Genomic DNA, 72,089 nt, shown 5'->3' with positions numbered 1-72,089 from the left:
CAGAGACCTACAGACATGGCATTTACAGAGAGATTGACCTGAGCTGAGCTCTAGAACAAACAAATGATGGGGTTTTTAAACCATGGGGAAGGAACTGTGATAGGTCAGGAAATAGGAGGAGGTGTGTCTTCTGATTGATGATTGATTGGGGAGTGACGATTTTCACCTGTGAGGGGAGAAGGAGAGAAAAGAAACACACACACAGGATACACACACACACACACACACACACAGGATAACTGTATCCGTAACACTCCCACCCTTAAAAGAGCAACCCTAGGGGTTGCGACTACAGTATTTCAATTAATACTCCCAACAAAGCAACAACCTTGCAAAACATGCAGAAATCATTTTCACACACGAGACAAAGCATCTGCCAACACATTATCAGAACCCTTTTTGTGGCGGATCTCCAAATTATAATTTTGTACAATCAGCGCCCAACGCATAAGGCGCTGGTTCTGGTTGTACATTCGGTGGAGAAAAACTAAGGGGTTATGGTCAGTATATACAATCACGGGTAGGGCACTGGAACCAATATATACTTCAAAGTATTGCAGAGCCAACAACAAAGCAAGAGCTTCTTGTTCTATTGTCGCATAGTTTGTTTGACATTTATTAAATTTACGTGAAAAATAACAAACGGGATGATCCACTCCACTCTTGTCCTGCTGCAGTAGAACAGCACCAGCACCTCTGGCACTAGCATCTACCTCAAGTTTGAACGGTTGTTCAAAATCAGGAGCAGCAAGTACAGGTGTACTACATAAGAGTGCTTTCGCTGATTCAAAAGCTCTCTTACAATCAGGGGACCACACAAATGATCTAGCCGGACTAAGCAAATCGGTCAATGGAGCAACTACCGCAGAGAAATTTTACAGAAGCTACGGTAGTAGCCAACCATCCCTAAAAAGCGGCGTAGCTCTCGTCTGGTGGTAGGTGCAGGGAATGCAGTTATAGCCAAGACCTTGGCATTAACAGGGCGCACCTGTCCATGCTTCTCAGAGGTATCACACAATCCATCCTCTTGATCAACCTCTTTGAACAGAACAGTGTTCGACAAATCTCTCTCATCACCCTCTTGTCGTGCCTGAGCATGAGTGACAGCACAAGCGGGGAACACATGTGGATAATTCTGTGCCAGCTCATTCGAGAGAGTGGTCACTTTTTTTACTTCCAATACGGGAACTACATTTCCTCCGGCAATATCGTTACCCATTATGAAGGTCACACCTTTCACTGGCAACATAGGGCGTACCCCCACTCTGAATATTCCACTGATTAACTCAGAGTGTACTTTCACAAAGTGCAATGGCACTGGGACAAAACCCATTTCAATACCCTGCACTAACACACTGGAACCACAGTATGTATCGTCAGACAAGGGCAACACATCAGACAATATAAACGACTGCGCCGCACCAGTATCTCTAAGGATTTTAACCGGTCGTTGAGACGCTTCGTCATTCGTTAGGGACACAAACCCCTCGAAAATGAATGGTTCATAACTGCGGTCGGGGACTGAGACTTTCAAACTACAGTTACCCTGAGGCACCTGTTTTGTTGCAGACCTCACAACCGTACGAATTAGAGCAACACCTGTTGGTGGCTTGACACGAAGAGGCATCCCTTGTTTGCGTTTAAGCAGGAAGCAATCATTAATCATATGTCCTACTTTATGACAATAGAAACATGGACGCTCATTCTTCTGGCGTGCTTGACATACTACTGCTGGCCGACTAGGACTAAAGGTAGGAAACTCAGTAGCTCTACTCTCAGTTTGAGCCGAAAACACACTCTTGTGCGTCAACACAAACTCGTCTGCCAACACAGACGCTTCTGCCAGGGAGGATACTTTCTGTTCGTTTAGGTAAACTACAATGCGTTCGGGTAAGCAATTTTTAAACTCTTCCAACAAGATTAACTCCCGGAGAGAGTTGAAATCAGTTACCTTACTAGCAGCATGCCATTTATCAAACAGATTTCCCTTGTCTCTAGCAAATTCCACATAAGTCTTACTAGAAGACTTTCTATGAGACCTAAATCTCTGTCGGTATGCCTCAGGCACAAGCTCATAGGCACGAAGAACAGTAGCTTTGACCACTTCATAATTCAAACTGTCCTCCAGAGGTAGCGCTGACAAAACCTCTTGGGCTTTACCAGTTAATTTACACTGAAGTAATAGGCACCAAACCTCTTCAGGCCATTTCAATGCTACGGCTATACGCTCAAATACACAAAAATAGGAGTCAACCTCTGACTCTCTGAACAAAGGTACTAAGGCAATCTGCCTACTAATGTCAAACGTGTTTGAGGACACAGCAGGTGAGGACGGCTCACAAACAGGCACAGTAGGACCGGAGGCTAGCCTCGCTGTCTCTGCCTCAAGTTCCATCTGGCGCATTTTGAACTCCAACTGCCTTTGTTCTCTGTCTGCCTCAATTTTACACATCTCTAAATGCCGTTGTTCTCGTTCTTTTTCTGCCTCTATTTTACACATCTCCAACTGGAGAGTCTCTCGCCTAATTTGGGCTCTCTTCCACCTCCAGTTGGAACTGTGCTAAACGGACATCCCTCCTGGCATCACCATTTGACAGTGGGGAGAGTGGATCAAAACGGGACAATGTGGCTGGTGTTTTAGCCTCTCCCTCATTATCAGACACCAATGGTCTTACAGGAGCAGCAACATCCGCTACAGGGGTAGTAGGCTCAGGCAGCGGTAACACAAGCACCTGCTCTTCCAACAATACATTTAATACTATCCGTTTCACCTCCGCCTTAACTAAACTCTGCGGAATCGATACTGAATAATGGTCAGCCAAGGTCATTAAATCAACTCTACGACATTTGTCAAAAACCTCCCACGAAGGGTTATCCAAAAAAGATTTCAAATCAAAAGTAGTCATTTTTACACTACTTCACAAGTGCCAAAGGAAATAGCAAACACTAATGCTACTTCAGCTATGACGCTCAACACTGAACTATACCACTACAACAATCTACATGAGCGGCATGGGTGTCAGTTATGACATATCCCGGACGAGGCTCCACTTATGTTACGAATCCCTTTTGGCCCGACAGTCTAGGGGGGATGGTAATGAGACTCGTAACATAACTCATGCAAATTATTATTGTGACAAAGGAAAAGTGTGAACGAAATAAGCACGACAACTGAAATCTACCGTCAAACTCTAGGTTTATTTATAAACACACGGTAATGGGGGGAGCAAGAAAAGGGGCTGGGCTGGACCCAAGGAAAGAAACAATAAGTATTCAAAAACACCCCTAAGCTAGACTAGCCTACTTTAACAACAGCTAACTAACTAACCAAAAATACAGTGGGTGGTCCGCCCAGTTCTAACTAGTGTATTTAACAAAGTTCACCTACGGGTAGTGTATGCCCATGGGCGACTTGTCTTGGTTTCCCCCTTTTCCACCAGCAATCAAACACAAACACCATAACCAAAAACAATACTCACAGGTGATGACAAAGTGCTATGAGGTGCTTAAACAAAAGAGAGGTTACGACACAAAGCGAGAGTGAAACACAGAGACCTACAGACATGGCATTTACAGAGAGATTGACCTGAGCTGGGCTCTAGAACAAACAAATGATGGGGTTTTTAAACCATGGGGAAGGAACTGTGATAGGTCAGGAAATAGGAGGAGGTGTGTCTTCTGATTGATGATTGATTGGGGAGTGATGATTTTCACCTGTGAGGGGAGAAGGAGAGAAAAGAAACACACACACAGGATACACACACACACACAGGATAACTGTATCCGTAACACAGTGTAAAACAATTTATATTATATTTGAGATTCTTCAAAGTAGCCACCCTTTGCCTTGATGAGAGCTTTGCACACTCTTGACATTCTCTCAACGAGCATCATGAGGTAGTCACCTGGAATTAATTTCAGTTAACAGGTGTGCCTTGTTAATTTCTGGAATTTCTTTCTTTCTTACATTTACATTTACATTTAAGTCATTTAGCAGACGCTCTTATCCAGAGCGACTTACAAATTGGTGAATTCACCTTCTGACATCCAGTGGAACAGCCACTTTACAATAGTGCATCTAAATCATTAAGGGGGGATGGTGAGAAGGATTACTTATCCTATCCTAGGTATTCCTTGAAGAGGTGGGGTTTCAGGTGTCTCCGGAAGGTGGTGATTGACTCCGCTGTCCTGGCGTCGTGAGGGAGTTTGTTCCACCATTGGGGGGCCAGAGCAGCGAACAGTTTTGACTGGGCTGAGCGGGAACTGTACTTCCTCAATGGTAGGGAGGCGAGCAGGCCAGAGGTGGATGAACGCAGTGCCCTTGCTTGGGTGTAGGGCCTGATCAGAGCCTGGAGGTACTGCGGTGCCGTTCCCCTCACAGCTCCGTAGGCAAGCACCATGGTCTTGTAGCGGATGCGAGCTTCAACTGGAAGCCAGTGGAGAGAGCGGAGGAGCGGGGTGACGTGAGAGAACTTGGGAAGGTTGAACACCAGACGGGCTGCGGCGTTCTGGATGAGTTGTAGGGGCTTAATGGCACAGGCAGGGAGCCCAGCCAACAGCGAGTTGCAGTAATCCAGACGGGAGATGACAAGTGCCTGGATTAGGACCTGCGCCGCTTCCTGTGTGAGGCAGGGTCGTACTCTGCGGATGTTGTAGAGCATGAACCTACAGGAGGCGGGCCACCGCCATGATGTTGGTTGAGAACGACAGGGTGTTGTCCAGGATCACGCCAAGGTTCTTAGCGCTCTGGGAGGAGGACACAATGGAGTTGTCAACCGTGATGGCGAGATCATGGAACGGGCAGTCCTTCCCCGGGAGGAAGAGCAGCTCCGTCTTGCCGAGGTTCAGCTTGAGGTGGTGATCCGTCATCCACACTGATATGTCTGCCAGACATGCAGAGATGCGATTCGCCACCTGGTCATCAGAAGGGGAAAGGAGAAGATTAATTGTGTGTCGTCTGCATAGCAATGATAGGAGAGACCATGTGAGGTTATGACAGAGCCAAGTGACTTGGTGTATAGCGAGAATAGGAGAGGGCCTAGAACAGAGCCCTGGGGGACACCAGTGGTGAGAGCGCGTGGCGAGGAGACAGATTCTCGCCACGCCACCTGGTAGGAGCGACCTGTCAGGTAGGACGCAATCCAAGCGTGGGCCGCGCCGGAGATGCCCAACTCGGAGAGGGTGGAGAGGAGGATCTGATGGTTCACAGTATCGAAGGCAGCCGATAGGTCTAGAAGGATGAGAGCAGAGGAGAGAGAGTTAGCTTTAGCAGTGCGGAGCGCCTCCGTGATGCAGAGAAGAGCAGTCTCAGTTGAATGACTAGTCTTGAAACCTGACTGATTTGGATCAAGAAGGTCATTCTGAGAGAGATAGCGGGAGAGCTGGCCAAGGACGGCACGTTCAAGAGTTTTGGAGAGAAAAGAAAGAAGGGATACTGGTCTGTAGTTGTTGACATCGGAGGGATCGAGTGTAGGTTTTTTCAGAAGGGGTGCAACTCTCGCTCTCTTGAAGACGGAAGGGACGTAGCCAGCGGTCAGGGATGAGTTGATGAGCGAGTGAGGTAAGGGAGAAGGTCCCCGGAAATGGTCTGGAGGAGAGAGGAGGGGATAGGGTCGAGCGGGCAGGTTGTTGGGCGGCCGGCCGTCACAAGAAGCGAGATTTCATCTGGAGAGAGAGGGGAGAAAGAGGTCAGAGCACAGGGTAGGGCAGTGTGAGCAGAACCAGCGGTGTCGTTTGACTTAGCAAACGAGGATCGGATGTCGTCGACCTTCTTCTCAAAATGGTTGACGAAGTCATCTGCAGAGAGGGAGGAGGGGGGAGGGGAGGAGGATTCAGGAGGGAGGAGAAGGTGGCAAAGAGCTTCCTAGGGTTAGAGGCAGATGCTTGGAATTTAGAGTGGTAGAAAGTGGCTTTAGCAGCAGAGACAGAGGAGGAAAATGTAGAGAGGAGGGAGTGAAAGGATGCCAGGTCCGCAGGAGGCGTAGATTTTCCTCCATTTCCGCTCGGCTGCCCGGAGCTCTGTTCTGTGAGCTCGCAATGAGTCATCGAGCCACGGAGCGGGAGGGGAGGACCGAGCCGGCCTGGAGGATAGGGGACATAGAGAGTCAAAGGATGCAGAAAGGGAAGAGAGGAGGGTTGAGGAGGCAGAGTCAGGAGAAAGGTTGGAGAAGGTATGAGCAGAGGGAAGAGATGATAGGATGGAAGAGGAAAGAGTAGCGGGGGAGAGAGAGCGAAGGTTGGGACGGCACGATACCATCCGAGTAGGGGCAGTGTGGGAAGTGTTGGATGAGAGCGAGAGGGAAAAGGATACAAGGTAGTGGTCGGAGACTTGGAGGGGAGTTGCAGTGAGGTTAGTGGAAGAACAGCATCTAGTAAAGATGAGGTCGAGCGTATTGCCTGCCTTGTGAGTAGGGGGAAGGTGAGAGGGTGAGGTCAAAAGAGGAGAGGAGTGGAAAGAAGGAGGCAGAGAGGAATGAGTCAAAGGTAGACGTGGGGGAGGTTAAAGTCGCCCAGGACTGTGAGAGGTGAGCCGTCCTCAGGAAAGGAGCTTATCAAGGCATCAAGCTCATTGATGAACTCTCCGAGGGAACCTGGAGGGCGATAAATGATAAGAATGTTAAGCTTGAAAGGGCTGGTAATTGTGACAGCATGGAATTCAAAGGAGGCGATAGATAGATGGGTAAGGGGAGAGAGAGAGAATGACCACTTGGGAGAGATGAGGATCCCGGTGCCACCACCCCGCTGACCAGAAGCTCTCGGGGTGTGCGAGAACACGTGGGCGGACGAAGAGAGAGCAGTAGGAGTAGCAGTGTTATCTGTGGTGATCCATGTTTCCGTCAGTGCCAGGAAGTCGAGGGACTGGAGGGAGGCATAGGCTGAGATGAACTCTGCCTTGTTGGCCGCAGATCGGCAGTTCCAGAGGCTACCGGAGACCAGGAACTCCACGTGGGTCGTGCGCGCTGGGACCACCAGATTAGGGTGGCCGCGGCCACGCGGTGTGGAGCGTTTGTATGGTCTGTGCAGAGGAGAGAACAGGGATAGATAGACACATAGTTAACAGGGTACAGAAGAGGCTACGCTAATGCAAAGGAGATTGGAATGACAAGTGGACTACACGTCTCGAATGTTCAGAAAGTTAAGCTTACGTAGCAAGAATCTTATTGACTAAAATGATTGAAATGATACGGTACTGCTGGAGTAGGCTAGCTGGTAGTGGCTGCGATGTTGACACTACACTAATCAAGTCGTTCCGTCGAGTGTGATAGTTTCTACAGTGCTGCTATTCGGGGCTAGCTGGCTAGCTAGCAAGGTTGATTGCGTTCCGTTACTTTAAAAGAACGACAATAGCTGGCTGGCTAACCTAGAAAATCGCTCTAGGCTACACAATTGTCTTAGATACAAAGACGGCTATGTAGCTAGCTAGCTACGATCAAACAAAACAAACCGTTGTACTGTAATAGTTACTACAGTGCTGCTATTCGGGGCTAGCTGGCTAGCTACGTTAGAAGAACGACAATAGCTGGCCAGCTAACCTAGAAAATCGCTCTAGGCTACACAATTGTCTTAGATACAAAGACGGCTATGTAGCTAGCTAGCTACGATCAAACAAAACAAACCGTTGTACTGTAATAGTTACTACAGTGCTGCTATTCGGGGCTAGCTGGCTAGCTACGTTAATGCGTTTGAGCCAATCAGTTGTGTTGTAACAAGGTAGGGGTGGTATACAGAAGATAGCCCCATTTGGTAAAATACCAAGTCCATATTATGGCAAGAACTGCAAAAATAAGCAAAGAGAAACGACAGTCCATCATTACCTTAAGACATGAAGGTCAGTCAGTACGGACAATTTCAATAACTTTTAAAGCTTCTTCAAGTGCAGTCGAAAAACCATCAAGCGCTATGATGAAACTGTGTCTCATGACGACCGCCACAGGAATGGAAGACTCAGAGTTACCTCTTCTGCAGAGGATATATTCATTAGATTTACTAGCCACAGAAAAAGCAGCCCAAATAAATGCATCACATAGTTCAAGCAACAGACATATCTCAACATCAACTGCCAAAGAGTGCTCAGCATATGTGGGAACTCCTTCAAGACTGTTGGAAAGGCATTCCAGGTGAAGCTGGTTGAGAGAATGCCAAGAGTGTGCAAAACTGTCATCAAAGCAAAGGGTGGCTATTTGAAGAACCACAAATATAACATTTATTTTGATTTGTTTAACACTTTTTTGGTTAATACATAATCCCATACATGTTATTTCATAGTTGTGATGTCTTCACTATTATACTACAATGTAGAAAATAGTAAAAAATAAAGAAAAACCCCTGAATGAGTAGGTGTTCCACAATGTTTGACCGGTAGTGTAAGTATTCAGACCCATTGCTATGAGACCCGAAATTGAGCTCAGGTGCATCCTGTTTCCAATGATCATCCTTGAGATGTTTCTACAACTTGATTGGAGTCAACCTGTGGTAAATTCAGTTGATTGGACATGGTCCCAAAGTTGACAGTGCATGTCAGAGCAAAAACCAAGCCATGAGCTTGAAGGAATTGTCTGTAGACCCCGAGACAGTATTGTGTCAAGTTCCAGATCTGGGGAAGGGTACCAAAAAAATGTCTGCAGCACTGAAGGTCCCCAACAACACAATGGCCTCCATCATTCTTAAATGAAAGAAGTTTGGACCCACCAAGAGTCTTCCCTGAGCTGGCTGTCCAGCCAAACAGGGAGAGCGGCCTTTCAGAGTTCCTCTGTAAAGATGGGAGAACCTTCCAGAAGGACTACCATCTCTGCAGCACTCGACCAATCAGTCCTTTATGGTAGAGATGCCAGACGGAAGCCACTCCTCAGTAAAGGCACATGACAGCCCGCTTTTAGTTTGCCAAAAGGAACCTAAAGGACTCTCAGACCATGAGAAACAAGATTTTCTGATCTGATGAAACCAAGATTGAACTCTTTTGCCTGAATGCCAAGCGTCACGTCTGGAGGAAACCTGACATCATCCTTACGGTGAAGCATGGTGATGGCAGCATCATAATGCTGTGTGGATGTTTTTCAGCGGCAGGGACTGGGAGACTAGTCAGGATCGAGGGAAAGATGAACGGAGCAAAGTAAATTGAGATCCTTGATGAAACCCTACTCCAGAGCGCTCAGGATCTCAGACAGGGGCAAAGTTTTCCCATCCAACAGCACAACGACCATAAGCACACAGCCAAGACAACGCAGGAGTGGCTTTGGGACAAGTCTCTGAATGTCTTTGAGTGGACCAGACAGAGCCCGGCCTGACACCCTAGACCCACTTCAATTTGCTTACCGCCCCAATCGATCCACAGATGATGCAATCACAATGCACGCTGACCTATCCCATCTGGACATGAGGAATACCTATGTAAGAATGCTGTTCATTGACTATAGCTCAGCATTCAACACCATAGTACCCTCCAAGCTCATCATTAATCTTAAGGCCCTGGGTCTGAACACCGCCCTGTGCAACTGGGTCCTGGACTTCCTGATGGGCCACCACCAGGTGGTGAAGGTAGGAAAAAACACCTCCACTTCGCTGATACTCAACACTGGGATGCGTGCTCAGCCCCCTCCTGTACTCCCTCCAACTCAATCATTAAGTTTGCAGACAACATAACAGTAGAAGGCCTGATTACCAACAATGATGAGACAGCCTACAGAGAGGAGGTTAGGGCCCTGGGAGTGTGGTGCCAGGAAAATAACCTCTCACCCAACATCAACAAAACAAAAGAGTAGATTGTGGACTTCAGGAAAGGGCAGAGGGAGCAACCCCGTGTCCACATCGATGGGGCGGCAGTGGAGAAGGTGGAAAGCTTCAACTTCCTCAGCGTACATATCACTGACAAACTGAAATGGTCCACCCACACAGATAGTGTGGTGAAGAAGGCACAAAAGCATCTCTTCAACCTCAGGAGGCTAAAGAAATTTGGCTTGGCACCTAAAATCCTCACAAACGTTTACAGATGCACAATTGAGAGCATCTTGTCGGGCTGTATCACCGTCTGGTACGGGAACTGCACCGCCCACAACCGCAGGGCTCTCCATAGGGTGGTGCGGTCTACCCAATGCATCACCGGGGGCAAAATACCTGCCCTCCAGGACACCTACAGCACCCGATGTCACAGGAAGGCCAAAAAGATCATCAAGGACAACAACCACCTGAGCCACTGCCTGTTCACTCTGTTATCATCCAGAAGTCGAGGTCAGTACATCCATCACTATCACAATAGAGGCTGCTTTAGATTTACTTTAGATTTGTGTGTATTGTTGTGAAATTGTTAGATATTACTGTTAGATATTACTGCCCTGTTTGAACTAGAAACACAAGCATTTCGCTATACCCACAATAATACATGTGACAAATAAAATTTGATTTGACTTGAACTCGGTCTAACATCTCTGGAGAGATCTGAAAATAGCTGAGCAGCAACGCTCCTCATACAACCTGACAGAGCTTCAGAGGATCTGCAGAGAAGAATGGGTGAAATTCCCCAAATACAGGTGTGCCAAGTTTGTAGTGTCATACCCAAGAAGACTCAAGGCTGTAATCACTGCCCAAGGTGCTTTAACAAAGTTAAAGTTAAAGTTTCCAGAGGGGTGGGGGGGTTTATACTTTTGCAAAAATGTCTAAAAACCTGTTTTTGCTTTGTCAATATGGGGCATTGTGTGTAGATTGATGAGGGGGAAAAAACAATTTAATTCATTTTAGAATAAGGCTGTAATGTAACAAAATAAGGAAAAGGGGAAGGGGTCTGAATACTTTCTGAATGCACTGTTAAATGCCTCCAGTATCAATATTTCCAAGAAAACAAAAACAGGGAGAAAAGAGAATATATGTAGACATGCTAAGATGAAAGAACATACTCTTTGCCAGAATTCATTCAGCCTTCATGAGACCATAACATGTGCAAATATGTCCCCTTTAGTGTTTTACACCTCCAGCAGAGGTATTGCATTTCTGAATGCGTGATATTCAGTTTCACTGACATATAGTATGTTCTATGGATGGCCTTAAAATGCAGTAATTTACGTCTGAGATTATATGAACATGACTGAGCATTAAATCAAATCTGTATCCATTCATCATCATCATCATCAATAGCTTCTACCAGGTCTTCCTCACATTTTTGTTTCACATGTTAAGTGTTATTCTGGAAAAGCCTCTATCAACCATTGATACAGTTTGGAAATCAACTTGAGGTTTGGCAGACTGCCTTAAAATAGCATCAGGCTTGTCCAGTGTTTGCTGCACAGAGTGAATAAAGTGAAGTATCTGCTGGTCTTCCCTGGCTGCCTGACCCTGCTGAGACCCCAGTCACCATCTGATCCTCCTAAAATGACAAATAATTACCTTGGAGTACATTTATACATTATATTATCCAAGAATAGACTCAATGGTTCAATAATTGAAATTACCATTATTTCCAGATCCCAGACTGTAGCTTTAAGCTTAATCTGCTGCCCTGTAACTACCTATCAATTCAAGATGGAACATTGTATCATTCAATGGGGCTGTCTGACCCTGCTGTCACCATCTAATCGTGCTAAGACATGATGAGCATAGTGTTGTGTACTGACTGCACTAGAGGGCTGCATTCCTGCGGCGAGCCTGCGGGACCTGCAGGTCCTGACAGAGATCATTGTGGCGCAGTGGGCGGGAGCTGGCATTCAGACAGACAACTTTGGGAGGAAACTAGTTTGTTGTCCCACCGATTATTTGGAAACGGTCCTCTTTCTGCATTGTATGCATAAGCCTACCTATTGTATTAAAAGCACATATTTTTTGCTGCATCAACTTCAGTAGCCTACTACTCCTAGCTAGGCATGAGAGTTCAAGTGCGCCTAGTATGTGCGATCGTTGCGCCTTTTCATTTTCAATAAGTATTGATTACTCATTTATTTGTCTCTGCCTGCAAATCGTCCTCCTAAAAGGTAGGCTATATCCGATAGGACTATGAAAAACGTAGCAGGTGTCGTTGTCATCATTCTTGCTGCTTCCAGTTCACGAGAACAGGTGCGCGTGTGGTCTCTATTAAATACAGTAGGCTATAGCCTATGCATGTGCGAAGAAGCACGGGGCAGTTATCTTTCCAGGGAAATGTACTGGCTAAATAGGCCTATGATTAGGCTATAGTTTACTACATTGCCGAGAAATAGGCCTAAATATTGGTCACCCATTATTTCTCTGTCCGAAAATCCTCCCTCTGGTAAAGGTTATAGCTCAAGAGAAAGTGCAAGTCTTTCTCTACAAAATGCATGCTGTGTGTTCACAATACTTTTGACATGATATTGATTCCATACAGTTCTTGCAGTAGCAGGCGGGAGTCAGTCTGACAGAAATCCAACAGGGAAGAACTGGAGAGGGATGAAGAAATTGGTCCTGCGCAGACTTTTACAATGCACCATGAGAGTGAAGCCTGTAACATTAGAGCTGTTTATATTTTCTATTTCACATTTATTTAACCAGGTAGGCCAGTTGAGAACAAGTTCTCATTTACAACTGTGACCTGGCCAAGATAAATCAAAGCAGTGTGACACAAACAACAACAGAGTTACACATGGAATAAACAAACATACAGTCAATAACACAACAGAAAAGTCTATATACAGTGTGTGCAAATGAGGTCAAATTAGGGAGGTAAGGCAATAAATAGGCAGTAGTGGCGAAATCATTACAATTTAGCAATTAACACTGGAGTGTACTGATGTGCAAGTTGAGATACTAGGGTGCAAAGGAGCAAAAAAGAAATAAATAACAATATGGGGATGAGGTAGTTGGATGGGCTATTTACAGATGGGCTATGTACAGGTGCAATGATCTGTACTTCCGGCGCCGACAGAGATGGCCGCCTCGCTTCGCGTTCCTCGGAAACTATGCAGTTTTTTTGTTTTTTTACGTGTTATTTCTTACATTAGTACCCCAGGTCATCTTAGGTTTCATTACATACAGTCGAGAAGAACTACTGAATATAAGATCAGCGTCAACTCACCATCAGTACGACCAAGAATATGACTTTCGCAAAGCGGATCCTGTGTTCTGCCTTTCAACCAGGACAACGGAATGGATCCCAGCCGGCGACCCAAAAAAACGACTTCGTAAAAGAGGGAAACGAGGCGGTCTTCTGGTCAGACTACGGAGACGGGCACATCGTGCCCCACTTCCTAGCATTCTTCTCACCAATGTCCAGTCTCTTGACAACAAGGTTGATGAAATCCGAGCAAGGGTAGCATTCCAGAGGGACATCAGAGACTGTAACGTTCTTTGCTTCACGGAAACATGGCTCACTGGAGAGACGCTTTCGGATGCGGTGCAGCCAGCGGGTTTCTCCACGCATCGCGCCGACAGAAACAAACACCTTTCTGGTAAGAAGAGGGGCGGGGGCGTATGCCTTATGGCTAACGAGACGTGGTGTGATCACAGAAACATACAGGAACTCAAATCCTTCTGTTCACCTGATTTATAATTCCTCACAATCAAATGTAGACCGCATTATCTACCAAGAGAATTCTCTTCGATTATAATCACAGCCGTATATATTGCCCCCCAAGCAGACACATCGATGGCTCTGAACGAACTTTATTTGACTCTTTGCAAACTGGAATCCATACATCCTGAGGCTGCATTCATTGTAGCTGGGGATTTTAACAAGGCTAATCGAAAACAAGACTCCCTAAAATGTAACAGCATATCGATTGCGCCACCAGGGCTGGCAAAACCTTGGATCACTGTTATTCTAACTTCCGCAACGCATATAAGGCCCTGCCCGGCCCCCCTTTCGGAAATGCTGACCACGACTCCATTTTGCTGATCCCTGCCTACAGACAGAAACTAAAACAAGAAGCTCCCATGCTGAGGTCTGTCCAACGCTGGTCCGACCAAGCTGATTCCACACTCCAAGACTGCTTCCATCACGTGGACTGGGACATGTTTCGTATTGCGTCAGGCAACAACATTGACGAATACGCTGATTCGGTGTGCAAGTTCATTAGAACGTGCATTGAAGATGTCGTTCCCATAGCAACGATTAAAACATTCCCTAACCAGAAACCGTGGATTGATGGCAGCATTCGCGTGAAACTGAAAGCGCGAACCACGGCTTTTAATCAGGGCAAGGTGACTGGTAATATGACCGAATACAAACAGTGCAGCTATTCCCTCCGTAAGGCTATCAAACAAGCTAAGCGTCAGTATAGAGACAAAGTAGAATCTCAATTCAACGGCTCAGACACAAGAGGTATGTGGCAGGGTCTACAGTCAATCACAGACTACAAGATGAAATCCAGCTCAGTCACGGACCAGGATGTCTTGCTCCCAGGCAGACTAAATAACTTTTTTGCCCGCTTTGAGGACATTACAATGCCACTGACACGGCCTGCAACGGAAACATGCGGTCTCTCCTTCACTGCAGCCGAGGTGAGTAAAACATTTAAAGGTGTTAACCCTCGCAAGGCTGCAGGCCCAGACGGCATCCCCAGCCGTGCCCTCAGAGCATGCGCAGACCAGCTGGCTGGTGTGTTTACGGACATATTCAATCAATCCCTATACCAGTCTGCTGTTCCCACATGCTTCAAGAGGGCCACCATTGTTCCTGTTCCCAAGAAAGCTAAGGTAACTGAGCTAAAGGACTACCGCCCCGTAGCACTCACTTCCGTCATCTTGAAGTGCTTTGAGAGACTAGTCAAGGACCATATCACCTCCACCCTACCTGACACCCTAGACCCACTCCAATTTGCTTACCGCCCAAATAGGTCCACAGACGACGCAATCTCAACCACACTGCACACTGCCCTAACCCATCTGGACAAGAGGAATACCTATGTGAGAATGCTGTTCATCGACTACAGCTCGGCATTTAACACCATAGTACCCTCCAAGCTCGTCATCAAGCTCGAGACCCTGGGTCTCGACCCCGCCCTGTGCAACTGGGTACTGGACTTCCTGACGGGCCGCCCCCAGGTGGTGAGGGTAGGCATCAACAACGTTGATCCTCAACACTGGGGCCCCACAAGGGTGCGTTCTGAGCCCTCTCCTGTACTCCCTGTTCACCCACGACTGCGCGGAAACGCACGCCTCCAACTCAATCATCAAATTTGCAGACGACACAACAGTGGTAGGCTTGATTACCAACAACGACGAGACGGCCTACAGGGAGGAGGTGAGGGCCCTCGGAGTGTGGTGTCAGGACAATAACCTCACACTCAATGTCAACAAAACTAAGGAGATGATTGTGGACTTCAGGAAACAGCAGAGGGAACAACCCCCTATCCACATCGATGGAACAGTAGTGGAGAGGGTAGTAAGTTTAAGTTCCTCGGCATACACATCACAGACAAACTGAATTGGTCCACTCACATAGACAGCATCGTGAAGAAGGCGCAGCAGCGCCTCTTCAACCTCAGGAGGCTGAAGAAATTCGGCTTGTCACCAAAAGCACTCACAAACTTCTACAGATGCACAATCGAGAGCATCCTGGCGGGCTGTATCACCGCCTGGTACGGCAACTGCACCGCCCACAACCGTAAGGCTCTCCAGAGGGTAGTGAGGTCTGCACAATGTATCACCGGGGGCAAACTACCTGCCCTCCAGGACACCTACACCACCCGATGTTACAGGAAGGCCATAAAGATCATCAAGGACAACACCCACCCGAGCCACTGCCTGTTCACCCCGCTATCATCCAGAAGGCGAGGTCAGTACAGGTGCATCAAAGCTGGGACCGAGAGACTGAAAAACAGCTTCTATCTCAAGGCCATCAGACTGTTAAACAGCAACCACTAACATTAAGTGGCTGCTGCCAACACACTGACTCAACTCCAGCCACTCCAATAATGGGAATTGATGGGAAAGGATGTAAAATATATCACTAGCCACTTTAAACAAAGCTACCTAATATAATGTTTACATACCCTACATTATTCATCTCATATGTATACGTATATACTGTACTCTATCATCTACTGTATCCTTATGTAATACATGTATCACTAGCCACTTTAACTATGCCACTTTGTTTACATACTCATCTCATATGTATATACTGTACTCAATACCATCTACTGTATCTTGCCTATGCTGCTCTGCACCATCACTCATTCATATCTTTATGTACATATTCTTTATCCCCTTACACTGTGTATAAGATATTAGTTTTGGAATTGTTAGTTAGATTACTTGTTGGTTATTACTGCATTGTTGGAACTGGAAGCACAAGCATTTCGCTACACTCGCATTAACATCTGCTAACCATGTGTATGTGACAAATAAAATTTGATTTGATTTGATTTGATCTGTAAGCTGCTCTGATAGCTGATGCTTAAAGTTAGTGAGGGAGATATGAGTCTCCAGCTTCAGTGATTGTTGCAAGTCGTTCCAGTCATTGGCAGCAGAGAACTGGAAGGAAAGGCGGCCAAAAGAGGCATTGGCTTTGGGGGTGACCAGTGAAATATACCTGCTGTAGTGCGTGGTACTGGTGGGTGCTGCTATGGTGACCAGTGAGCTGAGATAAGGCGGGGCTTTACTTAGCAAAGACTTATAGATGACCTGGCGCCAGTGGGTTTGACGAGGAATATGAAGCAAGGGCCAGCCAACGAGAGCATACAGGTCGCAGTATATGGGGCTTTGGTTACGAAACGGATGGCACTGTGATAGACTGCATCCAATTACTGTGTCAGTGTGAAAAGTAGAGAATTAGCTAGGGAAACTGACAGATCAATAACCTTACTGACTAATACAACTCACATTGCACTGAAAAAACGTCACATAATCAATCTTAAATCGTTTGGCTGATGGTCTCATGTTTGATTCAGGCTTAGTGTGATTGAGGCAAAAATAATAGCTAATGTTAGCCAACTTTTGGCCAGCTCTCTCTCTAAAGTACATCAACTGGTAAAAGCTTGCCAAGATCATTTACTTCTGAAACGGGACAAAACAAAGGATACAAGACAGTTTCTGCTCTGCTTCCTTTTACAACAGGTTATTCACACAACCCAACTGGCTGGGTCAAAATTACTCAGAGTTTGTCCTGTCCAATATATACCCAGCGCTGGGTTACCAAATATACCAAATTGGGTTGTTTTGAACCCAGCATTTTGTTTGAGTGTAACGTTAGCTTCAAATCGCCATTTAATGGTTAAAACGAGTCATGAAAAAAAGATGCATGCCGTTTGGGATGGTGCGTGCACATCCTAAATACATTTTGATTCAGTTGTTGATGATACTGTTGTCCTTCATTCACAGCTTGTTGGCAGAATGGACATTATGGCAAGCAAGTACCTGTATCAGTTTCGTTTTCGTTTCTGCTAAATATAACTCTTTGCTATAGCTGGAAGCAGGTAGTGTCTCTGATTTTTATCATCTCGATACTGTAGCCTGCCTTATCTGCCGCCGACTGTAAAATGAGGTAAGATTCTTACAGAAATTATAACGTAATTGAATGACATGCACATACATAATCTCTCTCTCTAATGTACTTAATATAACACAATAATAAACCATGTTGTTGTGTTAGGAGAGAGCAAGAGAGAGAGAGAGGTCAATGCGGACTGAACACAGCGCTGCAGAACGACTCAAGATAAAAACGGACTATTTAATATCTGGAAAATTGACTAAATATTAGCACTTCACTCCATCTACTCGTGTGCAATAACCTTCAATCTGGATAACACAAAACGAATTACAAGACTAGAGAAATGTGTCGACCAATATTACCAATACAATCAACACCCTAACATGTTGGAAAGTAAGCATGGATAACCAATCCCCAAAAGAAAACGACGGACACAGACGATTTATGCTTTTCACCACCGGGAATGGTAAGTGTGGAAACCGATTTGCCTAAATCGATAAAACTGGGAATACTTGAACTAATTAGTAACGAACTCGAGATGAGTGACGAAAAAGCTGAGACCATGGAGAAAGAAACAAACAGTCAAAACGATTCAAACAGACGTTAAAGAACTTAAAAAGGAGAACATATATCTGAGAGAAGCCTTACTTGAAATACAGACTAGGTGTATGAGAGAAAGTCTGCTACTTAATGTTATCCAAGAAAAAGAGGATGAAGATCCTGAAAGTGTGGTGAAATAATTATTTCTTACAGTGCTACTGATCCAAGGCGATACTGTCGACAAAATCAAACTCGAACGTGTACAGTTTCGGACAGAGATATGAGCGCACAATCACTACCAGATTTTCATTCTTTAAGGATGAAATAATGGTGAAAAGCCTGGGGAAAATACTAGCTGGCACGAAAATAGACATGAATGATCATTTCCCGAAGGAAATTGTAAAACGGTGTCAAAATTACAATGGAACGTGTAGCTCTCATAGTCGATAAACTGTATATTGATAACCAAATGTTCCCGAGACACTATGACTACTCCATGGTTATTCTAAATATTTCAAAGTTCCCATAGAGTAGTCGAATAATGGAACACCCAATACTATCCATGGTAGGGATTGTAATAAAAAATAAAAATAGAATAAAATACTACAATTGATTAAAAAAATAAACTACAAATACGCTATACCTTTCAAGATAGGGAATGTTGTCAAATAATTAGTATTCGACGTTCTATCTATAGTATTTATAAATATATAAGACAGCATGAGAAGAAAGCATCATTATTGAAATAATACATCTTCAAATATCAGGAACTGGAACACAAAAGTACTGAAAAACCTGAAATTAGGTAGGAATCAACATGGTATGGACAAAACACAGCAAACAGAAGACATAGAAGGCACAGTATGTGGGTATGTGCTGGTATATTGGTTGCAAATGCCATAGCCCATGTGTGTCTGCGAGCAGGAGTTGTGACTGAGAGAGCTTTCAATTTTGTGCAGATATGAGATATATATGTTAAATAAATTATAAATATAGTTTATTTATTGTCCTATCATGATGGAACAGTCCCCAACCCGCGACACCCACCTGAGCGACCCATACAGTAAGGAGAAGTCCTTATCTGTTTTATAGGCTTACTGCAAGTAGCCTATACGCAGCCAAGACATAAAGATAAATATGGTCAGAGACCAACTAGAGCAGCACTGCCCCCTCAAAATTCTGAGCCTGCCTGGCAGGGTTGGTCCTACAAAGCCAAAGCTAAAAATCCAGGGCTTAAAAACAAAGGTGTCATTGTACGCTGATGATTCATGTTTTCTTTAAATCCACAATTTGTATCCCCTGCACAGCCTCATAGAGGATCTAGATACTTTTTCTAACCTCTCTGGATTACAAACAAATTATGTGTACTATATTACGGCAGGGTAGCCTAGTGGTTGGAGCGTTGGACTAGTAACTGGAAGTTTGCAAGTTCAAACCCCCGAGCTGACAAGGTACAAATCTGTCGTTCTGCCCCTGAACAGGCAGTTAACCCACTGTTCCTAGGCCGTCATTGAAAATAAGAACGTGTTCTTAACTGACTTGCCTAGTTAAATAAAGATTTAAAAAATAATAATAATTACATAAGGGATCACAAAATAATACTACTTCTACATTACCGTGTATTATAAAATGGTCATACACTGCTCCAGAGTGGCGCAGCGGTCTAAGGCACTGCATCTCAGTGCTAGAGGTGTTACTACAGACCTTGGTTCGATTCCAGGCTGTATAACAACCGACCGTGATTGGGAATCCCATAGGGTGGTGCACAATTGGCCCAGCGTCGCCCGGGTTAGTGTTTGTCCGGGGTAGGCGGTCATTGTAAATAAGAATTTGTTCTTAACTGACTTGCCTAGTTAAATAAAGGATAAATAAAAATAAAATGTTGTCAAACGCGGTATTCATATCCTGAAAGAAATAAATTATCTCCCTACAGTACAATTTCATATAATGTTAGAAAAAACAGATAAGGTCTTGCTACCATGGAAAGGAAAATACCTGTCTATTTTTATGAAAAATCACCCTGATTAACTCTTTAGTCATATCCCGGTTTACCGATTTGCTTATACGTTCTGCCCATCACGTTTTAGGGAAGACCCAGATACAGACAGTGTCGAAGTAACAAAGGTTTATTACTAGAACAGGGGGCAGGCAAAACAACAGGTCAAGGGCAGGCAGAGGTCAGTAATCCAGATCAGAGTCCAAAAGGTACAGAACGGGCAGACAGTCTCAGAGTCAGAGCAGGCAGAATGGCAAAACCAGGAAACAGGAACTAGAACCAGACAGTCTCAGAGTCAGAGCAGGCAGAATGGTAAAACCGGGAAACAGGAACTAGATCCAGACAGGAGCAAGGGGGAAACCGCTGGTAGGCTTGACGAACAAAGCAAACTGGCAACAGTTTGGGGGGTAAGAGTAGCTGAAGGATGGGGTTCAAAACAAACAAAAGATAACTATTGTAAAATACATTGTGTCTGAAAAATGTATATAGTATGTATAAGCTGGAAATAGAAGCTTAAGTGTTGTTGGCCATTAGTTTACTCCAATTAGGGGAGGGGTAGAAGGGATGGAGGAAAATAAGGAAGAAAATCACACCTCCTCCATGCTTCACGGTGGGAACCACACATGCGGAGATCATCTGTTCACCTTTTGCGTCTCACAAAGTCACAGCGGTTGGAACCAAAAATCTCACATTTGGACTCATCAGACCAAGGGACAGATTTCCACTAGTCTAATGTCCATTGCTCATGTTTCTTGACCCAAGCAAGTCTCTTATTATTATTAGTTTATTTTATTAGGGGTTTCTATACAGCAATTAGACCATGAAGGCCTGATTCACGCAGTCTCCTCTGAGCAGTTGATGTTGTGATGTGTCTGTTACTTATTTGGGCTGCAATCTGAGGTGCAGTTAACTTTAATAAACATATTCTCTGCAGCAGAGGTAACTCTGGGTCTTCCATTCCTGTGGCGATACTCATGAGCGTCAGTTTCATCATAGCGCTTGATGGTTTTTCACCTGCACTTGAAGAAACTTTAAAAGTTCTTGAAATGTTTTGTATTAACTGACCTTCATGTCTGAAGGTAATGATGTACTGTCATTTCTCTTTGCTTATTTGAGCTTTTGATTTAAAAAAATATATATATATTTTAGCTTTAACCAAATAGGGCTATCTTCTGTATACCACCCCTACCTTGTAACATAACAACACAACTGATTGGCTCAAAAGCATTAAGAAGGAAAGAAATTCCACAAGTTAACTTTTTAATTAACACGTGGTAATTGAAATGCATTCCTGGTGACTACCTCATGAAGCTGTTTGAGAGAATGCCAAGTGTGTGCAAAGCTGTCATGAAGGCAACGGGTGACTACATTTACATTTACATTTAAGTCATTTAGCAGACGCTCTTATCCAGAGTGACTTACAAATTGGTGAATTCACCTTCTGACATCAGTGGAACAGCCACTTTACAATAGTGCATCTAAATCATTACTACTTTGCAGACTCTCAAATATAAAATATATTTTGATTTGTTTAAAACTTTTTTGGTTACTACATGACTCCATTTGTGTTATTTCATAGTTGTGATGTCTTCACTATTATTCTACAATGTAGAAAAAAGTAAAATAAAGAAAAACCCTTGAATGAGTCGGTGTGTCCAAACCTTTGACTGGTACTGTCCATGCTGTTGTGATGATGATGAGGATGATGATGGCTGATAACAACAACAACAATGATGGGCTAATAATAATATTATAATAACAAATACTAATGGGTATTTTTCTTTTTTCTCATAGCGCTTCTGTCACAACAGATATGGAAGTGAAGCTGAAAGCACTCGAGTGTCACTTTACATGGGGAATAGAAAAGGATGACATCAAGGACCGGGACAGCCTCCCTGAAAAACTTCTGGATCGCATCATGAAGTTCAGCACTCTGAACCATGCCACATATTTCAACTTACTAGCCTTTCTGAGCCACCTGGAGGAAAACAATGTTAGTGCTCTTGAGTATCTCCACAAGGCTGAGAGTGCATTGAAGAATAGACAGGATGATACAGAGTTACTGGTAACCTATGCTAACTTTGCATGGGTTCACTATCACTCAGGGAACATGAATGATGTGGATGCCTACATTGGAAAGCTGGAAAACATCAATAAGGGTGTTACGACTGCTATTCAAGGCAGTTTACCTTCAATACATGGTGAGAAGGCTTGGAGTTTTCTAAGGCTTGGGGGGCTATTTTATTTGGAGGCAAACGAGAGCTTTCAGAAAGCTCTTAAGGAAGAACCAGACAATGCATCCTTCAACGTGGGCTATGCCATGATCCTGTACAGGTTTGAGGGGGTTAGCTAGGAAAGGAAATGTGAGGTTGGCGCATACTGAAGGTGCTACTCAGCTAAGGAAAGCCTTATCCTTAGAGCCCGATAACACTGAAATCATGGTCCTGCTAGCCCTGCAGCTTCAAAAGCAAAGTAGACATGAGTCCATGAAACTCATCAAAGAGGCCCTCAGACTGTCTCCTGACGTACCTCTTGTCATTCGTTATGTGGCTGAGTTTTTCAGTCACGAGGGCATCAATGAGACCCTGGAGGTTCTGAAGAAAGCTGTGAAACTGTCTCCACACTCCTCCTTCATGCATTACCAAATCGGCCTGTGTCACAAAAGTCAGTTCAACCAGATGTCTGAGCGGAAGAGGAAGGGAGATGGGTCAACGCACGCCAGATAAAAGAGAAGATGGAGCTCTGCATCCATCACTTCTCCAGAGCTGTGGAACTGAAGCCATCCAACGTCCAATTCAGGTTGAACCTGGCTGAGGCTTACGGAGACAACTACCAGCTGGAGGAGGCGATGAAGATCTTCACCAACCTGCTGAATGATGAGTCCCTTAGTGACTCAGACAAGCAGCAGTGCTACTCCGGTTTCGGCCTGTTTCTGTTCTTCAGGAAGAAAGACGAGGATGGTGCTGTGACCCAGTTCAAAAAGGCCTACCAGATTCCGATTGAGAGTTGGTACAGGAATAAGGCTAGGAAGAGGCTGAAGCAGATCGCTAACCAGAAGAGAGTTGGCGAGGCCTCTGAGATTTTGGAATTCCTCGCCACTGAAGACAAAAAAGGCAGGAAAGCTGAAGAGCCAAGGAGAGTCGAGGTGCACTCTTCAGACACAGATGACCTTACAGATGCCCTAGGCAAAGGAATGAAACTGATATGATATAGGGGAGACCGGTGATGGTTGTCACAGTGCTAATTACTCCCTATTGAAATGGCGCTGTGTAATAATTGGAAGGTTAAAATTTGTGAATTATTTGAAATAACAATCCATTTCAGAATGACAAAACATTGGGCTGAGCGGAATTTAGTTTTTTTTCTTAGTTAAAAGTAAAAAAATATATAAAAAATCTCTGTAAATGTTTGATATATCAGAGTGTCCATGAACAATGTTTGTTGAAAAGAGGAAAGAGAGAAATATATATTTCAAACCAATTCCTAGGTCGAGCTAACTAGCATCTTAATTAGCATTGGGAGGATCGTTGGGGATGGTTGCCACATGGAATACGGGGTTGGTTGTCACTTTCAAAATTGCAACTGCCAGTATACAATAAATGTCACGCCCTGACCTTAGAGCTTTTCATGTCTCTATTTTGGTTTGGTCAGGGTGTGATTTGGGTGGGTATTCTATGTTCCTTTTTCTATGTTCTTGTATTTCTTTGTTTTGGCTGGGTATGGTTCCCAATTAGGGACAGCTGTCTTATCATTGTCTCTGATTGGGAACCATACTTAGGTAGCTTTTTTTGTGGGTAGGTCATTTCTGTTTAGTGTTTTCAACTTACAGGACTGTTTCAGTTATTCTCTTGTTAATTTTTGTAATAGTGTTCAGTTTTAATAAAACAAGCATGGACACTTACCACGCTGTGCTCTGGTCCGATGATTCCTCTTCTTCAGATGACGAATACCGTTACAATAAATCCCAAGCTATTTTGTTCTTGTGATATAAAGAGCTCCCTTCTTTGCCTTTCTCTCACATGTTTTCTGTCACACACCAACGCGCGCACACACACACACACGCATGTGCAAGCACGCATGCACATAAAAATCCACTATAAATGTCATATGTTACCCTCACGGCATAAAAGGCTGAATTTTGTTAGGAATATCGTTCAATCAAAGAAAGGAATAAGCTACTAGCAAACATTGTGACAACGAACCCCATGGTGTATGACATCCAACCCCGCAATGGGGCTGGTTGTCACAAGTGGACAGTGTGTTTGAGGGCTTGTAACTCCATGTTGGGATAAGATAAGAGAATGAAAAGGGTCCCCATTTCAACCAGTGGTGTAAAGTACTAAAGTAAAAATATACTACCGGTCAAAAGTGTTAGAACGCCTACTCATTCAAGGGTTTTTCTTTATTTTTACTATATTCTACATTGTAGAATAATAGTGACAACATCAAAGCTATGAAATAACACATATGGAATCAAGTAAGAACCAAAAATGTGTTTTTGGATGCTACATGATTCCAAATGTGTTATTTCATAGTTTTGATGTCATCACTATTATTCTACAATGTAGAATATAGTAAAAATAAAGAAAAACCCTTGAATGAGTAGGCGTTCTAACACTTTTGACCGGTAGTGTACTTCAAAGTAGTATTTAATTTGTTTTTTGGAGTATCTGTATTTTACTTTACTATTCATTTTTTTGTCAACTTTTACTTTTTCTTCACTACATTCCTGCAGAATTTGTTTGACTTTTTACTCCATACATTTTCCCTGACACCCAAAAGTACATGTTACATTTTGAATGCTGATCCAATTTGCACACTTATCAAGAGAACACATGGCCATCACCACTGCCTCTGATCTGGCGGATTCACTCAACACAAATGCATAATTTGTAAATGGTGTCTGAATGTTGGAGTGTGCCCCTGGCTATGTGTACATTTTAAAAACAAGAAAATGGTGGCATCTGCTTTGCTTAATATAAAGAATTTGAAATGATGTATACTTTTACTTTTGATACTTAAGTATATATTACCAAATACATTCACTTTTGATACTTAAAGTATATTTAGAACCAAATACTTTGACTTTTACTCAAGTAGTATTTTACTGGGTGACTTACATTTTTTCTTGAATAACTTTCTATTAATGTATAGATACTTTTACTCAAGTATCACAATTGGATACTTTTTCCACCACTGATTTCAACCCTTGACCTTGTTCATTTTCCTAACATCAAAACGAGTCTTGTAAGATATACTGGTGCTGAGAAATACACACAAAAGTAAAAAGTGTGACAACCAACTACCCCTATCTTACTGTTACACAGTGCATGGCTTATAGGAATACTGCTACATGCATTTGAATGGTTTTAATTGTAAAGTGTAACATTAACTTCAAGTTGCGTGCATGTTTCTTATGTTCATTTTTTATATTTTTTATTGCAACAACAACAAAAAATGAATTAGAATGTATTGCTTTAGGAGTTTTTATGTCTTTGGATGTGTCTCCTTTCAGGTAGTTGATTAGATATCTTCACCGACCGTTCAACTGTTGTTGCTCTTGTAACTGGCATTAACATTGTGAAAGAGATAATAAAACATACTGCCAAAAAACGTGATGATCTTTGAGCTTGTTAACGTGCTTCTTTCTACTTTGCTCCAAAAACCAACATAAAGGCCAAATATTAAATCTTCTTATTGTTCCCTCTAAGTATTTCCATGCTGGCACTTTGCCAGACATTTGTAGGGAGTCGCTGCAAGTTTGACAGTGAGTCGAAAAGGAACAGTAAGACAATAATATATAATACTATTTTGACATTGTTCACCTTTAAAGATACATTTCTTAACTAAATAAAACATTTCATGACAGATATTAGTATGTGTAGTGAGTAGGCTGTGTCACGGCCCTTCCTCTGCATTGCAGGGGCAGTTCCTCCTGCAGGCAGAAGAGGGTCGTTAGTGATTGGAGCCACCTGGGCTCAGGGTATTTAAATTGCTTCACTAACCACTCTTGTCTCTCTCTCTGCTCCTCCAGGTATGATCCTGTTTTGTTTGTTCCTTTGTAGTTTTACAAGTTTTCACTCAGTCATATTCACACACACAGATTCACATATCCCTGCACTTTACATACACCCTTTACATACACCCTTTACATACACCCTATGATACTTTCACACCTCATTCCTTTTTCATTGTTTAAAGTTAATAGTCTTTGGTTTATAATGAACCTTTTTGATTGGCCTATACCTGTTGTTCGTGTCCCCTCATTTTTGCCACAGGCTATGAGCCGGCCTGTGACAGCTGTATATAAAGGGGTAGGCCATGGCTCTGGTGACAGATATTGTAGTGCTGACTATCACCATCTGCAGACAGATTATTCAAATTATTCCATTTATTTTAGATTTGGGTTTGAAAATACAGGTTGGGATATAACCAACTGGCTGAAAATGCCCCTACTTGCATGTTCTATGTAGGCCATAAAGCAACTTCCGGTGATGTTCACTGTCCTGTTAGAGGATGATTCCTGCAGTGACTCAGAAAAGCAGCACTGCTACTCTGGCTTCGGCCTGTTTTTGTTCTTCAAGAAGAAACACTAGGATGGCGCTGTGACATACTTCAAAAAGCCCTACCAGATTCAGACAGAGATGGGACAGGAAGCAGGCTAGGAAGAGGATGAAGCGGATCACAGGGATCTGCCACCAAGACTTTCTTCTTGGTGTACTCAAGAAGAGAGTCTGCGAAGCCTTTGAGATTTTGGCGTTCCTCGTCACTGAGGACAAAGAGGAAGGCTGAGGAGTACACCAGGAGAGCTAAGATTCACTCTGCAAGCCACTTTACCCCTACCTACATGCACAAATTACTTTAACTAACCTGTACCCCTGCACATTGACTCTGTACCGGTACCCCCTGTATATAGCCTCGTTGTTGTTATTTTATTGTGTTGCTTTTTATTTTATTTTATATTTTTTACTTTATTTTATTTAGTAAATATTTTCTGAACTCTATTTATTGAACTTCATTGTTGGTTAAGTGTTTTTTACGTATTTGTAACTAAGCTATTCCCGGTAAGGTTTACACCTGTTGTATTTGACACATGCTAAACCTTACTGTAACACAACATGTGTTAAATTGAAATACTGCTGTATGCATTTAAATGTGTTTCTGTAACTAAATTCAAGTAGTGTGTACGTTTTTTAAGTTTGATTTCAAAATAAATATAGAGTTAGACTATATTACCTATGGAAAACATGTTTCTATGTCTTTGGATGTGTCCCATTTCAAGTGAATTAGATATGACCATTCAACTGCAGTAGCTCTTGTAACTGACATTAACATTGTGTAGAGAACATATTACCAACATCTTTGAGCGTGTTAACATTATTTTCTACTTGATTAGTCAACATTGCCTGTGTATTTCTTGACTGCATGACATTTATTTTTTATTACAGAACTATTGTGTGTAATGCAGTCAGACAGGGAAAATAAGGCTCTCGTAAACATTGACATTTGTATGCTGACTATAATCACCCGAAGAAGGCTTCTGTATTATGACCAACGTCATTTTTATATTATAATAAAATGTTATGACATTACATGGTTAAGTATTCATCAAATGCAGCTCTACCATGTTGAAGATACATAGGCGACAGTATCTCAAATGAAAATGGATCCTTCATCACATTTCCTGAAACATGAGCTTTGATGAAAATGAGATAAATCTGTGTGGCAGTTTGAAGGAATGGGCCTCGACTTGTCCGTATGGAACAGTAAGCCTATAGGTATTTACAGTTAAAAGCCTGTCCTCAGTAAACCCTATGCCTCGTTATAATCATTCACTACCTGATGACATTGTCAGAGGAAATGCAACTTTGAAAAGCAACTCAAAGCAGCGATTCAATAAACCCATGTTTTTTGGCCAACAACTGGTTAAAAGGCCCTAATTTGGCTACAGTCTTAGTTTTAGGCCTTTGGTTGGTCTGCTATAACAATATCTACTTTGCACACCAATTTTCTGCTCTTCTGTTTTCGTTATAAAATACAGGTAACTGCCAAAATAAAGGAAACACTAAAATAAAGTGTCTTAATAGGCCGTTGGGCCACCATGAGCCAAAACAGTTTTAATGCACCTTGGCAAAGATTCTACAAGTATCTGTAACTCTATTGGAGGGATGAGATACCATTCTTTCATGCGAAATTCCATCAATTGGTGTTTTGTTGATGGTGGTGGAAAACACTGTCTCAGGCGCCACTTCAGATTTTGAGTCTTGCATGAATTTTAAGCCCAAGCCCTACCCATTCCCACGATGTTCAGGCACTACCCATTCCCACGACGTTCAGGCCCTACCCATTCCCACGACGTTCAGGCCCTACCCATTCCCACGACGTTCAGGCCCTACCCATTCCCACGACGTTCAGGCCCTACCCATTCCCACGACGTTCAGGCCCTACCCATTCCCACGACGTTCAGGCCCTACCCATTCCCACGACGTTCAGGCCCTACCCATTCCCACGCCCTACCCACGTTCAGGCCCTACCCATTCCCACGACGTTCAGGCCCTACCCATTCCCACGACGTTCAGGCCCTACCCATTCCCACGACTTTCAGGCCCTACCCATTCCCACGACGTTCAGGCCCTACCCATTCCCACAACGTTCAGGTCCTGACAAATTTAAGGCCTGGCCCGGGCTTGACCAAAACCAGAAATAACTTCCTCCATTACTAAATCCATGAGCTGCTCCTCTCTGTCTGTCACTTGCTCACTCTCCATGAGCTCTGCTGGTGGCTCTTGGTGGCTCTAAGGGTAGTATGCAGCTACCCTCTTAGGGTAGGGTAGCCTAGTGGTTAGAGCGTTGGGCTAGCAACCAAAAGGTTGCAAGTTCAAATCCCTGAGCTGACAAGGTACACATCTGTTGTTCTGCTCCTGAACAAGGCAGTTAACCCACTGTTCCTAGGCCATCATTAAAAATAAGAATTTGTTCTTAACTGAGTTGCATGGTTAAATAAAGGTATGATACAAAAATAATGGTGGCTCTGAGTCTGTGAATATCCATGGCAACTGCTCTGCTTGGACTGCTCTGCTCAATGGTGAGAGAAATTAGCTGTTAGACACTTTTTGTCACAAAACTCAAGGAACATGATCATTTTTGTGAAACAATCTTTCCTGTTTTATATTTGACAAGGTTGAAGCACTTCTGACACACTTCTGACAAGGTTGAAGCACTTCATGATCTTAGTCAAATGACTATGCAGCGCAGCAGAACATGAGCAAAAGGCTCAGCTTCAAAATGTTAGTGATTAATTTAATGATACTCGAGCACTGCCCGTACCCTAATTATTGCTAAAACAAATCAGGCCCTACCTGGCCCTGACCCGATGTATAATGTCGGGCTCAAGTCGGGTAGCAAAGCTCAAACCAGAATCTCCCATAAGGGTTGAACTGCCATGACATGACGGCCATGACATATGGTTTACATCATTTTCATGCTCATCAATCATTCAGTGACCACTCGTGTTCCCTGTGGATGGGGGCATTGTGATCCTATGGGGGCATAGCCATGATAGTCAAAATAATGGCCTAAATAATGGCCTGTCCAGCATTTTTATACATGACCCTAAGCATGATGGAATGTTAATTGCTTAATTAACTCAGAAACCACACCTGTGTGGAAGCACCTGCTTTCAATATACTTTGTATCTCTTATCTACTTAAGTGTTTCCATTATTTTGGCAGTTACCTGCATCTGACGTGCACTGTATCTGGTGGCTTATAAGCGGACTGGAACATCATTGTCAGAGAATAGGAAACACTCAGTACAGTAGTAAAATACCAGAGTAAAATATGGTCTGTCTCTATATCTCGAGGTTTGGATGAATGACCTGCACTCAACATTTATTTCCAATTTAAGATACATTTTCTTCATAATATCTCTAAAACAGAATTTCTGTGGAGCAGCGTAACTCCAAGCAGTGATTAAACTGCTTGGAGTAACCCTGGATTGTAAACTGTCATGGTCAAGCATATTTATACAACAGTAGCTAAGATGGGGAGAAGTATGTCCATGATAATGCACTGCTCTCCCTTCTTGACGGTACTGTCAACAAGACAGGTCCTACAGGCCCTAGTTTTGTCACACCTCGCAGGACTTGTGAAAATTGCAATTGGATCAGAACAGGGCAGCACTGCTGGCCCTTGGATGTACACAGAGAGCTAATATTAATCATATGCATGTCAATCTCTCAAGGCTCAAAGTGGAGGAGAGATTGACTTCGTCACTGCTTGTATTTATGAGAGGTATTGACATGTTGAATGCATCGAGCTGTCTGTTTGAACTACTGGCACATAGCTCAGACACCCATGCAACAAGAGGTCTCTTCACAGTCCCCAAGCCCAGAACAGACTGTGGAAGGCGCACAGTGGTAAATAGAGCCATGACTACATGGAACTCTATTCCACATCAAGTAACTCAGGCAAGCAGTAAAATTAGATTTAAAAAACAGATAAAAAACACCTTATGGAACAGCGGGGACTGTGAAGCAACACAAACAGAGGCACAGAGGCATACATACACACACGATAGCATACACACGATAGCATACGCACTATACACAGGTACACGTGGATTTTGTACTGTATGTGCTAGTGGTGGAGTAGGGGCTTGAGGGCACACAGTCTGTGAATGTATTGTAATGTTTTTATAATTGTATAAACTGCCTTAATTTTGCCGGAACCCAGGAAGAGTAGCTACTACCTTGGCAGCAGCTAATGGGAATCCATAATAAATACAAACACAAAATATGTGCCGTGTTATGTCTATTGCGCACAGCACTCTCACTGAGGCCGCGCGCGTCATCCATTCAAGGACACTCCCACGTGAGGTAATCGTTCACTGGCTGAGAAGAAACGAAACTTAGGCTACTGTACTAGTATTCCAGAGTGACGATACTCATCCTTTCGCTTCATATAGGGACGCCAACTGGTAGTATTGTTGTAAATGTGTCAACTTCCATAGGCTACTTTATACTTCTGCTTAATACAAACAATTATCGTACCTGGGCAGGGAACGCGCGTAATATTAACACATTTTATAGCTGGGCAGGGAACGCGCATGGTGTGACAGCAGGCCAGCACACAAGGTGTTCATTATCAGTGTGGCCACCTGAGCATTGTTGCTTTATGTGCTGGTGCAACTTTACAACTATTGAAATGAGGTAAGTTTGCCATCTTATATCTTTGTATGACTACTTTACTAAGCACATGGTAACACAGTGAACAAAATTAGATTCTGAATGAACACATGCCAAAATCTATGATTTTGAAATAATGAGCTGTGTAAAATTGTCAATAACATAGTCACTAAAATATATTATTTTCAGCTCCATTTTAACCAAACTACTTCAACTGGAGTGCCGCTTCACCTGGGATTTGAGGCAAGATGACATGGATATTGATAATCTGCAGACCAGGCTCAAGGACCAGATTGAGTTAGGTCTCGGGAAAGAGGCAGGGGTTGCACGGACATTCAGCAATCTGGCCTACATCAAATATCTGAAGGGTTACCCAGAAGAGGCAATGGATAACTTGTTAAAGGCTGAGGAGCTCACGAGAGAGTACCATGGTGAGGACTGTGAGAAACATCTCATTGTCCCCTATGGAGACCTTTGCTGGTTACATTACCATGTGGGTGATTACATCAAGTGCCAGAGTTACTTAGAGAAACTGGAGGAGATGAAAGAGAAGTTTCCAACTAGTTCCACATCTGTCCTCCATCCTGAGGTCTATGGTGAGAAGGGTTGGACCTTCCTCAAGTTCTCCTATAAATACTATGACAAAGCACTAGAATGCTTCAAGAAAGCTCTGGAGCTGGAGTTTGAGGAGAGTGAGTGGAATGCAGGTTACGCCATTGCATTGTATCGTACAGAAAAAGAGCTCTCAAGTGTTAATGACTCACCAGCTATTAAACAACTGAGACGTGCCATAGAGATTAACCCACAAGACGCAGTCCTCATGGTCCTTCTGGGTCTGAAACTGTCTGTCTATAAAATATTTGGGGAGGCAGAGGAGTTGGTGGAGAAAGCTCTGGATATGTCCCCAGACTGTCCGCACGTGACACGTTATGTAGGGAAGTTTCTCCGACAGCAGGGGCACGTTGACAAGTCCATTGCTCTGTTGAACAGAGCACTACAGCGTACAAGCCAGTCTGCCATAATACACCATCAATTGGCTCTCTGCTACAAGAGGAAAAAGATCTCAGTATGCAAGAGTGGAAGGTTCCATGGTAAGGGGGCTGAGATCCAGCAGCTACTCCGTCAGTGCATTCAACATCTGGAGATGGCTACTTCACTGAAGCCTTCCTTCATCTATGCCATGGCTGAGCTGGCACTGCTCTACGGAGAGGATAAAGACATCACCAAGGCAGAGGAACTGTTCAAGAAAACCTTTGAGAAAGCCCTAGCTAAGAATGACAGTCTGCAGGTGGTCAACTTGAACTATGGCCAGTTCCAGCAGTATCACAACAAATGTGAACCTCTGGCCATCAAGCACTACACAGAAGGTTTGGAACTACAGAAAGACACTGCCAATGGGAAGAGTTGTGCGCAGAAACTGAAGATGATCGCAGAGAGGCGCATCTCCCAAGACCCCATGGATGGAGAGGCCTGTGGTATTCTGGGGTTTGTCTATAGAATGCAGGGGAATAAAGAACAGGCCGTACAGTGGTATGATAAGGCTGTTGTGCATGATTGTAATGACAAATACCTCTCTGCACTCTGTGAACTTCGCCTGTCTCTTCAGCAATAATACTCCGGAGTCAAACATGAATCTGCACTCTGTAATCTAGTAATAAAGCCTGAAAGTGTGCATGCATCCACTTAAATCTTTGTTAGACTTAGTTTAAATTCTCCCTGATTCAAGATTGATATGATTTAGCAAAGTAACAAAAAAAATGAAATTGATATGTTTGTGTGTGGAAATATGGTTTGGGTCATTTGAAGATATAGTTATGAAATTTAAATATATTATTGTATTCTACATGCGCTTTTAGGTTTACAGGCATTTACTGCACTTTTATTCACAACACGCTTTTGTTTATTTTTGCATTTTCCGATTAAGAACATTCAAAACAAAAAGTAGAAGATATTGGACAACAATATAACAAAGTGACAATAACCTTTCAAGACGACAGACAAGAATGTGAGTGAAATAATATATATTTTTTAAAGAATAAGACATGGGCCGTAAGCTACCTATTATACATTAAGTGTGAAACATTACGTGAGGAATATATATAGATGCACTCAATGTGATGTAAGGGGAGATTCTCCATATAAACAATTAAAGGTTGTAAAATGTCTCCAAGTTATTCCTCAAGCAGTAAGTCATTTTCTCCAGTGGGATAAAACTATTAACTTCCGATAGCCACATTACAACTGGCAGGGAGGAATCCGATTTCCATTTCAAGGCAATACATTTCTTGGCAATCGCTAGCAATATTTCTGTTAGCTTTATAGTATGACATGGCCTAAGACTGTAATTAGTAAAGTTACCCAGTAGACAGATCTTCGGGTCTAAAGGGAGTGTATAACGCCTTTCTTCCTGGGAAAGAGAGGACCAAAGCGCAGCGAGGTGAGTGTTCATCTTCTTTAATAATAAATCCCAACTGAACACTTCAAATTACAAAATAACAAATCTGAAAACTGAAAACACTCCTATCTGGTGCATAGACACTAAGACAGGAAAACAATCACCCACAAACCCCCAACACAAAACAAGCTACCTAAATATGGTTCCCAATCAGAGACAATGACTAACACCTGCCTCTGATTGAGAACCATATCAGGCCAAACACAGAAACAGACAAACTAGAAACACAACATAGAATGCCCACCCAGCTCACGTCCTGACCAACACTAAAAAAGGAAAACACACAAGAACTACTAAGAACGTGACAGAATGCAGCCCCATGAATTGAGGAAATGGTATTGCATACCCGTTGCCAGAAACAGTGTAGTTTTGAACACTGCCAAGGAATGTTCCTTCATCTGAGCCACATCTTAAACTGAGAGAGGAGATATCAGGGTTGAACTTGTGTAGTCTAGATGGGGTGATATAGAGCTGATGGAGGAAATTAAACCGGATCAGTCTGTATCTGGAGTTCAATGTGGATATAACACCATCCCTGCATAGGTCACTCCATAGTCCCTAATCAAAATTAATACTCAGGTCTTTTTCCCATCTAAGTCGGCGTTTATCTAGTTAAGAGCATCATGGACACGGGAAATGGTCCTAAACAGTGGTTGGTCTGCATGGCAGAGTTGTTCATTGGGTGACATCTTAGGTAGGTTCCCTTGGCCCTTGAGATTCACCCTAATAAAATGTTGTAGTTGTAGGAATTTAAGAAGTCCTTGTTAGACAGGTGGTATTTATGTTTCAGCTGTTTGAAGGACATAAGAATTCCCTTCTCATAGCAATGTTCCAGAAGAGTGATATCCTTATTCGACTATGGTCTAAAGTTACTATTCTGGAAAAACACAAGAATCAATCTATTGTTCCGTAGAGGGGTTTTAGGGGAACAAAATTCCTCTCGTCTTTGCAACTCATGCAGTTTGCACCATGCCAAGCAGAATGTGTAATTAAAGGGTTGTCTATGAAAGTTTTTATAGATTTCATGTACCATTTGTTAAACAATTCTGCCCGTGTCCTCATGTACATCAAACTTTTCAATGTTCAACCATGAGGGAGAAGGACCATTGTTAAACCTCTGACCCAGAAATCTAGACTGCCAGTAATACATTCTGAAATTGGGGAGGTTTAAGCCCCCTTGACCATAATCAAGGGTATCACGTTTCAGGTAAGATCCAGAAGTAACAACAGTTTATTAATCCAACAGGGGCAGGCAAAATGGAGGTTAAGGGCAGGCAGGGTTCAGTAATCCAGATAGGTGGGGCAAAGGTACAGGACGGTTGGCAGGCTCAGGGCAGGCAGACGTCAGTAATCCAGATAGGTGGGGCAAAGGTACAGGACGGCTGGCAGGCTCAGGGCAGGCAGAGGTCAGTAATCCAGATAGGTGGGGCAAAGGTACAGGATGTCTGGCAGGCTCAGGGCAGGCAGAGGTCAGTAATCCAGATAGGCGGGGCAAAGGTACATGACGGCAGTCAGGGTAGGCAGAGGTCAGTAATCCAGATAGGTGGGGCAAAGGTACAGGACGGCAGTCAGGGTAGGCATAGGTCAGTAATCCAGATAGGTGGGGCAAAGGTACAGGACGGCAGTCAGGGTAGGCAGAGGTCAGTAATCCAGATAGGTGGGGCAAAGGTACAGGATGTCTGGCAGGCTCAGGGCAGGCAGAGGTCAGTAAGCCAGATAGGTGGGGCAAAGGTACAGGATGTCTGGCAGGCTCAGGGCAGGCAGAGGTCAGTAATCCAGATAGGTGGGGCAAAGGTACAGGATGTCTGGCAGGCTCAGGGCAGGCAGAGGTCAGTAATCCAGATAGGTGGGGCAAAGGTACAGGACGGCAGTCAGGGTAGGCAGAGGTCAGTAATCCAGATAGGTGGGGCAAAGGTACAGGACGGCAGTCAGGGTAGGCAGAGGTCAGTAATCCAGATAGGTGGGGCAAAGGTACAGGATGTCTGGCAGGCTCAGGGCAGGCAGAGGTCAGTAATCCAGATAGGTGGGGCAAAGGTACAGGATGTCTGGCAGGCTCAGGGCAGGCAGAAAAGGTAAACACCCGGAAAACTAGACAACAGGAACAATCCTTGAGGGGGGTGGAGACAATCACTAAAACAGGTGAAACAGATCAGGGTCTGACAAAGGGTCAGTTTGTCCAGACTATCCATAAGGGTTTTGCTGTGCCAGATAAACTGTGTGGTCAGCTTGTCGAAAGAGGAAAATAATGCTGCGGAGACAGGGATGTGGAGAGATTGAAACAAATATAGAACATTCATTTTAATTATATTAATTCTACCAAGTACAGTGAGAGGTAAATCTGTCTATTTACACAGGTCACCCTCCACCTTTTGCAACAAACTGTCCAGATTGAGTTTATAGAGGTTGTTCAGGTTACCATCCACCATTATGCCCAAATATGTGAAGCCCACAGGCGACCATCTAAAAGGAAACTTATGTTTGATGGTATGATGGTCAAATACAGACAATGTTAAGATTTCTCTTTTATCAAAATTGATCTTATATCCAGAGATATAACCATTATACTGTAATAGGTTCTGTAAGTGAGAGAGAATGTTCTGGGTTTGTTAGAAATAAGATAAGGTCATCCCCAAAAAGTGATAACTTATGGGTATGGTGGCCTACCTCAAAGCCATGTACAGTATGTCAGCACATGTTCTAATGGCCTCAGCCAACTGTTCGATGGTGGCGGCTATTTGGGCAACCTGGTCTGTTCTCCCTATAGAGAGGGAAAGAGGACGAAGTAATCCCATTGGTAGCAATCCTAGCTGTCTAAACCAAACATTTCCAAGATGTGAAAGAGGTATAGCCATTTGACCCTATCAAAGGCCTTTTCGGCATCGAGGGAGACTGCGACACTAGGTATTTTGTTTTTGTTAGCAAGGTGAATTATATCAAAGAACCTTCTGAGATTATTGGAGGACAATCTATTAATTATGAAGCCAGTCTGATCTGGGTTGACCAACAGGGGGAGACATGACTCCAGTCTCTTAGATAGCATCTTGGTGACCAGTTTACAATCTGTATTAAGGATATAGGTTGGTCTATAGGAGGTGCACTTTAGTGGGTTTTTAGATTTCTTGGGAATTACCGTAAACACAGTTTGAGAGAAAGAACCTCGGAAGCAGTAGTCCTCCCCAGCTTTTTTAAGTACCCCCATAAGGTAGGGTACCAACAGATCCTTAAATTATTTATAAAACTCTGGAGGGAAGCCGTCCTCTCCAGGAGATTTATTAGAAGGTAAAGATGTAATGGCCTCCAAAAATTCAGGGACAGAACTGTTCACTCAGGTGCCCTCTGACAGGCATGGGCGGTTGAGAGAGGAGAGAAAGGAATGATAGATCATCGCTTGATTGGGAAGTATAGAGGTCCTCGTAATATTTCTTAAAAGTATCATTCATTTCTGATATCGAAAGATATCTTGTTAGTAAGAGTTTCTATAGCGTTAATTGTCCTCTTACTTTCCTCTGCTTTCAGTTGCCATGCCAATATTTTGTGTTCTTTCTCTCCAAGCTCGTAGTAACGCTGTTTTGATTTAGTGATGGCCCTCTCAGCTTGATAAGTGTTCAGGGTATTATATTTCAGTTTATTATTTACCAAAAGCCTTTATAGGTCTTTAGTCGGGCCTCTTTGGTAGGTTTTCTCTAGTTCAGATATTTCATATTCAAGGGCATTCAGTTCGGCACTGTGTTTTCTCTTCAGCCCTTTAGTATAGGCAATGATCTGTCCCCTCAGATAGGCTTTCAATGCGTCCCAAAGAATGAAGCTGTCAGGAGCAGAGGGTTTGTTTGTCAAATTAAAAACTATTGATCAAATTAAAAACTATGATGAATGCACAAAATTCAGGTTCCTTCAGGAGTGTAGAATTTAGTCTCTATCTATATGCTCCATTTACCTTGGTAGGAATGGAGTTTGATAATACCAGAGGAGAATGGTCACTAAGCAAGCTGGGAAGATAATCAGTATCTAACACTCTATGAAGCAGTTGGGTTGATAGCAAAAAGTTATCTACAGTATGTGTGTGTGTTTGTTGTGTGGGAGTGAATAAAAGAGTAGTCCCTATCCTGTGGGTGCATCTGTCTCCAGATGTCTAGTAAATTCAGATCCTTCAAGAATGACATGGTGAGCTTAGCAGCTTTGGTACGAGGAGAGGGTTTATCAGAGGGCATATCAAGAACTGAATCTAAAGAAAAATAAATATTTCCTCCAGCCAGAAGCCATCCTGGTGGTGCTTGAGCAACCTGAAGTAAGATATTTTGAATAAACATATGGTCTTTACAATACGCTTTAATAAATAAATAAAAGTTATTATTTCCACTACCGTATGACAAAAAAATAATTGAAAGAAAAAACAATCAACGTCAAAATTCTTAGTGCTAGTCTGTCACGTTCTGACCCTAGTTATTGTGTTAATTGTTTGTTTTAGTTGGTCAGGACGTGAGTTGGGTGGGCATTCTATGTTTTGTGTTTCTAGGTTGTTTTTCTGTGTTCGGCCTAGTATGGTTCTCAATCAGAGGCAGGTGTCGTTAGTTGTCTCTGATTGAGAATCATACTTAGGTAGCTTGGGTTTCACTGTGGTTTTGTGGGTGATTGTTTCCGTGTCTGTGTTTTACACCACACGGTACTGTTTTCGGTTTCGGTTGTTTAGCATGCAAGGAATTCGCCCTGAGGTGCGTGTCCCCAAGCCCGGTACCACCAGTGCCGGCACCCCGCACCAGGCTGTCTCTCCGTCCCATCAATACAGGTGCTCCCGCATGCCCGGCGCTACCAGAATTTCCACCCTCAGTCCAGAGGCGCCAGAGCCCCTCAGTCCAGAGGCGCCAGAGCCCCTCAGTCCAGCTCTGCCAGAGCAGAGCCCCTCAGTCCAGAGGCGCCAGAGCCCCTCAGTCCAGCGCTGCCAGAGCCTTCCTCCTCTCCAGCGCTGCCGGAGTCTCCCGCTTGTCCGGCGCTGCCAGAGCTTCCGCCCCTCAATCCAGAGGCGCCAGAGCCCCTCAGTCCAGAGGTGCCAGGGCCCCTCTGTCCAGAGCTGCCAGAGCCTTCCTCCTCTCTAGCGCTGCCGGAGTCTCCCGCCTGTCCGGTGCTGCCAGAGCTTCCGCCCCTCAGTCCAGAGGCGCCAGAGCCCCTCAGTCCAGGGGCATCAGAGCCCCTCAGTCCAGAGGTGCCAGAGCAGAGCCCCTCAGTCCAGAGGCGCCAGAGCTCCTCTGCCCAGCGCCGCCTGAGCCGCCCGTCTGCCCAGCGCCGCCTGAGCCGCCCGTCTGCCCAGCGCCGCCTGAGCCGCCCGTCTGCCCAGCGCCGCCTGAGCCGCCCGTCTGCCCAGCGCCATCTGAGCCGCCCGCCAGTCAGGAGCTGCCAGATCCGTCAGCCAGCCAGGAGCTGCCAGAGCCATCAACCAGCCTGAGCTGCCTCTCAGTCCTGAGCTACCCCTCAGTCCTGAGCTACCCCTTAAGTCCAGAGGTGTCCCTCAGTCCGGTGGGCCTGTTGTTTAGGGTTCCCAGGTCAGGGTCGGCGGCAAGGGTCGCCGTTCCTAGGAGACCACAGAGGCGGACTAAGACTATGGTGGGGTCCACGTCCAGCGCCAGAACCGCCACCGCGGACAGATGCCCACCCAGACCCTCCCCTATAGGTTCAGGTTTTTACGGCCGGAGTCCGCACCTTGGGCGGGGGGTACTGTCACGTTCTGACCTTAGTTATTGTGTTAATTGTTTGTTTTAGTTGGTCAGGAAGTGAGTTGGGTGGGCATTCTATGTTTTGTGTTTCTAGGTTGTTTTTCTGTGTTCGGCCTAGTATGGTTCTCAATCAGAGGCAGGTGTCGTTAGTTGTCTCTGATTGAGAATCATACTTAGGTAGCCTGGGTTTCACTGTGGTTTTGTGGGTGATTGTTTCCATGTCTGTGTTTTACACCACACGGTACTGGTTTCGGTTGTTTACGTTTATTGTTTTTGTATGGAGTGTTCAGTTTATGTGTTTAAATAAACAACCATGGACACTTACCACGCCGCATATTGGTCATCCGATCCTTCTCGCCTCTCCTCTTCAGATGAAGAGTCCTCTTGAAGTTGTAACAGCTTTCAGGGCTTTACAGAGTCTACATGTACATTGTCAATGACAGTGGTGCTCATGCAATTAAACCAAGGGTGACAGGACACCTCCCCTTTCATCTTAATCCATTATGGGTAGAATCAACAAATATGACATACCCATTCAGTATGATGTCATATGGCTGAGTACACCTTTAATTCCAAGCTCAGAAAGGTCCAACAAGGGTTGTTCTAATATAGAACAAGAGAATTGTCCTCCTAGCCCTCTGACTTAACTTCACAGTAACATGCTGCATGTAATAATCAATGCTGTATATCTTTACGCAACTATGCAATTTGATGTCCACTACCGTACAGTATAAAGACAAAATCATCCCGTATTTAACTTCATCAATTACTGTATATGAAATTGGTATGAAAATGTACATCACCAACCGTTATAAATGAATAATTAATTCATAATTAACTCATAAGTAGTTCCAGTCATAAAGAGGTGTCTTAGTTCAGGTAGGATCACCACTTTATTGAAGAATGTGAAATATCAGAATAATAGTAGAGAATTATTTCAGCTTTTTTTTCATTCATCACATTCCCAGTGGGTCAGAAGTTTACATACACTCAATTAGTACTTGGTAGCATTGCCTTTAAATTGTTTAACTTGGGTCAAACGTTTCGGATAGCCTTTCACAAGCTTCACACAATAAGTTGGGTGAATTTTGGCCCATTCCTCCTGACAGAGCTGGTGTAACTGAGTTAGGTTTTTAGGCCTCCTTGCTAGCACACACTTTTTTCAGTTCTGCCCACACATTTTCTTTACGATTGAGGTCAGGGCTTTGTGATGGCCCCTCCAATACCTTGACTTTGTTGTCCTTAAGCCATTTTGCCACAACTTTGGAAGTATGCTTGGGGTCATTGTCCATTTGGAAGAACCATGCTTTAACCTCCTGACTGATGTCTTGAGATGTTGCTTCAATATATCTACGTAATTTTCCGTCCTCATGATGCCATCTATTTTGTGAAGTGCACCAGTCTCTCCTGCAGTAAAGCACCGTCACAACATGATACTGCCACCCTCGTGCTTCAAGGTTGGGATAGGGTTTTTCGGCTTGCAAGCTTCCCCCTTTGTGTGTTAGCTAATCCAAGTTTATCGTTTTAAAAGGCTAACTGATCATTAGAAAACCTTTTCGCAATTATGTTAGCACAGCTGAAAACTTATGTTCTGTATAAAGAAGCAATGAAACTGGCCTTCTTTAGACTAGTTGAGTATCTGGAGCATCAGCATTTGTGGGTTCGATTACAAGTTCAAAATGGCCAGAAACAAAGATCTTTCTTCTGAAATTCATCAGTATATTCTTGTTCTGAGCAATGAAGGCTATTCAATGTGAGAAATTTCCAAGAAACTGAAGATCTCGTACAAAGCGGTGTACTACTCCCTTCATAGAACAGCGCAAACTGGCTATAACCAGGATAGAAAGAGGAGTGGGAGTCCATTTGCAGAAATGCAGCCCAAAACTTGCAAGGAACCTCCATCATGCTTCACTGTTGCCTGCAGACACTCATTCATGTACTGCTCTCCAGCCCTTCGGTGAACAAACTCCCTTCTGCTATAGCCATATATTTCAAATTTGACTCATCAGTCCAGAGCATCTGCTGCCATTTTTCTACACCCCAGTTCCTGTGTTTTCGTGCATATTTGAGTCGCTTGGCCTTGTGTCCATGTTGGAGGCATGGGTTTTTGGCAGCAAGTCTTCCATAAAGGCCACTTTTGACCAGACTTCTCAGGACAGTAGATGGGAGTACCAGCATCCCACTGTTTTCTGCCAATTCTGAGCTGATGGCACTGCTGGACATCTTCTGATTGTGAAGGGATGGACATAAGCATGATGTGTCTTTCATCTGCTGCAGTAAGTTTCCTTGGCCGACCACTGTGTCTACGGTCCTCAACGTTGCCCGTTTATTTGTGCTTCTTCAAAAGAGCTTTGACAGCACATCTGGAAACCCCTGTCTGCCTTGAAATGTCTGCCTGGGAGAGACCTTGCTGATGCAGTATAACTACCTTGTGTCTTGTTGCTGTGCTCAGTCGTGCCATGGTGTATGACTTTTGACAGTAAACTGTCTTCAGGAACCTCACCTTCTTAGCTGAGTTTGGCTGTTCCTCACCCAGTTTCATTCCTCCTACACAGCTGTTTCCGTTAATGATTGTGTTTCAACCTACATATTGAATTGATTATCATGAGCACCTGTTTGGTATAATTCTTTAATCATGCCAACAAAATCCTTGACTTTGTGAAAGTGTACCTAGAAAAATTGATGCTGTTTTGAAGGCAAAAGGCGGTCACACCAAATATGCACTTGATTTAGATTTTTCTTCTGTTCACTCACTTTGCGTTGAAATCAAATCAAATCCACTTTTATTTGTCACATACACATAGTTAGCAGATGTTACTGCGAGTGTAGCGAAATGCTTGTGCTTCTAGTTCCGACCATGCAGTAATATCTAACAAGTAATATAACCTAACAATTTCACACCAACCATCTTATACAAAAAGTGTAAAGGTATGAATAGAATATGTACCTAAAATATATGAATGAGCGATGGCCGAACGGCATAGGCAAGAAGCAGTAGATGGTATGGAGTACAGTATATACATATGAGATGAGTAATGTAGGGTATGTAAACATTATATTAAGTGTCATTGGCTAGAGATACATTTATTATGTCAATTTCTCATTATTAAAGTGGCTTGAGATGAGACAGTATGTTGGCAGCAGCCACTTAATGTTAGTGATGGCTGTTTAACAGTCGGATGGCCTTGAGATAGAAGCTGTTTTTCAGTCTCTCGGTCCCTGCTTTGATGCACCTGTACTGACCTCGTATTCTGAATGATAGCGGGGTGAACAGGCAGTCGCTCGGGTGGTTGTTGTCCTTGATGATCTTTTTGGCCTTTCTGTGAGATCGGGTGGTGTAGGTGTCCTGGAGGACAGGTAGTTTGCCCCTGGTGATGCGTTGTGCAGACCTCACTACCCTCTGGAGAGCCTTACGGTTGTGGGCGGAGCAGTTGCCGTACCAGGCGGTGATACAGCCCGACAGGATGCTCTCGATTGTGCATGTAAAGGTTTGTGAGTGTTTTTGGTGACAAGCCGAATTTCTTCAGCCTCCTGAGGTTGAAGAGGCGCTGCTGCGCCTTCTTCACCATGCTGTCTGTGTGGGTGGACCATTTCAGTTTCGCCGTGATGTGTACGCCGAGGAACTTAAACTTTCCACCTTCTCCACTACTGTCCCATCTGCTGTTTCCTGAAGTCCACAATCATCTCCTTTGTTTTGTTGACATTGAGTCTGAGGTTATTTTCCTGACACCACACTCCGAGGGCCCACACCTCCTCCCTGTAGGCCGTCTCGTCGTTGTTGGTAATCAAGCCTATCACTATAGTGTCGTCTGCAAACTTGATGATTGAGTTGGAGGCGTGCATGGCCACGCAGTCATGGGTGAACAGGGAGTACAGGAGAGGGCTGAGAACGCACCCTTGTGGAGCCCCAGTGTTGAGGATCAGCGGGGTGGAGATGTTGTTATCTACACTCACCACCTGTGGGCGGCCCGTCAGGAAGTCTAGGACCCAGTTGCACAGGGAGACCCAGGTTTGGAGGGTACTATGGTGTTAAATGCTGAGCTGTAGTCGATGAACAGCATTCTTACATAGGTATTCTTCTTGTCCAGATGGGTTAGGGCAGTGTGCAGTGTGATTGCGATTGCTTTGTCTGTGGACCTATTGGGGCGGTAAGCAAATTGGAGTGGGTCTAGGGTGTCAGGTAGGGTGGAGGTGATATGGTCCTCGACTAGTCTCTCAAAGCACTTCATGATGACGGAAGTGAGTGCTACAGGGCGATAGTCATTTAGCTCAGTTACGTTCGCTTTCTTGGGAACAGGAACATTGGTGGCCCTCTTGAAGCATGTTGGAACAGCAGACTGAGATAAGTATTGATTGAATACGTCTTTAAACACACCTGCCAGCTGGTCTGCGCATGATCTGAGGACGTGGCTGGGGATGCCGTCTGGGCCGGCAGCCTTGCGAGGGTTAGCACGTTTCAATGTTTTACTCACGTTGACTGCTGTGAAGGAGAGCCTGCAGCTTTTGGTATCGGGTCTTGTCAGCTGCACTGTGTTGTCCTCAAAGTGAGCTAAAAAGTTGTTTAGTTTGTCTGGGAGCAAGATATTGTGGTCCGTGACGGGGGCTGGTTTCCTTTTGTAGTCCGTGATTGACTGTAAACCCTGCCACATACCTCTCATGTCTGAGCCGTTGAATTGCGACTCTACTTTGTCTCTATACTGCCAATTAGCTTGTTTGATTGCCCTGCAGAGGGAATAGCTATACTGTTTGTATTTGGTCATGTTTCCGGTCACCTTGCCCTGATTAATAGCAATGGTTCACGCTTTCAGTTTTGCGCAAATGCTGCCATATAGAGTGCCTTGCGAAAGTATTCGGCCCCTTGAACTTTGCAACCTTTTGCCACATTTCAGGCTTCAAACATAAAGATATAAAACTGTATTTTTTTGTGAAGAATCAACAACAAGTGGGACACAATCATGAAGTGGAACGACATTTATTGGATATTTCAAACTTTTTTAACAAATCAAAAACTGAAAAATTGGGCTCTCATGAGGACCGCCAAGGAAAAGGAAGACCCAGAGTTACCTCTGCCGCAGTTCATTAGAGTTATCAGCCCAAATAAATGCTTCACAGAATTCAAGTAACAGACACGTCTCAACATCAACTGTTCAGAGGAGACTGTGTGTAGGAGGCCTTCATGGTCAAATTGCTGCAAAGAAACCACTACTAAAGGACACCAACAAGAAGAAGAGACTTGCTTGGGCCAAGAAACTCGAGCAATGGATATTATCCCAGTGGAAATCTATCCTTTGGTCTAATGAGTCCAAATTATAGATTTTTGGTTCCAACCACCATGTATTTGTGAGACGCAGAGTAGGTGAATGGATGATCTCTGCATGTGTGGTTCTCACCATGAAGCATGGAGGAGGAGGTGTGATGTGGTGTGGTGGTGCTTTGCTGGTGACACTGTATGTGATTTATTTAGGATTCAAGGCACACTTAACCAGCATGGCTACAACAGTATTCTGCAGTGATACGCTATCCCATCTGGTTGGCATTTGTTTTTCAACAGAACAATGACCCAACACACCTCCAGGCTGTGTAAGGGCTATTTGACCAAGAAGGAGAGTGATGTAGTGCTGCATCAGATGACCTGGCCTCCAATCACCCGACCTCAACCCAATTGAGATTGTTTGGGATGAGTTGAAAGCAGCCAACAAGTGCTCAACATATTTGGGAACTCCTTCAAGACTGTTGGAAAAATAATTCCATGGTGAAACTGGTTGAGAGAATGCCAGGAGTGTGCAAAGCTGTCATCAAGGCAAAGGGTGGCTACTTTGAAGAATCTCAAATATAAAATATATTTTGATTTGCTTATCACTTTTTTTGGTTACTACATGATTCCATATGTGTTATTTCATATATTTGATGTCTTCAAAATTATTCTACAATATAGAAAATTGTCAAAATAAAGAAAAACCCTTGAATGAGTAGGTGTGTCCAAACTTTTTAATGGTACTGTATATATACAATGTTTAAAAAAAATGTTGTTGGACATAAAAGACTGTAAAATCACCAGGAAATCAGCTGAAATTCATTTTAATTGATGAAATCTATTCCCAAGTATTCCCACGCATAGAGTGGCATATGTATTTGTGTAATCATTTGTATTGTAATCAAGGTCAAAATGATTCTGTTTGAGTCAAATACTATATCTCTTTGGTCTTCCCTGACCATCTGCTCAAGAAAAAAAAACGCCTTCAGCTGTGAGTAGACTTTTACAAAGGAGCCATCTCACGCTGGCCTTGGATCATGACTGCCCTCTCTTGTCAAAATAAGGTATTACGAAACAACATGAAGACTGTCCACTTCAGAAATAATCTATTACAGAAAGGCGCTATAACCCTGTCAGAATCTTCAATGATATTAAAATGTATCAACTTCCTTAGTTAAATTTAAATTGGCAGTCATGTCAACCCTGAAAGAGAAAGGCACATAACATGCGCAATAACATCACAAGCATGACAGAGAGATTATTTAAAGTCCATATTTTGGCTAAAGTTTATCTGGTTACGGCATAATTACTGTACTTACCTTCCATTTAGTGTCCATTTAGCATCTGAGGGAAGTCATTCCCAATTCTGAACTATCACGCTAGATTATGTGTACCAATTGATGACCGTTTCTCATAATCTTCAATGTACTTTGGTATTCTAACAAAACAAATGCATAATTACACAAAAGCGTCCAATGTTAAGAATTTGCTGAGTTGACTGAAGGGTTCACATCTTTACTTGAGGCTGTGTAGAAGTCTGATCGGCAAGGCTCCTGTTCGGGGTCTGTGTTTTTATTTTTGTTTCTGTGCTTTTGGGTCCTGCGACAGTGGCGTATCCCTGTCACCGTGCTGACGACCAGGGAGCTGGAGATGAGGGCAAAGCCACTGAGGAAGAAGGTGGCCGTGTAGGTGCCTGTGGTGTCAACCAGCCAGCCTGCAGAGGGAGGAGGAGGAGGAATGAGGTATGAACATTCACTTTGGCTTTCACTTGATGGAAGAAAACAATGCATGTCTTGTGGACTTCCTGACTATTGCATGTGTTAATACATTCATAATTAATCATTTTATTCAGTAAACGTACACTGGTGGGTAATTTACCAAACTATTGCTGCACTTTTGAAACAATATTTTCAAAGTAATGTCACGTGAACATTTGCAACTTTTGTCATTAAATGACCAATCAAGTATTGATGGTGTATTGTTCATACCAAGATACATCTTTGACAAAACCTTATCATCCAAAGGTAAACTTTTGCAACATTGGTCATTAATTGACCAATGAAACATCAATGGTGTACTCTTCAGGCCAGTTTCCCAGACACAGATGGAAGTTCTACATTGAAATAGATTTTTAGTCCAGGAATAGGTTTAGTCAGTAACTACAAGAATCAGGACTGAATAATTGGGTCACTTTAGAATTACATAAGGTTACTGTAAGTGAGATTGTTTTCTGTTGAATTAGTTCAAAAGAGACCAGCAGGCTTACTCTACTTGATCAGAGGGAGTATATGGGAGGTCCAGAAAGAAGTTACATGTCTACTAATTGTTTACAACTTGCAAATGTGGCCTTGTACCACTAAAAGCTTTCATAAAGACCACTTTTGCGATCAGCAAACAACGTGGAGATATTTACCGCTATCTCTTTTGTACACCTCCTGTTCTACGATTGGTTAGTACTTACCTCCTATTGGAGGGCTGAGCAGGTAAGGAATGGCATGTAGGAAGTAGACAATCCCTAGGGCAGAGGAGAGGTTATGTGTCCCCACAATGTCCGAGGTCACCACAGGTATGAGGGCAACGTAGGCGCCATCAAAGTACCCATAAAACACAGAGAAAGGCACCAGCAGGGCGAACGTCCACAGGAGAGGGATGAAGAGGCAGCATACCCCCTCCATGCCCACTGCTATCATGTAGCACACATTACGATACTTCTTCAGGCACCTGGGGGTGAGAAAAACAGTGGACACAATCAGTCTAAAAACACTGATTTTTCATGTTGACCATCTGAACGATTGGCCGCTCAACATCCAATGGCTTGTAAGAGGAAACCAGCTTTATCTTCAAGATACAATTGGGTAACAGCTCCATTTCGTTAGAGTAAAACTGGGTGACAAACAGTTCACTAAAAGTTGAGATTACAAGAAACGACTGAAAACTCCACATGTGACTGTTAAACACTCTGAATATGAATCTTTACTGGATAAGAAACGGCTGGACCCATATCTATGTTAATGCATAGCTTCTCATTTTCACACAAAGAAGAAAGAGACAACGCAACAAATAAAGGTACGTTTTGAACCTGTCTTCCAGTCTGAATAAAGGTACGTTTTGAACCTGTCTTCCGGTCCAAATAAAGGTACGTTTTGAACCTGTCTTCCGGTCCTAATAAAGGTACGTTTTGAACCTGTCTTCCAGTCGTTTTGAACCTGTCTTCCGGTCTGAATAAAGGTACGTTTTGAACCTGTCTTCCGGTCCAAATAAAGGTACGTTTTGAACCTGTCTTCCGGTCCTAATAAAGGTACATTTTGAACCTGTCTTCCGGTCCTAATAAAGGTACGTTTTGAACCTGTGTTCCGGTCCTAATAAAGGTACGTTTTGAACCTGTCTTCCGGTCCAAATAAAGGTACGTTTTGAACCTGTCTTCCGGTCCTAATAAAGGTACGTTTTGAACCTGTCTTCCGGTCCTAATAAAGGTTGAACCTGTCTTCCGGTCCAAATAAAGGTACGTTTTGAACCTGTCTTCCGGTCCTAATAAAGGTACGTTTTGAACCTGTCTTCCGGTCCAAATAAAGGTACGTTTTGAACCTGTCTTCCGGTCCTAATAAAGGTACATTTTGAACCTGTCTTCCGGTCCTAATAAAGGTACGTTTTGAACCTGTCTTCCGGTCCAAATAAAGGTACGTTTTGAACCTGTCTTCCGGTCCTAATAAAGGTACATTTTGAACCTGTCTTCCGGTCCTAATAAAGGTTGAACCTGTCTTCCGGTCCAAATAAAGGTACGTTTTGAACCTGTCTTCCGGTCCTAATAAAGGTTGAACCTGTCTTCCGGTCCAAATAAAGGTACGTTTTGAACCTGTCTTCCGGTCCTAATAAAGGTACATTTTGAACCTGTCTTCCAGTCCTAATAAAGGTTGAACCTGTCTTCCGGTCCAAATAAAGGTACATTTTGAACCTGTCTTCCGGTCCTAATAAAGGTTGAACCTGTCTTCCGGTCCAAATAAAGGTACATTTTGAACCTGTCTTCCGGTCCTAATAAAGGTTGAACCTGTCTTCCGGTCCAAATAAAGGTACGTTTTGAACCTGTCTTCCGGTCCTAATAAAGGTACGTTTTGAACCTGTCTTCCGGTCCAAATAAAGGTACGTTTTGAACGTGTCTTCCGGTCCTAATAAAGGTACGTTTTGAACCTGTCTTCCGGTCCTAATAAAGGTACGTATTGAACCTGTCTTCCGGTCCAAATAAAGGTACGTTTTGAACCTGTCTTCGGTCCTAATAAAGGTACATTTTGAACCTGTCTTCGGTCCTAATAAAGGTTGAACCTGTCTTCGGTCCAAATAAAGGTACGTTTTGAACCTGTCTTCGGTCCTAATAAAGGTTGAACCTGTCTTCGGTCCAAATAAAGGTACGTTTTGAACCTGTCTTCCGGTCCTAATAAAGGTACATTTTGAACCTGTCTTCCAGTCGTAATAAAGGTTGAACCTGTCTTCCGGTCCAAATAAAGGTACATTTTGAACCTGTCTTCCAGTCCTAATAAAGGTTGAACCTGTCTTCCGGTCCAAATAAAGGTACGTTTTGAACCTGTCTTCCGGTCCTAATAAAGGTACGTTTTGAACCTGTCTTCCGGTCCAAATAAAGGTACGTTTTGAACCTGTCTTCCGGTCCTAATAAAGGTACGTTTTGAACCTGTCTTCCGGTCCTAATAAAGGTACGTATTGAACCTGTCTTCGGTCCAAATAAAGGTACGTTTTGAACCTGTCTTCGGTCCTAATAAAGGTACGTTTTGAACCTGTCTTCCGGTCCGAATAAAGGTACGTTTTGAACCTGTCTTCCGGTCCGAATAAAGGTACGTTTTGAACCTGTCTTCCGGTCCAAATAAAGGTACGTTTTGAACCTGTGTTCCAGTCTGAATAAAGGTACGTTTTGAACCTGTCTTCCAGTCTGAATAAAGGTACGTTTTGAACCTGTCTTCCGGTCCGAATAAAGGTACGTTTTGAACCTGTCTTCCGGTCCTAATAAAGGTACGTTTAGAACCTGTCTTCCGGTCCAAATAAAGGTACGTTTTGAACCTGTCTTCCGGTCCAAATAAAGGTACGTTTTGAACCTGTCTTCCGGTCTGAATAAAGGTACGTTTTGAACCTGTCTTCCGGTCCGAATAAAGGTACGTTTTGAACCTGTCTTCCGGTCCAAATAAAGGTACGTTTTGAACCTGTCTTCCGGTCCTAATAAAGGTACGTTTTGAACCTGTCTTCCGGTCCTAATAAAGGTACATTTTGAACCTGTCTTCCGGTCCTAATAAAGGTTGAACCTGTCTTCCGGTCCGAATAAAGTTACGTTTTGAACCTGTCTTCCGGTCTGAATAAAGGTACGTTTTGAACCTGTCTTCCGGTCCGAATAAAGGTACGTTTTGAACCTGTCTTCCGGTCCAAATAAAGGTACGTTTTGAACCTGTCTTCCGGTCCTAATAAAGGTACGTTTTGAACCTGTCTTCCGGTCCTAATAAAGGTACATTTTGAACCTGTCTTCCGGTCCTAATAAAGGTTGAACCTGTCTTCCGGTCCGAATAAAGGTACGTTTTGAACCTGTCTTCCGGTCCAAATAAAGGTACGTTTTGAACCTGTCTTCCGGTCCTAATAAAGGTACGTTTTGAACCTGTCTTCCGGTCCTAATAAAGGTACATTTTGATCCTGTCTTCCGGTCCTAATAAAGGTTGAACCTGTCTTCCGGTCCAAATAAAGGTACGTTTTGAACCTGTCTTCCGGTCCGAATAAAGGTACGTTTTGAACCTGTCTTCCGGTCTGAATAAAGGTACGTTTTGAACCTGTCTTCCGGTCCCGAATAAAGGTACGTTTTGAACCTGTCTTCCGGTCCGAATAAAGGTACGTTTTGAACCTGTCTTCCGGTCCTAATAAAGGTACGTTTTGAACCTGCCTTCCGGTCCAAATAAAAGGTACGGTTTGAACCTGTCTTCCGGTCCTAATAAAGGTACATTTTGAACCTGTCTTCCGGTCCAAATAAAGGTACATTTTGAACCTGTCTTCCGGTCCAAATAAAGGTACGTTTTGAACCTGTCTTCCGGTCCTAATAAAGGTTGAACCTGTCTTCCGGTCCTAATAAAGGTTGAACCTGTCTTCCGGTCCTAATAAAGGTTGAACCTGTCTTCCGGTCCTAATAAAGGTTGAACCTGTCTTCCGGTCCTAATAAAGGTACGTTTTGAACCTGTCTTCCGGTCCAAATAAAGGTTGAACCTGTCTTCCGGTCCTAATAAAGGTTGAACCTGTCTTCCGGTCCTAATAAAGGTACGTTTTGAACCTGTCTTCCGGTCCAAATAAAGGTACGTTTTGAACCTGTCTTCCAGTCCTAATAAAGGTATGTTTTGAACCTGTCTTCCAGTCCTAATAAAGGTATGTTTTGAACCTGTCTTCCGGTCCTAATAAAGGTTGAACCTGTCTTCCGGTCTGAATAAAGGTATGTTTTGAACCTGTCTTCCAGTCCTAATAAAGGTATGTTTTGAACCTGTCTTCCGGTCCAAATAAAGGTACATTTTGAACCTGTCTTCCAGTCCTAATAAAGGTACGTTTTGAACATGTCTTCCAGTCCTAATAAAGGTATGTTTTGAACCTGTCTTCCGGTCCAAATAAAGGTACGTTTTGAACCTGTCTTCCGGTCCTAATAAAGGTACATTTTGAACCTGTCTTCCAGTCCTAATAAAGGTACGTTTTGAACCTGTCTTCCAGTCCAATTAAAGGTACGTTTTGAACCTGTCTTCCAGTCCTATTTAAGGTATGTTTTGAACCTGTCTTCTGGTCCGAATAAAGGAATGCCGGCCTATTAAAGAGCAAGAATGATTCGTGGAATGAAAATACCTATATTGTGTTGGCATACTCAATGGAACAACATCTTTAAAACTTTGGCTTACCTCCTGTCTACGAGCCAGCCGAAGGTGATGTTCCCCACGATGTCAATGACCCCCAGGATGGACATGAGGAAGGCGGCCTGGTGGTGGCTCACACCCACATCCAGTGCATACGGAACCAGGTAGACGAAGGGCAGGCTGCAGCCACTGGCTAGGAACAAGAAGCTCACTGCCAGCATCAGGAAGTCAGGCATGAGCAGGAAGCAGTACTCCTGCATGGACTGGAAGCAGAAGCAGCGGTGGCTGTTGTTGTTGTTGTTGTTGATCGCCAGTGATTCCTCTAACATGCTATCCACCGGAGCTTTCACCCCATATCCACACTCGGTGTCCAACGGGACTGGACCATGAGCCTCCTCTTCTTCTTTCAGAGTGATAGGGCGCAGTAATGCCCCACAAACACACAGGTTGGCAACAACACCCCCTAGGATGAGCAGGGCCCCACGCCATGAGTAGTGCTCTATGAGTATCTGGACGGCAGGGGCCAGGATGAAGGTCCCGATGCCACTGCCTGACATGGCGATCCCATACGCCAGGGCTTTCCTCTCACAGAAATATAAGCCCACCATGGCTATGGCAGGGGTGTAGCAGAGGGCAAATCCAATACCTGTAAATCCAAAGACGATAAGGTTTTTGTTTTTCTATGAGACATACTAGGCCATTCCTTTTGTCCCTGAATTACATTATTTGCATTATGTATAGGGGCCCTAATGAAAATAATAATAATACATTGGATTTAAAGTGCCATAAAGGGGACAGCACTGAGCTAGCCTGCAACATCACTTCCTGGATTAGCTCAAAGTGTGCATGTTGTGTCCACAGAAATCTCCTACATGAGATGCCATCTCAACCGACTTCCTTGGCTTCAAATGCGCTATTGAGTCTTCACATAGGAATGAATGGTGTCACAATGAATGGTGTCACATGTTTGATGGCTTTGTCCATTCATATATATATTAATATATATATGAATGCACTATATATACAGTGCCTTGCGAAAGTATTTGGCCCCCTTGAACTTTGCGACCTTTTGCCACATTTCAGGCTTCAAACATAAAGATATAAAACTGTATTTTGTTGTGAAGAATCAACAACAAGTGGGACACAATAATGAAGTGGAACGACATTTATTGGATATTTCAAACTTTTTTAACAAATCAAAAACTGAAAAATTGGGCGTGCAAAATTATTCAGCCCCTTTACTTTCAGTGCAGCAAACTCTCTCCAGAAGTTCAGTGAGGATCTCTGAATGATCCAATGTTGACCTAAATGACTAATGATAAATACAATCCACCTGTGTGTAATCAAGTCTCCGTATAAATGCACCTGCACTGTGATAGTCTCAGAGGTCCGTTAAAAGCGCAGAGAGCATCATGAAGAACAAGGAACACACCAGGCAGGTCCGAGATACTGTTGTGAAGAAGTTTAAAGCCGGATTTGGATACAAAAAGATTTCCCAAGCTTTAAATATCCCAAGGAGCACAGTGCAAGCGATAATATTAAAATGGAAGGAGTATCAGACCACTGCAAATCTACCAAGACCTGGCCGACCTCTAAACTTTCAGCTCATACAAGGAGAAGACTGATCAGAGATGCAGCCAAGAGGCCCATGATCACTCTGGATGAACTGCAGAGATCTACAGCTGAGGTGGGAGACTCTGTCCATAGGACAACAATCAGTCATATATTGCACAAATCTGGCCTTTATGGAGGAGTGGCAAGAAGAAAGCCATTTCTTAAAGATATCCATAAAAAGTGTTGTTTAAAGTTTGCCACAAGCCACCTGGGAGACACACCAAACATGTGGAAGAAGGTGCTCTGGTCAGATGAAACCAAAATTGAACTTTTTGGCAACAATGCAAAACGTTATGTTTGAGGTAAAAGCAACACAGGGCATCACACTGAACACACCATCTCCACTGTCAAACATGGTGGTGGCAGCATCATGGTTTGGGCCTGCTTTTCGTCAGCAGGGACAGGGAAGATGGTTAAAATTGATGGGAAGATGGATGGAGGCAAATACAGGACCATTCTGGAAGAAAACCTGATGGAGTCTGCAAAAGATCTGAGACTGGGACGGAGATTTGTCTTCCAACAAGACAATGATCCAAAACATTAAGCAAAATCTACAATGGAATGGTTCAAAAATAAACATATCCAGGTGTTAGAATGGCCAAGTCAAAGTCCAGACCTGAATCCAATCGAGAATCTGTGGAAAGAACTAAAAACTGCTGTTCACAAATGCTCTCCATCCAACCTCACTGAGCTCGAGCTGTTTTGCAAGGAGGAATGGGAAAAAATTTCAGTCTCTCGATGTGCAAAACTGATAGAGACATACCCCAAGCGACTTACAGCTGTAATCACAGCAAAAGGTGGCGCTACAAAGTATTAACTTAAGGGGGCTGAATAATTTTGCACGCCCAATTTGAAGCCTGAAATGTGGCAAAAGGTCACAAAGTTCAAGGGGGCCGAATACTTTCGCAAGGCACTGTATATACATAGTGCATATATATATGAATGGACAAAGCCATCAAACGTGTGACACCATTCATTGTGACACCATTCATTCCTAATTCAGACCCCTTCACATTTTCCACATTTTGTTACATTACAGCCTTATTCTAAAATTTATTAAATTAGACAAATATCTGGGGAAGGGTACCAAAAAATGTCTGCAGCATTGAAGGTCCCCAACAAAACAGTGGCCTCCATCATTCTTAAATGGAAGAAGTTTGGAACCACCAAGACTCTTCCTAGAGCTGGCCACCCGGCCAAACTTTTGGAGTTTGCCAAAAGGCACCTAAAGGACTCTCAGACCATGAGAAACAAGATTCTCTGGTGAAATCAAGATTGAACTCCTTGGCCTGAATGCCAAGCTTCACGTCTGAAGGAAACCAGGCACCGCTCATCACCTGGCCAATACCCATCCCTATGGTGATGTATGGTGGTGGCAGCATCATGCTGTGGGGATGTTTTTCAGTGGCAGGGACTTGGAGACTAGTCAGGATCAAGGGAAAGATGAACGGAGCAAAGAACAGAGAGAATCCTAGATGAAAACCTGCTCCAGAGCGCCAAGGACCGTAGACTGGGTCGAAGGTTCACCTTCCAACAGGACAACGACCCTAAGCACACAGCCAAGACCATGCAGGACTGGCTTCGGGACAAGTCTCTGAATGTCCTTGAATGACCCAGCCAGAGCCCGGATGAATATCTCTGGAGAGACGTGAAAATAGCTGTGCAGCAACATTCCCCATCTAACCTGACAGAGCTTGAGAGGATCTACAGAGAGGAATGGGAGAAACTCCCCAAATACAAGCTTGTGGTGTCATACCCAAGAAGACTCGAGGCTGTAATCGCTGCCAAAGGTGCTTCAACAATGTACTGAGTAAAGGATCTGAATACTTATGTTAATGTGATATTTCAGTTTTTTTCAAATGATACATTTGCACACAAAAAACACACAAAAAATGTGTTTGCTTTGTCATTATGAGCTATTGTGTGTAGACTGATGAGGGGGAAAAACTATTTAATACATTTTAGAATAAGACTGTACCGTGGAAAAACTCAAGGGGTCTGAATACTTTCCGAATGCACTGTACAGTCATTGGGGGGGACCCACCTGTGAGGACCCCCAGGGTGAGGTACAAGTACTCCAGGCTGGTAGCGAAAGAGCTGAGGACCAGGCCGATAGAGGACAGAAAGCCACCAAGGATCACAGCGATGCGGCACGACAGACGGTTCCCAATGAAGCTGCCTAGAGGAGCTGTCAATCACAACAAAGTACACATGTTAATATGGGATTGTCTGCTGCACTACAGTAGTACAGTCAGTGCTCGTGAGAGGGGATGGCTTGGTGGGTCTGAGGTACTGGAAGGCATGAGAAAAAAAATGCCATAGGCAAAGAGCCTTGATCTGGTCGGACAATTCAAGCCCGACCCTACCAGAGCCCTACATAAAAAATATATTTTATGAGACCCTACCAGAGCCCTACATAAAAAAATATTTTATGAGCCCAAGCCTAAATTACAAAACATGATTGTGCCCTAACTTTGTACAATATATTGTCCTACCGCATATTACGCACGGCAACAAAACATAAAAGCACACTTTTAAGAGGTCTTTGAATAATTTGGTAAATAATTGGTCTAGGCTAGTGAAACAAACTCTAGCAGGCCTATCATCTTTGACTGTGGACTGCATTATTATGCATATACTGTATGGATTGGTTAGGGTAGACTATATCGACAATATTGATGTTCCCGAACAGATTTCAGTTGGTTTTCAATGTGGTGGCTTAAATGGGCTACTGTCTGTTTATCAAACCGCAGATGCGTTCCCGTCTGCTCTATAGGCCAGCATTCTACCGCCAACAACGTGTCATATAACCTCAAATAATGTTACATACCAGAACAATCCTATAAGAAAAAAAGACAACTAAAAGGCATATTAAATCATTTGAGATAAATGTTAAAGTGCAAGGATGGAGAGAGTTGCATGTTGTCTATTGCATGTTGTCTATGAGAGCAGGGAAAAGGATAGGCAACTGCCACATCCTCTACAAGGTTGTGGAAGACTAAACCAAGTCCCGGCTGCCCTAATCAATTCTCAGAATATCAGGCTCGGGCTAAAACTCTGTGTTTTCACATTTATGGTTTTTTTGGGCAGTAGGATTAATGAGGAGGAGTCATGGATTTAACTCTGAACGCTCTTATTCAAATTGTCACATTGCAAACTGTGAATATAATGTTTCATACCACTAGAGTTACTGGATCCCAGCACATAGTTTCCGGAACACAGTCTTATAAAACTCAGTACAGTATGTTCTTGGTTGTTTTACCTCTGCCAAAGACAGGTGTATCATGATTGATTTGTGGGTGGTGTACAATGCCAAGTACATCTTGTACTCTGATTTGACAAATATGATGAGTCATATGCTGAGTAAAAAAGAGCAGGGGGGAAATACACATCCAGGATGACAACAGAAAAGCTTATGTGTCATTGCGCAGGGGGTAATATGAGGACAAACCAGTTCTTGACTTTTACCACAGGTCTCACACCTCGACATGAACAAACACATGCAGATTCAGGACAGAGGGAGTAACACCAATTCAGCAAAAAGTTCAGCTCCAAAAAGTTCAGCTGCTAATTTCAACACATATTAAATAGTTGCAAATTAACATTTACTGAAATGTGTGTCACTTTGGACCATTGATACTGTGAGTTAATACAAGACCATGAGAGGGGTTTGTGATCCGCAGCAGTCCTCCGTGACCCATGCTGACTAGCCTTGGCATACGCCTGCCTAAACATGTTACCTAAGTCAGTCTTGATAAAGGCTGATACGAGTCAGCATAAAGGTCTATTTTTACATGCCTAGCATAAAGGTCTATTTTTACATGCCTTTACCGTCTCTATCATAGTGTCACATTTCACTGGGTGCAAGCAAAATAAACAAACTCTGTATGTGTTGGGGTCATAGGGTTGTAACACTGTTTTGGTATTTCAAGATGTTCTCTGTGTGTCGCTAACGTCTGTGTGTTGCTAACATTGTTCTCTCAAGAGCTAAATCGACAGAGAAAGAAGAAACCTCATCTCTCTCTGCTACTTTAGTCAGACAAGGGATTGTAAGTACTTTATTCTTAAATACTACTGCACCAATGTGTACAAACTAACAAGAAACAATCCTATGCCTTCAACCCAAAAGGTTTTTAAAGGGCAATCAACATGTCCAAAAGATCCAAGGAAGATCTCCATGGTGGAGATGAGAGAAAGCAGTGTATCCTGGAGAGTTGGGTGAGACTAAAATAGCCAAAACATCACTACTTTCCTATGTAAGAGGGGTTAAACATCCCAATCTAAGAGAAGCAGCAAAAACTGACCGATGGGTTGACTGAGTTACACACTGCCAGTCAGCGGGGCTTGTGACTTTATCAACTGAAGCATACCGTAACTTTGCTGTGTGATTGTAAAAAGCACATTTACATGACATTGTCTTCAGTCTTATATCTGGAGTATTTCTCCTGTCTTATCCAGTGTCCTGTGTGAAGTTAAGTATGCTCTCTCTAATTCTCTCTCTTTTTCTCCTTTCTCTCTCTCTCTCTTTCTCTCAGAGGACCTGAGCCCTAGGACCATGCCTCAGGATTACCTGGCCTGCCTGATGACGCCATGCTGTCCCCAATACACCTGGTCGTACTGCTGCTCCAGTTTCAACTGTTCTGCCTGCGGCTATGGAACCCTGACCTGTTCACCGGACGTGCTACCTTGTCCCGGACCTGCTGTTTTCAACTCTCTAGAGACAGCAGGAGGGGTAGAGATACTCTGAGAGATCGGCTATGAAAAGCCAACTGACATTTACTCCTGAGGTGCTGACCTGTTGCACCCTCTACAACCACTGTGATTATTATTATTTGACCCTGCTGGTCATCTATGAACATTTTAACATCTTGGCCACGTTCTGTTATAATCTCCACCCGGCACAGCCAGAAGAGGACTGGCCACCCCTCATAGCCTGGTTCCTCTCTAGTTTTCTTCTTAGGTTTTGGCCTTTCTATGGAGTTTTTCCTAGCCACCGTGCTTCTACGACTGCATTGCTTGCTCTTTGGGGTTTTAGGCTGGGTTTCTGTACAGCACTTTGTGACATCAGCTGATATAATAAGGGCTTTATAAATACATGTGATTGATTGATCATGTGTCTTAATTGGAAGTGAAATGATGCACCAAATATCACACCTAGTTGTTTTAGTTGTCAAACTGAGTTAAAACTTCTCCTTAGTCCTTTAACAGCATTTATGTTTACATCCAATGAACCAAATTCATTTGATCACTACCCTGGGCATTGAGCAAACCAATGCCAGGCCCAGCGTGAAGCCAGATCACTGTTGCTGAAGCAGCACTTGACTGAGTGCCATGATGACTTACCACACAGCATAGTGGTGCAGTCCACCAGACTGTGGATCCAGGCTGTCCCTGAATAGTCCGCTCCAAAGTGCATCTGAAACTCCACAAAGAAAATGGAGATGCATCTGGAACAGAAGAAAAGGCTCAAGATGAAGCAAAATCATGACAAATAACAACCATCTTGCACATTTCAAATAGGTAGATTTTTCCTAGTGGTTTGTTTTGACACAAATTTGACATGATACAACGCTACACAGACACACACACACACACACACCATTGGAGGCTGCTGTGGGGAGAACGGCTCATAATAATGGCCATAACGGAGAAAATGGAATGGCATCAAACACCTGGAAACCATGCGTTTAATGTATTTGATACCATTCCGCTGATTCTGCCACATTCATTACCACTAGTCTGTCCTCCCCAATTAAGGTGCCACCAACCTCCTGTGGTACACACACACACACTTCTGAGTGTATACAGCACATGTTCTCGGAACACACTGAGGTTTCTTCAATTATGTAATTACTCTTCTCCAGCTAGACATGGTGATGACCTGAGTGGTCAGAGGGAGTGATGCAATTGTAATGAATTGTGTAATCATGGAGCTGAGGAGAGAGCTGTAAAAAGCCTGGGACGTGTGGGAAGAACGCCTGCTTGGGGGTTAATGAGCCACAAGCTCCTCCGTCCGAGTCTGCAGCAAGGCTGCACCTGTACAAACTGTACAGGACTAGCACCATGCAGACGATAAGAGACAAATCACTCACTGTGAATGTGACGGCCATCTGGTCTTCATGTCCTCTCCAGCACTGGCCAGAGAACACACATGGGGGACCTATCGCACGGCAGGCCCCTATCGCACTGCAGGCCCCTATCGCACGGCAGGCCCCTATCGCACTGCAGGCCCCTATCGCACTGCAGGCCCCTATCGCACTGCAGGCCCCTATCGCACTGCAGGCCCCTATCGCACGGCAGGCCCCAATCGCACGGCAGGCCCCTATCGCACTGCAGGCCCCTATCGCACGGCAGGCCCCTATCGCACTGCAGGCCCCTATCGCACTGCAGGCCTCCGTCAGCCTGCTGTTTCCTGACACGCGCACACACAAAAACGTGTACGCACCCTGTCTGCTACAGCTGTTTTAGGGGTTTAAACTCACTCACTAGACCTAAAAGAACCTCAGGATCACTGATGCATATCGAGAAAGCAGAGGAACAGGAGTTCACTGCCTAGATTTATTACCTTGGGTTACTTTCAAACCCTTGGTGGAATTTTCCCCATTCCTTCCAATTCTGACCAATTACCACTTTAGATTATATCTGGCAGAGTCACAACGTGCAATAGGGTAAAGGCTCAAGGTGACAATCTGAGCCGGCAAAATCAGTTTACAAATTATTGAATAATGTTGGAGGGACAAACATGCTCTTCCTTGTTTGATTGTTTTCTAATTCTATTCTACACAAAGGATTGCATGATGGAAATGTGAGACTAAAATCTCCTTCTTTATCCCTCACCCAACAGGCAACCTGACTGAACTTGTTTTTTCAGTAATGCTAATTCATTAAACCCCATTTAACCCTTGGTCTATAATGGTCGCGCTCCTGAGGAAATCCAATTAACATAATACAACATGTCCCCATCAAAATCTGTCTGTTTAACTAGAGAAATGTGTTTTTTTGCTGCATCTCAATCCACTGCATCTGCCAATATTGCCCTTCAGCATCTGAATTTAAAGGTTGCAGAGCTACGGCGTGTTTTTCAGTCCATGAAACATCCCGAAAATCAGTCCTCTCATTCTTATATCTCTCAGATATAAGGCAGACACTTCAGAACAAATGTCCATGCAGTGAATCTGTTATTCAATGGGTTTATATTGGTTAATAGCAGAAATGCCAAATTCAATGTTTCATTCAATACTTTTTGTATATTTGTTTTTATACCTTAAGGGGTTTTAAAATTCAAAATCAAATAGCTAAATGATCTTTGGTATGACCATCTTAAAATAATTCCATATGTTAGCTTAGAACCCTCCTCCCCCAGCTTAGACAGGGCTTAGACTCTAGAGGGTACACTCGGTAACAAAACTTGAAACATTGTGAAAGCTTGAAAAACTACATTTTAGAGGAAATGTTCAAACACAACCATCCTCAGTCAGGGTCTGTAGTGCTTCACTGTGGTCCTATACTGAAGACCTGCTACTGACCTGCAGGTTGTTTACTAGGCACCCAGTGTAACCTGAACTGGAGAGTGTGATGGCAGAAGATACCTCTTGTCACTTTAGTATATCTTGTTCTCATGTCATACTCAGTCCAAGTTGCATTATATATAGAGTTGACCTACAGTACCAGTCAGAAGTTTGGACACACCTACTCATTCAAGGGTTTTCCTTATTTAAACTTTTTTTCTATTATTATAGAATAATAGTGAAAACATCAAAACTATGAAATAACACATATGGAATGATGAAGTAACCAAGAAAGTGTTAAACAAATGTTTTATATTTGAGATTCTTCAAAGTAGCCACCCTTTGCCTTTAACAGGCACACCTGTTAATTGAAATACATTCCAGGTGACTACCTCATGAAGCTGGTTGAGAGAATGTCAAGAGTATGCAAAGCTTTTATCAAGGGAAAGGGTGGCTACTTTGAAGAATCTCAAATATAACATACAGTGGGGCAAAAAAATAATATTTAGTCAGCCACCAATTGTGCAAGTTCTCCCACTTAAAAAGATGAGAGAGGCCTGTAATTTTCCTCATAGGTACACTTCAACTATGACAGACAAAATGAGAAAAGAAATTCCAGAAAATCACATTACATTGTAGGATTTTGAATGAATTTGGTGGAAAATAAGTATTTGGTCAATAACAAAAATGTATCTCAATACTTTGTTATATACCCTTTGTTGGCAATGACAGAGGTCAAACGTTTCCTGTCTTCACAAGGTTTTCACACACTGTTGCTGGTATTTTGGCCCATTCCTCCATGCAGATCTCCTCTAGAGCAGTGATGTTTTGGGGCTGTTGCTGGGCAACACGGACTTTCAACACCCTCCAAAGATTTTCTATGGGGTTGAGATCTGGAGACTGGCTAGGCCACTCCAGGACCTTGAAATGCTTCTTACGAAGCCACTCCTTCGTTGCCCGGGCGGTGTGTTTGGGATCATTGTCATGATGAAAGACCCAGCCACGTTTCATCTTCAATGCCCTTGCTGATGGAAGGAGGTTTTCACTCAAAATCTCACAATACATGGCCCCATTCATTCTTTCCTTTACACGGATCAGTCGTCCTGGTCCTTTTGCAGAAAAACAGCCCCAACGCATGATGTTTCCACCCCTATGCTTCACAGTAGGTATGGTGTTCTTTGGTCCCCCCGTGTGGTTCTGGGATTTTTGCTCACCGTTCTTGTGATCATTTTGACCCCACGGGGTGAGATCTTGCGTGGAGCCCCAGATCGAGGGAGATTATCAGTGGTCTTGTATGTCTTCCATTTCCTAATAATTGCTCGCACAGTTGATTTCTTCAAACCAAGCTGGTTACCTATTGCAGATTCAGTCTTCCCAGTCTGGTGCAGGTCTACAATTTTGTTTCTGGTGTCCTTTGACAGCTCTTTGCTCTTGGCCATAGTGGAGTTTGGAGTGTGACTGTTTGAGGTTGTGGACAGGTGTATTTTATATTGATAACAAGTTCAAACAGGTGCCATTAATACAGGTAACGAGTGAGGACAGAGGAGCCTCTTAAATAAGAAGTTACAGGTCTATGAGAGCCTGAAATCTTGCTTGTTTGTAGGTGACCAAATACTTATTTTGCAAATAAATTTATAAAAAATTCTACAATGTGATTTTCTGGATTTTTTTCCCTCATTTTGTCTGTCATAGTTGAAGTGTACCTATGATGAAAATTACAGGCCTCGTTCATATTTTTAAGTGGGAGAACATGCACAATTGGTGGCTGACCTAATACTTTTTTGTCCCACTGTATATTTTGATTTGTTTAACACTTTTTTGGTTACTACATGATTCCATATGGTTTGATGTCTTCACTAATATTTCAGAAATGTAGAAAAACCATTGAATAAGTAGTTGTATCAAAACTTTTGACTGGTAATGTATATTACATACACAGTTTGGAACCGGTTCAGGGAACAGAACCAGAAACAAAAGTGATCTTTACTGTTCCCGAACAGAACCGTTATTTTAAAAGTATTAGAAATGGTTTATAACGTTCTTTACGTTACAAGCGTTTTTTTCCCAGACCCACATCATATAGAATAAACATTACATCATATGTAATAACATTTGTATCATACTATAACCGTGCTATTGTTTGAAAAAAATTGTATTGAAAAGGATGTACAATGTTTCTGTGTAAGATAATACAGATTTTTGAACACTTTTCACCTCATACACTAAATACATAGCCCACCATTATAGAATGGATGGATAGCCTACATCAAGTTTGTGTCACCCTGAACTGTTTCACCTGTCTTTGTGATTGTCTCCACCCCCCTCCAGGTGTCACCCATCTTCCCCATTATCCCCTGTGTATTTATTCCTTTGTTTAAGGTTTGTCTGTTGCCGTTCGTCCTGTTTGTTCAAGTCAACCAGCGTTTTGTGTCTCAGCTCCTGCTTTTCTAGTCTCTCTTTTCTCGCACTCCAGGTTTTGATCCTCGCATGTTCTTACTCCAAGCCCACCTGCCTGACCACTCTGTCTGCCCCTGCCCCTGATCCTGCCTGCCGACCTGTACCTTTGCCCCCCTGTGGATTACCGACCTCTGCTTTACCCTGACCCTGAGCCTGCCCGCTGCCCGATACCGTTGCCCCACCTCTGTTTTACCTTGTCCTGTCTATTGCCTGTCCCTGTTGGAATATTAAACCATTGTTTATTCGACGCGGTCTGCATCTAGGACTGACCTTCATACCTGAGAGTATGAACTGGCCATGACTGACCCAGCAGACCCGGGCCAGCTGCACAACGCCAACTCCTCCCAAGGAGCCTCCATTGGTAGGCACTAGGAATTGCTTTGTGGGCTGATGGAGGGGTCCAAACGTAGGCTGAGCACCATGACCGGGCGCCGGAGCAGAAGGTAGACGTTTTACGTGTCCCCAACTGATTGTGGTTTTTTGTTTGTTTATCTGCGTGGTTTGTAATTTATTATTTTACTATTTTTTACATAATGTTGCCGTTACAGTCTCTTATGACCGAAAATAACTTCTAGACATCAGGACTGTGATTACTCACCACGGACTAGCAGAATCCTTTTTCTTTTTTCACGACTCTGACGAGCCCGAGGCGGAGGATATACGGCTCCTTCGGGAACAGGCCCCGACCCCCAGTGATCTGCGTGAAGAGGATGTGGAGAAAGATAGGCCGGAAGGCAGGCTGCCTTCTGAGGAGTAGGAGGCGATCGAATAAACCTCCACTCCCCTCAATTCTGCTCGCAAACATGCAATCTTTGGATAATAAAATGGATGAGGTATTAGGAAGATTAAATACCAATGGGACGTTAAAAACTGTAACATCTTATGCTTCACGGAGTCGTGGCTGAACAATGACAATATCAACATACAGCTGGCTGGTTATACTGTGTACCGGCAGGATAGGAGAGAGGCATCTGGTAAGACAAGGGGCAGCGGTCAATGTATTTTTGTAAACAACAGCTGGTACACGATATATAAGGAAGTCTTGAGCCATTGCTCGCCTGAGGTAGAGTTTCTCATGATAAGCTGCAGACCACATTACCTACCATCATTCATATATTCTTTGTAGCTGTTTACATCTCACCACAGTCAGAGTCTGGCACCAAGATAGCATTGAATGAGCTCGATTCCTCAAAGCAAACAAAAAAAACGCTCACCCAGAGACGGCGCGCATAGTCGCCGGGGACTTTAATGCAGGGAAACTTAAATCAGTTTTACCTAATTTCTATCAACATGTTAAATTTGCAACCAGAGGGAAAATAACTCTGAACCACCTATATTCCACACACAGAGATGCATACAAAGCTCTCCCTCACCCTCCATTTGGCAAAATCTGACCATAACTCTATCCTACTGATTCCTGCTTACAAGCAAAAATTAAAGCAGAAAGCACCAGTGACTAGATACATTTTTAAAAAGTGGTCAGATGAAGCAGATGCTAAGCTACAGGACTGTTTTCCTATATTGAGCACAGACTGGAATATGTTCCGGGATTCCTCCAATGGCATTGAGGAGTACACCACATCTGTCATTTGCTTCATCAATAAGTGCATTGATGACGTCGTCCCCACAGTGACCGTACGTACATACCCCAACCAGAAACCATGGATTACAGGCAGCATCCGCACTGAGCTAAAGGCTAGAGCTGCCGCTTTCAAAGAGTAGGACTCTAACCCGGAAGCTTATAAGAAATCCCGCTATGCCCTCCGATGAACCATCAAACAGGCATAGCGTCAATATAGGACTAAGATCGAGTCGTACCACAGCGGCTCTGACGCTCGTGGGATGTGGCAGGACCTGAAAACCATTACAGACTACAAAGGGAAGCACAGCCAAGAGCTGCCCAGTGACACGAGCCTACCGGACGAGCTAAACAACCTCTAAGCTTGCTTCGAGGCAAATAACACTGAAACATGAAGGAGAGCACCAGCTGTACCGGAAGACCTTTAGACACGTCAACATTCGCAAGGCTGCAGGGTCATACGGATTCCCAGGATGTGTACTGAGAGCATGCGCTGACCAACGAGCAAGTGTCTTCGCTGACATTTTCAACCTCTCCCTGTCCGAGTCTGTAATACCAACATGTTTTAAGCAGACCACCATAGTGCCTGTGCCCAACAACACTAAGGTAACCTGCCTAAATGACTACAGACCCGTAGCACTCACATCTGTAGCCATGACGTGCTTTGAAATGCTGGTCATGGCTCACATCAACACGATCATCCCAGAAACACTAGACCCACTCCAATTTGCATACCACCCCAACAGATCCACAGATGATGCAGTCTCTATTGCACTCCACACTGCCCTTTCCCACCTGGACTGAAGGAACACCTATGTGAGAATGCTATTCATTGACTACAGCTCAGCATTTAACAAAATAGTGCCTTCAAAGCTCAACAATAAGCTAAGGACCCTAGGACTAAACATCTCCCTCTGCAACTGGATCCTGGACTTCCTGACGGGCCTCCCCCAGGTAGTAAGGGTAGGTAACAACACATCCGCCACGCTGATCCTCAACACAGGGGCCCCTCAGGGGTACGTGCTCAGCCCCCTCCCGTACGCCCTGTTCACTCATGACAGCACGGCCAGGCACGACTCCCAACACCATCATTCAATTTGCCGATGACACAACAGTGTGTTTTGTTTGTTGCCTGAACACTGACAACAAAGAGACAGCCTATAAGGAGGAGGTCAGAGAGCTGGCCGTGTGTATTGCCAGGACAACAACCTCCCCCTCAACATGATCAAGACAAAGGAGATGATTGTGGACTACAGGAAAAGGATGACCGAACCCACCCCCATTCTCATCAACGGGGCTGCAGTGGAGCAGGTTGAGAGCTTCAAGTTCCTTGGTGTCCACATCACCAACAAACTAACATGGTCCAAGCACACCATGACAATCGTGAAGCGGGCACGACAAAACCTATTCCCCCTCAGGAGACTGAAAAGATTTGGCATGGGTCCTCAGATCCTTAAAAGGTTCTCCAGCTGCACCATCGAGAGCATCCTGACTGGTTGCATAACTGCCTGGTATGGCAACTGCTCGGCCTCCGACCGCAAGGCACTACAGAGGGTAGTGCGAACGACCCAGTGCATCACTGGGGCCAAGCTTCCTGCCATTCAGGACCTCTATACCAGGTGGTGTCAGAGGAAGGCCCTGAAAATTGTCAAAGACTCCAGCCACCCCAATCATAGACTGTTCTCTCTGCTACCACATGACAAGCAGTACCGGAGAGCAAAGTCTTGGTCGAAGAGGCTTCTAAACAGCTTCTACCCCCAAGCCATAAGACTCCTGAACATCTGGTCAAATGGCTACCCAGACTATTCACATTGCCCCCCTCATCTATGCATTGTCACTTTAATTAACTCTACCTACTTAATTAACTCTACGCCCGCAACACCCTTCCCTGGTCTGCCACGGGCATATCATCGTTTGAGTGTTCCCTGGGGTATCAGCCCACCACTCTTCCCTGAGCAAGAAGAGGAGGATCAGCATACCTTCTGCCCAGATGTTTGTTTGCCACTGTCGCCATGCCTGGAGGAGAGCCCGGTCAGCCCTCCTCGAGACCACCTCCAGGTATAGACAACAAGTGGATCACCATCGGACCCTGGTTCCCCGGTATCGTCTCGAGCAGAAGGTATGGCTATCCATCCGGGATTTGCCCCTCCGAGTAGACTCCCCAAACTCTCCCCCCGATTTATCGGCCCTTTCCCCATCTCCAAGATCATTAGTCCCTCGGGTGTTCATCTTCTGTTTCCCCGTACCCTTCGTATACATTGCACCGTTCATGTGTCCAGAGTCAAACCCATGTCTCACAGCCCTTTGTCTCCCGTTTCCAGGTCCAACCCTTTCCCCCAACTCATCGACGGCCAACCGGCTTACACGGTGATGCGTCTCCTGAAGGTTCGACATCGGGGCTGGGGGTTCCAGTATCTTGTTGACTGGGAGGGTTATGGCCCGAAAGAGAGGTGCTGGGTCCCCGCCAGGGACATCCTGGACACAGGCCGCATTGCGGATTTTCAGCGCTGACACCCCGGTCATCCAGGTATGTGCCCTGGTAGGATGCCAGGTGGTGGTACTGTCACACCCTGATCTGTTTCACCTGTCTTTGTGATTGTCCCCACCCCCCTCCAGGTGTCACCCATCTTCCCCATTATCCCCTGTGTATTTATACCTGTGTTCTCTGTTTGTCTGTTGCCAGTTTGTCTTGTTGGTTCAAGTCAACCAGCGTTTTGTGTCTCAGCTCCTACTTTTTTCAGTCTCTCTTTTCTCGCCCTCCTGGTTTTGACCCTTGCCTGTCCTGATTCTGAGCCCACCTGCCTGACCACTCTGTCTGCCCCTGATCCTGCCTTTGCCCCCCTCTGGATTACCAACCTCTGCCTTACCCTGACCCTGAGCCTGCCTACCGCCCGGTATCACTGCCCCACCTCTGGTTTACTGACCCCTACCTGCCCTGTCCTGTCTATTGCCTGCCCCTGTTGGAATATTAAGCTATTGTTTATTCAACATGGTCTGCATCTGGGTCTTACCTTCATACCTGATAGTATGGTTAAGTTTTGTTTGACATTATAACGTGTCTCACAAACGTAACTGTACTTAAACATGTAAAAACAAATGCTAATAATCTGATTTGATGATACGCCCACTTATACTGTAAAATAAACACACAGGCTTATCACTCCACAGATCTGAGTTATGTCAGGACCAAGCTAGGGGAACTCCATGACCCTCTCTTCCTGACAGACTTACCTGGTGACGGCACGTGTGCAGACAGTGACCAAGAAGCAGCCGGCCACAATCATCCAGCCCCAGCCCCCATCAGGTGGGTGGACCGCTGGTCTCTTTTTCCCATGAGCCATAGCCGCAGCATGAACCATGCTTAGATCCTTTTTCTGTTCCCTCTGTTTTTCTCCTGTTCTCAGTTAAGACCCAGGTACACCTCGCAGACAGACAGCCTGACACAGTCACACCCAGCATGGGATTGCACTGGTTGTTGAAGAGGCTGTTCAGTTCACTTCAGTTACACTGTTGTAGAAAACAGGAAGAAGCACATATACTAGCTAAGACTATGAATAAGTCAAAAGGTGGCTCGGAATCATTAACAGGCATCAACAAAAACACCTCAGACATCTTCTCTGGGTCTGGGTCTGAAACGTGTCCAGCCCATTCAGCATTTGTTGAGGACTCAGCCTACAAACAAGAGTAATCACTGCTGATGTGTGTGTTGAAATACTTTACTCCCCCGGCCCAAGCAGAACAGTGAGGTGACAGGGTTATTGACATAGGAGTCCATGAGAGGATGTGTTTACTTCCAGGGTGTCAGGGATAACTCGGGGCGATTACAATATTAACTTCAGACCCTAGCTGCCGTCTACTTTTGTGACCTCTCTGAGCCCGTGGCATGTGCTGCTCTAAAACACTTCCTATAGAGGCACTTGACTTGGCTACCCTCCATTAGTTTAACAGCAATTCTCTGAAATGTACTTAATAAGCATGTAGCAACAAACGGCAATCATGTTTTGATTGATGCATGTCAGTTAATGTCAGTATGTAAAGGAAAAATCCACTCAAACTATATTTTGGTTGTTTTTTTTGTTGTTTTTTTTTTGGGTCACCAACCACATGATGCAAAATGCATCATCATCACTTTGCATCTTGAAAATTCTATATCATGAAAACTGGACTGCTGACATGCAAAACATGTTGCGGCTCTATCAACAATGTAATAATGAAGAAAATACCAGTGGTATTTTCCTTTAAATTAGAATTTCAGTCTGATACCAAACACACGATATCTATGATACTAAGAATGTGGAGGATATAAAGTTGCATAATTGTTTGACTCCATAAAGGCTAATTGTATGGTTTCATTTTTCCAACTGCTGAGCCCATGTCAGCCACATGTCTGGTTCCAAACTGGACTAAGGGGTAAACGTAAGATAGTAAATGTAAGTATGATATGTGACATTTCGTGTAGTTTGTATTCATTTGTGGATATCCATCATCCATTTTGTATGACATGTTACAAATTACAATTACTATTATAGTACGTTAGGAATTGTAATTCGTACAATATGTTATGATTTGAAATTCATATAATATGTTACAAATTTGCCAAATGTATGATATGTTACACATTACAATTTGTTGAGGCTAACGTTAGCTAGGTGGCTAATGCTAATGTTAGCTAGGTGTCTAACGTTAGCTCGGCCAGATATTAGGGTTAGGGGTTACGTTAAAGGGTTATGGTTAGTGGAAGGGTTAGCTAATATGGTAAGTGGTTGAAAAGTAGTTCAAAAGTAGTATGTAATTGCAAAGTTATTAATAAGCTAAAATCATGAAGTTGTCCATGATGAGATTCGAGTACACAATCTTTGGGTTGCCAGACGTTCACATGATACCAAACGTTACATATCATACTAATTTAAGTATCTCAGAATTACGTTTACCATGTTACATCTAGTCTATGAGACCAGGCTGCTGGTTCACCAAGGCCACCGCTACATTATTGCACAGCAGAGAGAGGAAAATCCGATATCCCTTAGAGTTCAGCCTACTGTGGAGAAACTGTCCATCTAAATTTAGCTGATTTGATCATAAAATACGATAATTTCATGCCTTGCTGGTTTATCATTGTTTTGTTGACCTTATGACATGTAGTCAGCAAAGTTTTGAGTAGGATATCAAGTTCAGGAGATGTCTGAACATTCAATATTGCTCTTGAAATATATACGTGAATACACACTACCGGTCAAAAGCTTTAGAACACCTTCTCATTTAAGGATTTTTCTTTATTTTTTTTTACTATTTTCTACATTGTAGAATAATAGCGAAGACATCAAAACTATGAAATAACACATATAGAATCATGTAGTAACCAAAAAAGTGTTAAACAAATCAAAATATATTTTATATTTGAGATTCTTCAATAGCCACCCTTTGCCTTGATGACAGCTTTACACACTCTTGGCATTCTCTCAACTAACTTCACCTGGAATGCTTTTCCAGCCATCTTGAAGGAGTTCCCACATATGCTGAGCACTTGTTGGCTGCTTTTCCTTCACTCTGCTGTCCAACTCATCCCAAACCATCCCAATTTGGTTGAGGTCGGGGGATTGTGGAGGCCAGGTCATTTGATGCAGCACTTCATCACAATTGTTCCTGGGCTCTCAAGTGGCACAGCAGTCTAAGGCACTGCATCTCAGTATAAAAGGTGTCAATATAGCCCCTGGTTCAAATCCAGGCTGTATCACATCTGGCTGTGATTGGGAGTCCCATAGCACGGTGCACAATTGGCCCAGCGACATCCGGGTTTGGCCAGGGTAGGCGGTCATTGTAAATAAGAATTTGTTCTTAACTGACTTGCCTAGTTACATTTGATTGTCCCACTAAACCCAACCCAGATGGGATGGTGTATCGCTGCAGAATGTTGTGGTAGTCATGCTGGTTAAGTGTGCTATGAATTCTAAATAAATCACAGAGAGTGTCACCAGCAAAACACCCCCACACCATCACACCTTCTCCATGCTTTACGGTGGGAAATACACACGGAGATCATCCATTCATCCACACTGCATCTCACAAAGACAAGGCAGTTGGAACCAAAAAGCTCCAATTTGCAATCCAGACCAAATGACAAATTTCCACCAGTCTAACGTCCATTGCTCATGTTTCCTGGCCCAAGCAAGTCTCTTCTTATTATTGGTATCCTTTAGTAGTGGTTTCTTTGCAGAAAATCAACCTTGAAGGCCAGTCACACAGACTCCTCTGAACAGTTGATGTTGAGATGTGTCTGTTACTTGAACTTCCGAGGCTGGTAACTCTAATGAACATATCCTCTGCAGCAGAGGTAACTCTAGGTCTTCCATTACTGTGGTTGTCCTCCTGAGAGCCAGTTCCGTCATAGAGCTTGATGGTTTTTGCAACTGCAATTGAAGAAACTTTAAAAGTTCTTGAAATGTTCCGTATAGACTGACCTTCATGTCTTAAAGTAATGATGGACTGTCGTTTCTCTTTGATTATTTGAGCTGTTCTTGTAATAATATGGACTTGGTCTTTTACCAAATAGGGCTATCTTCTGTATACCCCCTACCTTGTCACAACACAACTGATTTGCTCAAACGTATTAAGGAAAGAAATTCCACAATTATTTTTTTAGAAGGCACACCTGTTAATTCAAATGCATTCCAGGTGACAACCTCATGAAGCTGGTTGAGAGAATACCAAGAGTGCAAAGCTGTCATCAAGGCAAAGGGTGGCTATTTGAAGAACCACAAGTGTAACATTTAAATTGATTTGTTTAACACTTTTTTGGTTACTACATAATTTGTGTTATTTCATAGTTGTGATGTCTTCACTATTATTCTACAATGTAGAAAATAGTTTTTTTTTTAAACAAACTTGAATGAGTAAGTGTTCTAAAACCTTTGACCGGTAGTGTTTGTCATCCAACAATATGTTTGAGACTTGTATAATTAAGGCTGCAGAAAATATAAAATCACCCAAGGACATCTAGCACAATATAGACAAAATAAGTCAATGGATAGGTCACAGAGGGCTGACATTGTATGGTGTATCACATGGCTGAATTGTCAACAATTTGGACTGGATCCGTTATGAAATATCCCCCTAAAAAAATAGCTACTTTTACGTCTCGTGAATTACATGCACATTCTTTTGAAAACCAGTTAGCCTTTTACATCTAAATCTCACGAGATGCAACAGTTCTGAAAATCGTGGAGCGGGGAAACGTGTCAAACACACTGACCCATGACGTTCTTTCTCTTTTTGTTATTTGTGTTGTCTTAAAGACTGCAATAATCTACAGTTTATATAATAAAACACTTGTGAATCAGTAAACATGCAACTGTTCAGCAGAATCAACCATTTTGGAGACTTTGTTACATTTTGTTCTGATAGAATACGTCTCGTTCTCATCATCATCGGTGAAAGCTCCAATAGGCTACTTGAATGTCAAAGACTCTTGGCTGCGTCGCTACAAATGTTTGAAAAACAATCAATGGGAATTAATACACACAGTAAAAAGCTTCGAAAAAAAATATATTTTTAAACATCAT

General features: G+C 43.7%; 3 protein-coding genes across 3 annotated transcripts; 2 read left to right on the top strand and 1 right to left on the bottom strand.

The window, feature by feature from the left end:
• The first annotated feature begins 17,242 nt into the window (after window positions 1-17,242).
• On the top strand, window positions 17,243-24,281 carry ifit9 (interferon-induced protein with tetratricopeptide repeats 9). Its single transcript, XM_064924238.1, is given in 4 exon segments — window positions 17,243-17,422; window positions 21,699-22,245; window positions 22,247-22,607; window positions 22,610-24,281. Coding segments are annotated over 4 exon segments (1,416 nt in total). The 5' UTR covers window positions 17,243-17,417; the 3' UTR covers window positions 23,113-24,281.
• A 6,524-nt stretch (window positions 24,282-30,805) lies between these two features.
• LOC135505129 (interferon-induced protein with tetratricopeptide repeats 5-like) lies at window positions 30,806-33,254 on the top strand. Its single transcript, XM_064924237.1, has 2 exons — window positions 30,806-31,113; window positions 31,279-33,254. The coding sequence occupies exons 1-2, from the start codon at window positions 31,079-31,081 to the stop codon at window positions 32,699-32,701; spliced, it is 1,458 nt and encodes a 485-aa protein (XP_064780309.1). The 5' UTR covers window positions 30,806-31,078; the 3' UTR covers window positions 32,702-33,254.
• Window positions 33,255-45,981: 12,727 nt separating this feature from the next.
• Window positions 45,982-67,871, bottom strand: LOC135503762 (monocarboxylate transporter 12-B-like). Its single transcript, XM_064921904.1, has 6 exons — window positions 67,762-67,871; window positions 58,330-58,433; window positions 55,031-55,174; window positions 51,418-52,018; window positions 46,965-47,224; window positions 45,982-46,217 (listed from the first exon to the last, which is right to left on the bottom strand). The coding sequence occupies exons 1-6, from the start codon at window positions 67,869-67,871 to the stop codon at window positions 45,982-45,984; spliced, it is 1,455 nt and encodes a 484-aa protein (XP_064777976.1).
• Window positions 67,872-72,089: the final 4,218 nt, after the last annotated feature.

The sequence above is a fragment of the Oncorhynchus masou genome, chromosome 18, assembly GCF_036934945.1.
Source record: "Oncorhynchus masou masou isolate Uvic2021 chromosome 18, UVic_Omas_1.1, whole genome shotgun sequence".
Lineage (NCBI taxonomy): Eukaryota > Metazoa > Chordata > Actinopteri > Salmoniformes > Salmonidae > Oncorhynchus > Oncorhynchus masou.
The sequence above is the reverse complement of the archived record's forward strand: the minus strand, read 5'-3'. Positions and strand labels throughout refer to the sequence as shown.

Bases quoted from the DNA above. Each gene is read 5' to 3' on its own strand.
- LOC135505129 (XM_064924237.1), top strand. From the start codon at position 31,079: ATGTGCTGGTGCAACTTTACAACTATTGAAATGAG. The intron at 31,114-31,278 runs GTAAGTTTGCCA...TATTATTTTCAG, and splicing joins TTTACAACTATTGAAATGAG to CTCCATTTTAACCAAACTAC.
- LOC135503762 (XM_064921904.1), bottom strand. From the start codon at position 67,871: ATGGCTCATGGGAAAAAGAGACCAGCGGTCCACCCACCTGATGGGGGC. The intron at 55,175-58,329 runs GTAAGTCATCAT...TGTGATTGACAG, and splicing joins CTGCACCACTATGCTGTGTG to CTCCTCTAGGCAGCTTCATT. The intron at 47,225-51,417 runs GTAAGCCAAAGT...TCTCACCCCCAG, and splicing joins GGCTGGCTCGTAGACAGGAG to GTGCCTGAAGAAGTATCGTA.